Source organism: Dermacentor andersoni, chromosome 4 (genome assembly GCF_023375885.2).
Source record: "Dermacentor andersoni chromosome 4, qqDerAnde1_hic_scaffold, whole genome shotgun sequence".
NCBI lineage: Eukaryota > Metazoa > Arthropoda > Arachnida > Ixodida > Ixodidae > Dermacentor > Dermacentor andersoni.
Genome location: NC_092817.1, coordinates 75250015 through 75322103, shown reverse-complemented (window position 1 = coordinate 75322103; position 72089 = coordinate 75250015). Strand labels below are relative to the sequence as shown.

General features: G+C 43.7%; 1 protein-coding gene across 2 annotated transcripts; it reads left to right on the top strand.

Annotated features, from left to right (window-relative positions):
• The first annotated feature begins 14173 nt into the window (after positions 1-14173).
• LOC126536326 (adenosine deaminase-like) lies at positions 14174-42838 on the top strand. Of its 2 annotated transcripts, XM_050183245.3 has the most exons (9): positions 14174-14390; positions 19064-19125; positions 26534-26656; positions 36229-36458; positions 37619-37743; positions 38532-38779; positions 41861-41987; positions 42456-42556; positions 42627-42838. In XM_050183245.3, the coding sequence occupies exons 1-9, from the start codon at positions 14343-14345 to the stop codon at positions 42760-42762; spliced, it is 1200 nt and encodes a 399-aa protein (XP_050039202.1). In that variant the 5' UTR covers positions 14174-14342; the 3' UTR covers positions 42763-42838. The 2 variants fall into 2 exon arrangements, with proteins under 2 accessions (XP_050039202.1, XP_050039203.1); XM_050183246.2 differs by lacking the exon at positions 19064-19125 and having other exon boundaries at positions 14177-14390.
• Positions 42839-72089: the final 29251 nt, after the last annotated feature.

Genomic DNA, 72089 nt, shown 5'->3' with positions numbered 1-72089 from the left:
GAGCTACAAAAAAAAAAAAAGAAAACTGCATTAGTAGCAAACGAATGGCCTTCTGCGCCAGCGATGAACGTGGTCACGGTCCAAGAATTTTCGTCTCACTTGGGTGTTCTGGAGTCTAGTCGGTTTGGTGCCGTCGCTAAATAGATGCGCTGGACGTATTATTATATTAGCATCTGAAACATAAGAAGCGCCTAAGAAGAGTTACGAGCTCGGGATACGTAAGTTATTTTTGCTATAGAGTAACGCATCATTGCTCTGTCATCTGCCCCTAAAGTCTTAATAGCCATTCAAATGAAAGGGTTATTGTACTTAAACGTATTAACATGTAGCGGGTTATATTGTTTTTAATATACCTTGTATTACTGCACTGACTTGACTGATTTACCTGCGCGTCATCGCGAAATCTATAAAATATGCTATACTGTGAAATATCGGCTATTCAAGCAAGTTCACAAGTATTACCTTATTTCGTGAAGACTATAGCATCACTTGATGTTATCTTTGTGCCATTTAACAATTTGTTGTTTATAGAAAAGGCGATAATTCAATATTTGCTGACATTGCCCACTTTATTCACATAAATCAACCAGGAAGTAGAAGTAAGAATTGCCACATCGGTAAAGCTGCTAAAATGGTGTTTTGCTTAGTGGTGCTAGGTACGCAACTCCCGCACTCAACCCAACATCTAGCCTAGACGGGAGTCCATATGGCGAAAAGAGGAAGGTGGATTCTCGCAGGCGAAGAGGGTGGAAATTCAGCACACGCCAGCACAGCGACCACTGTCAATTGCGCAATATGCAATACAGAACGAACGCCGACAATGCGGCATTTCCTGTGGGAGTGCACATGGCTAGATAACACACAGTAAAAAGCACCCTGACCATGCTCTACACTTTCTAAGAATTCACAGACGGATTCCGGGCAATTTCTTCAATCCCTCGAACCTGGCAGGGCTGCACGCGGAGGCCAGCGAAATCGGGCGACTGTCAAGCACCGAATACCTTTTTCCCATTCTACAACACTCTACCTCTACAATTAGGCCCAAGCACCATCATAATGCAGATAAAATATATTCACAACTATAGGCAAAATAAAATACAAATAAAAGTCTTTTGTCTCATAGATCAGTAATTCGGCTTTGAAAAGTACGTAACCTATCTTCTTAAATGCAGTAAACCTATTGCAAGACAATTGAGCAGCTAACTAATGTGAGATAATTTCTGCATGCCATTTATGCCCATTACTAGTAAAATGGGAGTTCAGACCGAGTAAAAGCTCTCTCATAAGCAACTACAAACAATCAGATCCCTCACTAGGTCGTCCCTCACGTCGAGTGCGACCTTTCCAGCTGACTTAGAAAGCAATGACGAAACATTTTGCGATGACGAAAACTTTTGTTATTATGTTGACGAACATCCGTTAGCTTACGCTTTGCCTATAATGGTTGGGTCTATAAGTTTAAGAGGACTCACAACTTCGATACATATATAGACCTAAAAAGACAATCTCCTATCTTTCTCCTATAGGATGCGTTCTCTTTCCTGTGATTATTTCCTGTTCGAATTCGGTTCAGCTGGTGAGTTGCAGTGTATTTCTATGCGGTGAACTTTAGTTTCGAAACTTAAGTTTGAGGGGCCAAGTAACATTTTCGAAGACTGCAGAGAATATTGAGAGAAGCACAGAAGCAATGAGAGGTCGCTCGTGCGAATAAACCATAGAAATGATTGTGTCGCGGTATACTTATTTTTCATTACGGTTTTAGGTAAGGAAAGCAAAAACGTAAAATATCGCGTCCCATAATGTTAATAAGCGATAATGTCATCTGCCGCCAGTTGTCTGCCGCCGTAGCTCGGATGCCATGACGATGTACGGGTGAGCTTGAGGTCGCAGCTCGGACACGGCGGCTGCGTTATGAAAGGTGTGAAATGCAATAGAATGTCGTCTACTTGTATTTCGGTGCACTTTAAAGAGTCTCAGGAGGTCTAAATTATTCCGGAGTCTACGCGTGCCTCATAGTGACATCATGGCTGTGGCACGTGGAAACTCAGAACTTTATCTTAACCTGCCGTCACTTAGCAGGCAAAACTAGAAATACGTGGAGAAACATCAGTGTGCTCTGCTAGTTCATAACGCCCCACTGGTATGGTGCGAACCCTTTTTCTTTGGTCCGGTTGTGTGAAATAGCTGCCCCTCCTATTTCTTAAATTCCTGGCCAAATAAAACTACTATGTGCTATAAGTTCTACACATTAGGAAAGTAAGTGCAAATGTGGTGCGAAATTTTTACGCCAACTGAACAGTAATAGAGAAAGTTGCGAGACCAGAGAAGCACACGATAGCTTGCATTTCAAGGCAGGGGTGAACATTGTGGCTTCGAATTGAAGAGTAAATTCTGGAGAATCCCGCAAGGTTAAAGAAGTATTATGAAACGAAAAAGAAATATAGCTTCCTGCTATATTCGGATCGACAATTTTTTTCACACCGACTTACAGAAAGCCACACAGAAATTAAGCTGGCAGAAATAAATGCTTCTTCGCACTGAAATAGCCTGATGTCTTCCTCCCTCGACACCAAATTATAAGCTGAAAGAAATGCACCTATTATCACGCAAGGGCGATGAGAAAGGAATTTAATCTTTTTTTTTCTACTATTGGAAGAGAACTTCTGAGATGTTCAGGCTCCCAGTACCAATAACACAACAACATGATTTAAAGGGCCGAAACTGCCGCTGCTAAAGCGTCCCTAATGTGTTAGGCTAAATGGCAAGGCTATTGTCGTTTCGACACTTTACTGGTTGAGTAGAACTTGTTGCTCGGCGAGTTGGTTCAGGTCTAATGGATACACTGTTGCGCTAACAGGCAAATAAAGGCTTAGGAGGGCAAGTAAGGAACGATAGGTCGAGCGCTGAACTTCAACTGATTTTATTCTTACAGCAGAGCAGGGAGAATCGACAAATGCGCATCCGTACATCAATGCTGTATGGAGCGATTACAGTGACGTTTTTAACAGTTGCACCTCGTTGTCAAAGAGAAAAACAGACGTGTCACTAATGCAACTCGTGCCTCTCTCTTACTAACGTTACCTTACTAACGTATCACCACTGTTGCCAATTGTCATGATCTGACGCAGTAGTGGCTGGCATCTGTCAGCCATGCAATGGCTGACAGATGCATGTGACATATGTCAATGACATGTGTCAATGTCAGCCATGCAGGTAAATGCGCATTACCTTTGTTAATAATAGAGAATGAATGCTCCCGGGCCCGGTCATTGACACATCCTCCAGTTTGTCCCATGTATCCATTAGACTTGTTGTAAAGCACTCATAGATTATCAGTGACCTTAAAGAGTCTATACATACAATGTCCTTTGTCTGTGAAGGTGCTTCTTGAAGACCGTCCCCATCGCTCGTCGGCCCACAAAGCTGTGAAGGCACTTTTGTCTTTCTCGAGGGCGACTTGACCTATGTGAGAGCCTTTGACTCGCTCCGACTGTCCAGATGCGTGCGCTAACTCACCGCGGCTTCCTCCCCCTCTCCTCCCTTTCTCTATCTCACCTTTTATTCCCTCTTTCCCATCCCCTAGCGCAGGGCAGCCAACCAGACGCATTTCTGGTTAACATCCCTGCTTTGCCTCTTTATTTCTTCTTCCTCCTCCCACATGCAATGCTTGCATTTAGCCTTCCTAACTTACATTTTCTTAGGTTTCCATCTGGCGGCTGCTCAGAAAGTCCATATTATTTCCTGCAACCTCCGAGATGTAAGGCCGACGCTTTCTCACAAGCTTAGAGGCCTCTATTTGTCATTCTTCATGCGTGGCGTCGGTTCATCGGCAATGCAGTGCCACCTAAGCGTGAGTAGGAGAAAGAGGCAATCGATGTCATTTTGAATCCTCGACAGGGGGCGCTACAATTCCCTTCAAATACAAAGACGAAGAGGCTATGACGTCCTTGCGGGGCACATTTCTCGGTGTTTAGAGAGGATAAGTTAGGATGGCTTACTGGTCGAACAACGTTCCTAAAAACATGATACGGATCCTGAGGCTCCTATGCTAATGTCCCGCCAGCATAGGCAAAACAGAGCCCGTAGACATGACTTCTTAGTGTTGCGTACTTTCTTGAGTTCGAAATACCTCGTAGCAAAGTTCATGTTCAATGTCCACTGATGCCAGCACATTTACGTCCACTGCGTTTAAGGTAGGTTTGGTTTCCAGTGAGGTGATCTTGGTGCACACAAACAAACAAAGCGTCAATGCAAAACTACGTCAATGCAAATGCAAAACGGTGTGTGGTATATCCCTATTTGGCACATACGAGCTGAAGGACAATTTTCACAAATTAGCATTCTTGAAAATTACACAGCAAAAGACGAAGCAAGCGCGTGAAATTTGACAAGGACAGGCGCAGACTCGCAACTGAATATATTGAAACGAAGCACACGAAATATATGTGCTCGCAGACCTTCCTACATGCACCATCTGATCAATCATGAACATACGTAAAAGCAACAAACAACGTGATAGTTAAAATTACTTAATAGTTCTTGCACGTAAAACGCGTTTGATTCAGCCTGTTAGACATATACGTGCCTCATATACACTTACGTCTGCGATTGTAACACCGGAACAATATTATTATGGCTGAATAATATGCAGCCTTAAATTAAATTACACCGGATAGTATGGTCATCCTTTCAAGGAACGCGAACCTTCGATCGCTTCCACTACAATTACATTAAATTAAGAAGCCTAAATGGCTAAGGAATGAAGGGCGAAAGGTGGGGGTCCATCAGATGGCGGCAAACAAATTGAAATGACGCATCTATGGCTCGATAGCAGTGGCCCCTTCAGACATTGATGCCAGGAAATCATAAATGCTAGATATTTCAGTTCTTCAGTGGCTTTTTGGGGATGAATGGATGGATGGATGGATGGATGGATGGAAAACTTTATTTGGTCCTGCAAGTAGTGATAATTAACCACTAATCGGGCCGCTCCCACGTCGGGACCAGAAGGCCAAGCCTAACGGCGACGTCGTGAGCCTGCTGGACAGCCCAGAATTGTTCATCCAGGTCCGCGGGCTGCGAAGTGCCGCCTCCCACCTAGACGCGTCCTCGATCGCCGAGTCTTCGATTCTTTCGCAAGACCTGAGCATGTGTTCGAGCGTGGCTAAAGCACCACAATTCTGGGAATAAGGCTCTGTATACGTCTCAGGATAAAACATGTTCAGCCTCCGTGGGCTTTTTGGGAGCGCCTTCCTCTAACCCCAGCAACAATAAAGTGCAGCGCTTCATGGAAAGCCCAGATACGAACAACGCGGCATTGAGAAACAACGAACAATCTTGTGAGTAAAGTATTTTTGCGTAACAACACCGCCTTTCTCTCTAGTGCGCACATAGAGCGTGCTTTCAGTGTCGCTGCAGATATATTCACAAGAAAATTAGACAAAAGTATGAATAAGATTTTGAAAAAGAATTCTTAGTGAACATTGGGCCATGGGCTGCAGAGGACGCATTGAAATAGCCACGCCAGCTCGTTCTACTTATTGTATTTGTTTAATGTTAATAAAATTAAGAAGGAAACTAACGTTAATGTAATGGATTAATTTTTAGTAATTTTTCAATTACTTTCGTCTGGCAGTAATTGGAGTAACCAATTACAATTTTTAAAGAAGTAACTGTAACTGTAAGTGGCTTCTTTTTTTTTTTCTCTGTAAGCTGTACAAGCGTGATGCTAACTGCGAGAGTAAATGATCCTGTAGGTGTTTCGGAGCCCGTTATTCTCAGCTATGGCACCAATTTGCCAGCCTGGCACTGACAACAGTATACCTCCGAAGTGTGCGCTGCTGTGCTACCCGCACGCGGCACGCAGCCTCGACCAGGGGGTAAAGCTTCGGCTCTCATTCACAGATATTTTCGCAGACTATTCCTCAGAATGCGCCACATGGGAAGCACGGGGTTCGCGTAATGCAAATGTCTAAGAGGATATGCTTTACTGATATAAACCATAAAATCTTATTGCTATATGTATCTCTGACATAATAACGTGAGAAGCGTGAGAATTTTTTCCTGCAGTTGGTAGCTAGAAACCTCGAAATATTGAAATATGTAAAGCTACTGCGCGATATCCAACGAAAAAAACTCGCCACACTTTCGAGTTTGAAGAGTACTGCGGGTCCGTTTTCGATGGGTCCCATACCACCGCGGCGGGACCGTCGACGAACGCGACGACGATCTTGCGGCAAGCGTCCACCAGCTATCAGCTGGCGACGTTCCTCTGGAGAGTTCCCAATCCCCTGGGTAGCGAGGATAGGCTGCTCACCGTCCGGCCCCGCCTTCCAGCAATCACCACGCGTAATATTTCGTGGCAGCATCCAGCGACGGTGCTACGCTTGCGTTTCGTGTACGTGTGGATGACAAGCGCGCATTTAACGCCCCGGCCTCGCCGCTACAGACAATTGTAACCGTGGTGCTGTGGAGAGCCGCGAACAATAAATAGCTCCTGCGATCTGCGATACAGTACATTGGAGGCAGCGACTGAGGAACACTTGGAGCAGCTGTCACTGTAAAATAATTTACACCCTTAAAAATGGAGAAGAGTGTAAATGTGTCTATAATTCACACCCACAGGATGTGAGTTATAGACATTTACACCCTTTCTTTACTTTTAAGGGCGTAAATTATCTTAGAGTGTACGGCGCACCGGCCGCCGCCCCGGTGCTCTCCTATGGAAATAATGCCCATCTTGCCCGTTTGTAGCAGCTAACAAAATACTCAGTTACTTTCAAAAAAGTCAGGTCTCGCTTCCCAGCTGTTGTACATGAACTTAAGAGTGTCGGTGTGCAGGGCCTATTTATCAAGACAGTCACTTTTTATTTATTTATTTATTTATTTATTTATTTATTTATTTATTTATTTATTTATTTATTTATTTACTTATTTATTTATTTATCTATTTATTTATTACCATGGTGTCCATCGTGTAAACAGTTTCCCTCGCCCTAGTCTATCCTATAGTAAGAGAACTTCTTGCTGGGCAAGTTGTTATTGGTTCATTACAGCTATTTTAAGGCACCAAAAAACAACACACAGCACACAAACTCTGTGGACAACGGGCGCTCTGTCCCGTTGTCCTCTCTTGTGTGCTGTGTGTTGCTTTTTGGCGCCTCAAAACTAGGTATAACGAATCTATCCTATATATATCTGTCGATTGCCTCTCGCCCATAACGCTCTCCCCACTGCTGACCGCCGTTCAGCCGTCAACAGCTGTAGCAGTACAGCGCAGGGATACGACCAGGTGCGGACGAGGCGGGTCTCACCACAGGAATCAGGAGACGACGACGAAGGTGGGCATCATGATGACAGAAACGAGTATAAATGTATGTAGATTACATGTACACGGAAGAGTGACTCTATCAGAGTAACGAGCACTGCTGCTCACAATGGGGGCGTGGTGGGCCTTAAATAGGATCTCGCGCATAGCCGGGCGGAGAATTGCGAGAAAGCTTGGTTTCCGTCACGTGGTTTGTCGTTGTCTGTCCAGGTAATCTCAGGGTTTGTTCATGGGTGTGAACTACGGCCGGGGTCAGACAGACCGCAAGGCTGCCCATCTCCAAGGACGACCAGGCAGAAAGGTGATGAATGCTTTCATAGAAAATAGCATTTAGCTCGACAAAGCAAAGTGAGCTGTAGCGTTGCCCGTACTTACGACGCTCCATTCCAGATCGATCATAATGGCGATCATCAGTAATATTTTTCATCTTGCAGAAAATAACCCATTAGTACAATTACTTTCATATGGAGAGCATGCCAGTGGTCATCTTAGCAGTGGATTTAAACCTCGACGGGCTACACATACCTCACCTTTGAGAAAGATCAACACAGAATTAAACTCAGCCGATGTTGGTTGCCGAGCCCCTTGGTATAATAAAATAAATTATGGGGTTTTACATGCCAAAACCACTACCTCATTATGAGGCATGCCGTAGGGAGGGACTCCGGAAATTCAGACCACCTGGGGTTCTTTAACGTGTACCTGAATCTAAATACAGGAATGTTTTCGCATTTCGCCCCCATTGAAATGCGGCCGCCGTGGCCGGGGTTCGATCCCGCGACCTCGTGCTTAGCATCCCAACCCCATAGCCACTAAACAAACCCGGCGGGTTCCCTTGATATCAAGACAAGCGATACCGAGGATGCTGAGCAGCCCTGTGACATGGCAGCGCCCTGTGGATTGTGTTGCGCTGTTGTAAAGATGCAAATTGTTAGGGGCTGATGCCAATATTAAGAACACAAGATACAACAAACTGGTGCCAGATGGTTTATATCCTCCATGTTTATTATTTTCTCTTCACATTACAACACATATGAAGAATGAGATATATCAAGTCCCTTATCAACGCATCGCTTCTTAAATATCTCCGAATTATAGGCCCACTGGGTCTCTCTTATTGCCTTTGTCTTATTGCGATATCAATCATTTGGACACTCGAGGCGCGTTTCCGACGTCGCCGTCGCCGTGATGTTCCGTATAAAGAGCAAGGGCGATAAAACCGTCGCCGCGCGTCGTATGCTGTATGTGCGAGTGAAAGCGTGTGAGGGCGAGCCAGCGATGGCGTTCAATCTCGCACGCGCAAGGGAGGAAAGCAAGAATGTAGAGTGCCATCTTTTATCGCGCGCAAGACAGCGGCGGCCGGGTGGGAAGCACACCCGCCTACCATTTTACTCGGTAGGCGGCTGCGTGTGGCGCGGCCACGCGGACCCTATCTTCCAAGCGATCTGCGATGGGCAGTACGTCAAGTGCTGATAGCTTCATGTGCCCTGTATTCTCGCGGATTAATTCGCGTTGAAGCTAAGGCGGCACAATCCGCTCACTGCTGTTGCCGCGCTTGCTCACTGCATAATTTTGACAGCGAGTGTGCGCGGTCATCGAGTGAGAATGTGTTCATGTTTGCTTATGCGCGTATGACACCATGCATGCTCAATAATTTAGTTGCAAAGTGAGTGTTTACAAATTTATACGACCAATAAAACTGATATCTTTCCTTCGTATAGCTGTGAACCGATTTGCTATCGCAATCCATGCTTCGCATTTCCGACAGAACTGTGACTTTTAAGTGCGGAGCACTTTACGGGCCCGGGATGTCGCCCGTCCAATGTCGTTGGGCGTCACGCGCCCAGGCTGACACCGCAGCTAGTCAAGAGAGGGGGCCACAGCCTCTCTGAATAGGCCCTGCAAACAAAGAACCGGTCTTTCTCGCCATGGACGCCGAACAGTTGGCGTAGATCGAGCGACAGCTGGGGCTTGCTCGCGAAAGACCGCGACGCCGGAGGGCCGATTCGTCTGTGCGACAACGTGAAGCAGAAGTCAAGCGTCAACGAAGAAAGGAAAATCCCGAGCTTCGTCAGGCCGCACGCCGTCAAGGCTCAACAACAGCGAAGGAAAGGGAATCCTGCGGTTAAAGCTCAGGAAGCTCAAGCGAAATGGCAGAAAAGGCAGGCTAAGCCTAATTCAGTTAAAGGTCAAATGCAAGCTGCACGCAAACGTAGGCACGTGAATCCCGAAATTCAAGTTGGAGACACACAAGCGAAACGTCAGCGGAGAGCAGCTAACCCCCAGGTACGCCAACACGAAGCGGAGGTGAGACGGCAGCAGCGGCAGCTAACCGAGACCGGCAGAGCGGAAGCCTGATTCAAGACATCTTTGATCGATCCTTTGGCCATAGTTGTAAGGTGTGCTATAGGCTGTGCTTCAATAGCGCAAATAAACACAAATAAGCAAACATAAACACAAGGTGCTCACAACAATCGCACACGAGAAACACTGGCGAATCACTGCTCCGCACTTCCAATAGCTTTGACGTTGAGCGGAACTGCATCCATTTTTTTATCGGCACCTAGCATGAGGAAACGTGAAAATGACTGTTCATCACACAATTTTTTTTCGAAATAAAGTTTACTACTAGGACTGCTTTGCCCATCTACAAGCTAGCAGATATGGCACAAACACAGCCGACGGGGGAAGACATCTGTAGTTAAACTAGCTGTCTCTTCTAATGAATGAATCAGTCAATCGATTGATCAATTCTGAAAATGATGTCTGCAACAGAATTGAGCCTTCGTAAGTACAAGCATACTTATGTGCTTGACTGAGCTGTTCATAGCAAACTGGGATCATTATGTTAGCCCTACAGAAGTGCCTAAACAAAACCAACATAATGACATCAATTTAAAGGAGCAGTTGGAGCGTTTCGGGGGCACCGGATAGTCTTCGTCGAGTGGAAAAAAGAATTAGGGGGTCAAGTGTGTCCAAAAACATCAAATTCAGTCGAACAGCATGAGCATAAAGTTCTGCTCACGAATTAAAGCCAAGGAAGATGGTACATAAACACCAACGAACTGTACAGACATGCGCATTGGTTCGATAAATAAAAGTTACTTATATAGAAAGAAACTTATTATTATTAATAAACTTCTTTAAAAAATAAACTGAAACTAAGGAGCACTCACAGTTGATAGTTTTTACAGGTGACGGGAGGGGTGAAAGTACATTACATCTACGTAGCACGCCACAGGACTGATGAACAACAAATAACAAACTGAAGCATACGTAACAGCAATAGCCACTGTAGAGTATTGTAAATTTTTGTATTAGAGGGTTAACAAGACTTAACACAAACCTAGAATGTAAACCTTGAGATTTTCTAAGGAAATGGTAAAGGTAAGGGGACAAGCACTTTTTCTTTGAAATAGTTGTGTTGGCAATGGGCCAGGTATTCGTTTCAGGGTAAATGATTCAGGATAAATGAATGGTTTCAATACGTGGTCATAACCAATACATGCCTGGGATCCTATATGTGGTACAGTTCTTTCCTTCACACTAAGTTCTCTCACTTCTGATATAAAAGGTTAAGGTTCCAATTCTGTGATTATAAGCTCATAACACTCCCCTGCGCAATCTTTGGTAAGTGTGTATCTAGATTTCTATTCCTAACGACGGCTGCCACATTGTGCATTTCAGGGCTTCGACAAGGGCGCCATCTCATGGTAGAAAAATTTACCAAAATTGCTTAAAATATAATTGATTGTTGCGTAGATGGCGATTACATCTTCATAAGGAACAATATGCGAATGTGAAATGATATCTGTTATCTGTATTTAAAACTTCATTGCTTAAGACATTTGAAACATTTGAAGAACGTGCGTTCTTGCCGAACAGCACGTTCCTGGCTGAAGTATTAGGCAAAGCTGTGCAATGCAGCGGTGATGACAAGGCTATCGCCGAGCCACCAGAAAAACGTCAAATAATGTGCAGAAAGGGAGCGCAAGCATGACCTGAACGTGTTTTCTTAGTACCAATTCCCACGGTATGCCAATTTATGAAGAAGCAAGCTTGACTGGAATATATATATATATATATATATATATATATATATATATATATATAGAAAAACCTGTTTCGTAGTCGTCACCTTTAATGTAGGTTGGACAACCTACTATGCACAGCGAAATAATCGATGCCTAGATTGTACATGAGATAGGATGAAGAGCTTTCGGACGCTCTCTCTTCGGCGCGTCTCTCCTATATTGATGCAGTATTAGTTCAATTCTGTTGAAGTAACTTACAAATTATGGCTGCAAGCGATGAATTACCGATACGTCTGCGATTCCGAGGTAATCATTTATCGCTACTAACGCTACGGTACAGTTCTAGTCGCATTTAACCCTCACGGTGCGGAGTTCAAGCACCTGTTAATAATGCAATTCAAATGTATTGGCCAAAAATCTGTCTTTCATAATAACGAGATATAAGCTAAAACGGGTGGAACAGAGAGACTTCACCAAACCACTCTGATATATTGCAAGGCTATATCCGCAAGGAACGGCATTCCCCGCAACTTAAATATGTTAATGATGAGTGTATCAACAATGCGTTCGAGCACCACGGTATAGTTATAAAGCTGGCCTGCTCGAATTTCAAAAGCCTATAGCAGCCATATGCCAGAAAGCTTATACTATATTACAAAGCCATTACATGTAGAGAGGCAACGATATTGGTTGAAATTACAACATTTTCTTGGCCCATTCAACCAGCTTGTGATTCTGCAAGACAAACAATTTGTTTGCACTGACATGCAAAAACTACCGTGCTTTTTGGGACGTGACTTCAGAGATCATAAAGAATATGTTAAGTTATATCACGATCGATATGAAATGGATCTGCCTATCTCTGATATGTGGGATGGCTTAAAACTAGCGATCATAAAAAAAAAAACGTTCCACCAACAAATACTTTATACTCCATTCTGAAGCCCTGAAATGCCTTTTATAGAAAAATATTGTAACACCTCTAACTTGACAAAGTTTAGGTAGATATATATGGTTTAATTTTATTAGTGTATTATGTGCAAAATGAGGTGTAATAAGGCAACTTATTATTAATGCAACTAATGCAAGTATAAGCATTATACTTGCAAGCGCCGTGCATAGGGGCAAATTGTTGTCTTCATTTATTTGTACTTTTCATGTAACTTTCAACATTTCGCTTTAGACATGAAATCCTTGCGCTTTCGTGGCGATGTTTAAGCGCAATTGTGTATTGTGTGGTGGGTGTCCAGCTGCCCGCGTTCGGAACAGGGTATTTCGATTTTTCTTCAGGTAGCCAGAAACTGCTTTCTTGATACTGAAAAAAGCATCTTTGTTCTCTTCTTTTTTCGCATTTACGCTATCGAAACTTCTCTTAATTTGCTGAGATATTGTGCGCTTTTTGCTTTCTCAGATTTCAAACGCGTCTTGTAGCATTTCTTAAGGTGAACAATACCATACAAATGAACAACCTTACGTGCGTCAGTATCCAGGGCCTCGCACACTCTTGAAAAAGTCGAGTGAGGAACCAATGACGCAAAGAAAACGAACGAAAGAGCGTTTAAACAACGCGCATAATCTTTAGCGTGATGTATCTTTTAAGGTAACTCGGCGTTGATGATAACGCTTGATGCGTTGATAATGATGCGTTGAGTGCATGTACGCAGGTACGTTTTGTAATTAGCCAATGCTGAGTTTGCAATAATGGCAAAAGGACTAACTTCCTACTAAGTGCTCACGCAAATATCTCGCCTAACTCAATTGTATGGTATCTTCCTAATGATGCGCCGTTTGAAAAAAAAATTATATCACTAGTTTCTCTATCATATATTTTCTCTGCTATCCTCACTGTCTTTTACATGCCTTTTCCCCCGCAGCCCTCTGCTGGCCACCGTCCAGTTGTCAGCTGCATTGCTAGGTAGTTAAAGTGCGAGATCAGCAGGAATGTTTACTTCAGTTCTTCCTTTACATTGCTGCAGTAATAGAGCTACCAAGTACAACTTGTAATGTCGCATCAAAACTTGGCACTCGTTGACAATATTTTATTCTTACTGCTCTGCCGAAGCGTAAATGAGATCTTTGCGACCCGTTATCAAGGTCTTCATGTTTCGGCAGCATGGAAAGCGAGATTTGTTTAAAAACAGTGAAACCCATCTTAAGAAAAACTTCAGGAGCATTAGTGCTAAGGGTAGGGCGAAGGTTGAGTAAAGGAACAAAGCGATGACTTAAAGCAACATTTATTTTTGCGCCTTGTCAGCAGTACGTATAATGCGCAAGCTGTTCGAACAAAACACTATCAGCACCATGAGTGGGTATGTCAAATTCTGTATATGCACATAATGCATACGTTCTCTTTCGGTATACTCCTGTACAACAGAATATTTAGTATGGTCCCGTATTCTGTCAGTAGAGAAACTTGTAACTCTTGAATAACTCGTCAAGAGCCTTAACGAATATGCTTTTATTCCTCGTTCTGCGTTTTAAAAAAACGCCCTCTACATTTATTTTAAACCTATACGCTCGTAACTCGCAATTGGTTCACAGTTGACAGCTTTAAAATACAAAAGCAGTGGATGGCGTCATTCCGCAAAGCCAGACCAGCAGCTGCTCGCTGCATTTTGTCACGATCGAATGCATTGTTCGAGCGCATGCAGCTTTTCAAAAATTGGCAAAGGATATTTCGAAAACAAGCACGCCCAGAAAAAGTTAAAGTTTGAGTGGGAAAACAATGCTTGTTTCTTTTTCCCTTTTTGATTTTTCCTAAGAAGTTACAAGCAGAATAAATAGATGGTAAAGAAGGTAGCAAGATATGTGCAGCTTGAAAGCCTTCGTAGCTTTGTTTCGACAGTCGTGAAACCAGGGTCGCGAGAAACGCGGAGGAATTAACTGCGTTTCAGTTTACTGATATTGCTGTGCATGCAAACGCAGTGCACGTCATAACCGTTTTCTCAGCTGAACCTGGTAGTCACGGTTGCTACACGGCAATGAGCTTTCTCAAGCATTTCGATCGGTCTCTGATTCCTCGGACGAGGGTAAATACTTGAGTTTTGTTGATACTTTGCAATATAATTCTTTTGTGCTAGTAACTAATGCGGAACCTTAATAGAGCCAAAGGTATGCTTTTTTTTCCTGTAAATTGCCATGCTAATAGTATTCAGTGATAGGAAGGCGACTTAAGGAGCCTGTTGGTGCCAATGAGTTTCAGGTCACGGGTTCAATCCCGGCCGTGGGGTCCACGTTTCAGGAGGGGTGAAACTAAAGAAATCTCTCCGGTAATCAGATGAAGTTGCACATTAAAGAACCCCAAGTGGTCAAAATTAACTTAGTCCCCTCACTATACGGCGTGTCTCATAATCAAATTGGAATTTTGGCACGTAAAACCCATTACTCTCACTTTTGTAGCTACAAACATATACAGAATTGTAAAATTTCTGATGTATAATGTTATATTGGCAACGTACTTTCAATACTCGCGCGAGAAAGATTTTAGAACTTCGGTGCATTCATGGCATCTTGAGTAGCTCCAGCTCGTTCCTTGTTGTCATGAGATAATGAACACTGGATGAGTTTCTCTGCTTCTTACGCATAAGCAAATCGCAATATTCACAGTATGCACTTAGTGGCTCCCCTATTCGACAGCAAAGTATCGTTAACCTATACCCTAAACTTATTGTTGGTGAACTGCATTTCTTTGTGTTACCTTATTTTTATCCTATTCCACTTTGCCGGCAATATACTACGATAAATTAAGGTAATTCGCAGCGGTAACTTCGGTTTTCCAACTTCAGAAAAAATGTAATGTGGATTCATCTAAGCGCTATATTCTTGACCATCAGCGAGTACAATTGGTCGCTCCACCCTCCAGTATAGCATTGCTCTATAGTATAATATTGCTGTGCTTCGAAGTGAACTGGACTTGCAAAACACTTTCGTATTCCACCTAAGTATCTACTCCTCCGTAAACTGAATACAACCGGCGGTTTTGATAGCGTATTTATGTCATGAGAATAACACTGGGCGAACACACTGAGGACCATGCGTTCTTATAAAATAGCATTCTTTTGGAACTACAGACACATTCAAGGGACTACCTGTCTGTGTATTTAATGGTTTTCCCGCCAACGTTTTTCACTGTGTGAAACATTGTCTAGTGGGAACAGCATAGGGTTGTTGTGCTGAAGGAACAGGGTTCGAAACCAACCGTTGGACCAGCTTTGGTCACTGGGTATAGGCCACTCTTCGATGGACCTCTTTCGCGCTAGCTTGCACTACTGTGTGAGCGTTAGATTACTGATTAGAGCTGATTGGTTCAACATCAACATTTTGAACAAACAGCGCAGACGAACAGGCGGGAAGCAATTTCTTTTGCTTTTAACTCTTTTTGTTTGTAGACTTGCTTCCCACCTTTTTCCTGTATATATTTCCGTTCCTTCGAATCGAACCACGGGTTGTTACTTAGCACCCGTGTTGTCGTCTTCCTATAGTCCCGTTTGGTCTGCGATGTTTGTTCAATATCGGTGTGTGCCAGTGGGTACGTGCTGCTCTTCAATCAGCCTCTTTGAAGCCAACTTGGGCCACTGGTTATGTGATGTTCTTCAATGTACCCCTTTCAAGACAACTTGGTTGACTCGGCATTGCTAGGTATGTGCCCCTCTTCAAGAACAAAAAATACGTCAGAAGCAATCTCACGATGACTGTCGACGGTAACGCGGTTAACACTGAATCAATATAGTGACACAACGTATTGCCACCACCGATGTACGGCGCACCGATGCGTGCGAACACTGAGAAGTGCGTCGTACGGCAACCGAGCTTTTCTTTCGCGCTTCTTTCTGGACACAACGCGCCATCTAGTGGCACGGCCGAGAAGTTCGCGCGTGGCCTCTGAGGCGAGGAAGGTGGAGGGTTTCCTGCGAACACTGAGAATTGTTCCCTCGATTGCCGTACATTCAATGGCACATAACCAGTGCATTAACGACGCAGCTCGCTAAAACGTTGGCGTGAAAGGCGTTCAGTGAAAAGCGGCACATAGCAAGTGCATTTGAGGCGCAGCCTGCTAATGGTGTCCTTGAGGAACCCTTGCAACGTGTGCTTGTTTCCGCTCAGCATCGGAGACACAACTCTCTCGCTGGTAACCTGGAGGCCAACGCCTCGGCTCGAACGCACACTCACCAAGCGTCACAGCGAGACAACCGCGACGTGGGGAGTTCAGAACCGATCCCAAAACAATTTCACGCTCTACTTCAACACTACAGACAACAGCTAAGGAAATATCCCCCACCGCACGACTCCCTCTCGCGCTCCGAAGCAATTTCATGGAGGCAACAACAGACAAACACATTTCCGCACCCGCATTATATCACACTATATACCTCGCGCCATCCCCTCGACAATGCCCAGACTGCAATGCTCGGGCCACGCTCAGCCACGCCACTTGGGCCTGAGAGCATATGAGCGCCAACGTTACAATCCCCAACCCCACCACGCAACACTGGGAAGCCTTGCTGCCTAGCGTCCACTCCCAGGACCAGCTCGATCCAGTATCCGTTGTCAAAACGTCGTCATGTCGCCGCGGTCGTGCCATCGTCGTCGCACCAGCTTCACCATCCGACCCTCGTCAAGCTGACATCAAGTCGACGTCGTCATACAGGTTTCATGATACAGTCCTCGTTACGTCATTATAGTCATACACTAGTCACCGTCCCATTGTCTTCATGCTGTTTTCAAGGCATCATAGTCATTGCGTAGTGTCATACCATCGTTATCATGCATTTGTTGGCCTACCGTCTCTGCGATGCCGTCGCGGTCATCGTAACATGGTCGTCATTGTAACTTCAACATCCGACTCTCGGCATGCCGTCATTGTGAGCCATCGTCGACACACAGTCGTCGTCTTACCGCTTCTATCATTCCATTGCCGTCTTGTTGTCGTTTGACCATCGTTATCATATGATGACCGACGTCATCATATTTTCGTTATCCCGTAGTCTACATCCCATCTTCGTCGATCCATCGAGTCATTGTTCGTCATTCCATTCTAATCATGATGTCGTCATTCAATCGTGATTATGGGCAGTTGTCATACCATAGTCGTCATTGCGTCGTCGCCAGACAGAATAAATTATGCATCCGTTGTCATACCGTCGTCGTCATACCGCCGTGGTTGCTCAATCCTCGTTATTCCAGCTTCATCCAGTTATCAAACCATCGTTGTCAAGCCATCGTCGTTATAATGACATTGTCGTTACACCACCGTCATCATTTAAGGATTGACGTCTGATTGTCATCATGCTGTCGTCAATATAGGATCTTTGTCGTCCCATCAGTGCCATTCCTCCACCATTCCATCGTAACGTTATATAGTCGTCGTTATTCTGCCATGCTCATTGGTGGCCTTGGCAAGTGAGTGCCATAGCAAAGTGGTACGATATCGGAGACCCGCCATGGTTGCTTAATGGCTATGGTGTGGGGCTGCTAAGCACAAGGTCGCGGGATCGTATCCCGGCCATGGCGGCTGCATTTCAATGGAGGCGAAAAAACCTGCATACTTATATTTTGGTGCACGTTAAAGAACCCCAAGTGGTCCAAATTATTCCGTAGTCTCCCACCACGGTGTTCCTCCTGATGAGATCGTGGTTCTGGCATGTAAAACCCCATAATTTATTTTTTTACGATATGGGAGCATATGACATATAGCCGAAGCTACGGGAGTCTCAGAATTAGCGAAGATGCAGCATTACCAACGTGTCCGTTCAGCCAACCTTCTTAATTAGCACTACACGTGGGAAATAACTGTCACTTCAGGAACAGTTTATCACTCCATTGCTTCTATTCCCATTACCGACGACAGTCAACGTTAGATGAGTTCTACCATAATTTTTATTGTTTCGCCCAGGAATTCTCTTTGGCTTTGTCACGTTCCAATTTCATTTTAAAGCCTTTAACACGTGTGATGTGGGCGGCAATGGCACTCCTTACGTGGGAACCTTTTACACATTTGACCCAAATAATAAACAACAAGAACACAAGAAAAACACGCTGTTTACCTGATATAGAAAAATGTTTTCGATTCTGGGCTTTCATACAGCAGAATAAAAAGCGCTTCGCTCTCGCGGACAACAGCACTCTATTGTAGCAGCCGCTGATTCAAACATGCTACATTGCATTCTGAAACACACACAAAGAAAAAAATACTTTTGCGCTCTCTCGAGATAAACTGCCCAATTTTACCGGTGTTGTCGAGGCGTTGACGTGTTTGGCAAAGACAGCTTTCTATTGACGGCGTTTAGGATGTCGAAGTTTGTAGCAGAACAATTAGCGCTAAATTGGATATTGTGACACTATAAAGTGATACGGCGTGCAGCTCTAACACACACCGGAGAACATCGCCTGCACCGCACGCCGCGTGGAAGGTCTCTGGTACACTCTACTAACCATCCATCCATACAGCGTATGACGCATAAGACTCTCGCAAACGCTTTGACATAGTCACTATTTGCACGGTAACTTGACTGGGTTGCTGTCTCCTAAATGAGGGAGCGTAGTTGGACCATTGTCGTGGCGTTTCATTTATCATTGTGCCTGCTTTCACCATCGTAAAGTATATTGAGGGATGATGATGTACGGTGGGAAACTATCGCCAACCTACATCTGATAAAGGGATATCGTCAGCCGGTTACAACTTTTTATAAAATGTTTTCTGCAGGTAGAACTTCATCTTCACTTAGATGGCTCAATACGACATGAGACGATATGGGAACTCGGACAGTAAGTACACATTACTGAGGAGAGTTATATCTGCTTTAGAAGTGTTACTGTACCGTTGAAAAACAAAGTGATTCACCGTCTATATCGGGCAGTATTACCTTAATGGAAAATTGTATTATTCTCTAAGGAACTCATGCTAAAGGGAAGAAAAGGACGTTGTTGAGAGGCCCCTGAACAATGATAATGCTAGGAAAAACTGGCTTTACTCGCTTAAATCAGAATATTGTCGGTTTTCCAACGGTAGAAAGAAGCGTAAAGTATCGAACGCTGCAGCTTCATGGCATTAAACCTGCAATTAGAAATATTGCTTTTAAAGAAGCACCTAGAAAAGTGATTGTGAAAATACCAGAATCAAGCACACCTGGGAGTTAAAATTCAACATCTCAGCCTAACGATTTGCGGGGCCTCACTCTATACCATGACTATTGTTCGGCTGCTGATCTGTGGTGGCTCCATCGCAAATAAATAGTTCGAGAGTTTTTGCTTGGCTGCGTAAATAGGAGGAAAACTTTCAATGCTACTCTATGGAAAAATGAAGTAGTTAAGAAACTAGCTAGGAGCACTTCAAAAGGGATAAAGGACAATATTACGTTAACCACATTAGCACATGTATTAAACAAAGCGTAATAGGCACGATAGTGATAAGCACTACTTGCAACATGGTGCCCGTGTTCCAAGAGGCGCGAGACTGCGGTACCATCTCCACACAAAATGTTTGTAAAGTAAGTCCTTTTTGAATTGCTCGTATTTGTTTTCTCAATTTTAAGTATGTCAGTGCCACCGTGGAGTGGCGGAGCCCCTTGTATCACGTGCACCATATGTGTATATACAGACTTTCCAAACTAACCTTACCCAGAGTTTAAAAATATGCGAATGCCACGTGTCTGGTCAGATCCAAGGTAATGTTTGCCGTCGCTTGGAGACAGTCAAATTATTTTTTTTCTCATTCCACCTAATTATATAATTCGTTTTTTTTCTGCCCCTAACAAGATGATCAAAATTTGCGGTAAGATTGATAGGAAGTTGAGCCAGGCTGCCTCCATTCATGCTGGGAAAGGCTGCACTGTTAAGCACACGTCCCCACCTGTGCACTGTAGAATGGGAGTTGTTTACAAGCGTCCATTTTCCTGCTGCCAGGTCTATATTGGCTAAACAGGTCGACGCCTGAACATTAGATTGTCTGGGCATAGGCGCTCTCTAACTGGTAATGCCTGCTGTCATGTAGCGCGTCAGTGCTCTGAGTATGGGTGCACTCGAATCTATGAAGACACCACAATAGTTTCCGGCATAGAAATCAGACTTTGAGGGAGATTATTGAGGCCTACTATATCAGGAAAAAAGGATCGCGTTGTGCAAGCATGTCACCAGTAAATTTACGACAGTGAATTTGAATTTTTAAACCGCCTCACAGTGTAGCATTAGATTACAGGATATCTTGTGTTTGCCTGCGCACTGATAATGACACCATCAATTGAAGAACACGTGGCTATGGGTTATAGTACATAACTTTGTGTATGCCTTCGAATAAAGTTAGTTGTGAGTTCAGCGCTGTCCTGTGTTTCCCTGCCTTGTGTCCTCGTCGTCTTGCGCTTCCCCTTCAAGATGTTCAACTAGTACCAACTCACCCAAATGTCAATCCTTCTGCAACATTACCTTGGTTCTGTTCAGGTACGTGGAATTCGCATATTATTAAACTCTGGCTAAAGTTAGCTGGGACACCCTGTATACGCCACATGTTTATATTACGCCACCACGTCACATGTATAAATTAGGAACATGAGGACAATTGTATTTAAAGCCAACTTCATTGTTGAATATTTTAGAGCGCTTAGGTTTAGAGATACTCACAATCGAATTCGACACTCAGTACGCTACCTGGGCGTTCATGGCCCGGTGTCCCGATACGAGGACAAACTCCTCACCTGACGCAGCTTACTGCACGCCAGTATTTAAGCAGTCTAGAACAAATATGTTCCTAAGTGCCCTGAAGAGTAAAACGGCTGATTTCAACATGTAAAAGGAGTACAGTTAGGCGAGTTCAAGTAGTAACATGGTGAAACATAGCCAAAAACAAAACACTAACAGAAGAAACAACAAGACAATGTGTTGTCTTGTTTGTTCCGTTTATCTTTGTCCTTGGCGCTGTTTGATTATATTCGTAATGTACTGCGGGCGCATATTCTTGAGCGATCGTTTAACAGACAAAACACGATGGGTATCAAACTTGACCCGAAGAGCGAATATAGATGGTTGTCTGTCACTTGAAGACGCTCTTAATATCACCAATCCCGCTGTCTTGCTGACGCAACTCTCAAAGCTCAGCCAAATCATCACCGTAAAGGTGCGTTTACACTGGGGGAATGTTCCATCGAGCGAGTACGCGAGGATCCCATCGGCAGTAAAATGGGCGCGTTCAATTGGAGACCCGTCGGGCGCGACGAAATGTTCATTGCCGCACACCAACTCCCACGAGATGCGCTGTGCATACATTGAAGCTCGCCAAGCCACCTCTAGCCACATATTCCCGAATTAATATTCGTGCAAGAGTGTGTGGCCTCTGTGTACATGCAGAAAAACAATAAAGGTAGTCTTTATATTACGTGGGCAAATACGCTGACGAGCTTTCATAAAAAATTATGCAGATTTAACGCTAATTTTGGAACCTATGTGAGGCTAAACTTTCGCGAAACGTTTCATTATATGCTATAATTTCGCCCTGTTCACTCCTGCGTCTTTGGCGCAAACGAAACTGGTGGGCGCACATATACGATCTCAGGCACCCACGCTACGCGTCTTGACAACTTTTACATTGCCTTGTATTTCCTTATTACTTCTTTTGCACTTTATGTGTCGCTCACTTGTTGGCCAATCTGCCGTTGTGGGAATATGCTGCAGCACGAAAATCATCACCACCATCATCACCATGGACACGCGGCGATGATCTGAAAGAGCTAGTTTGCGTTGGCACAATATGTAGCGCTCGCTTCTTGGCTTATGAACTGTTGTGAGCAAGTTCCACAGTATCGAAATCGTCATCAACACGCAGTGATCATCTCAAAAGACTAGGCAGCATTTACCAGACAGAACTATACGTGTGATTGTGATTCAATTGTCAGAACATCGGCTGCTGTACTGGGGGACCGAAACTCGATCTCCGCATCGAGTACGTAATTCATTTTCTTTTTACGCATCCAGTGACTCAAGTGTATCCGATGGTTGGTTCGGAACCCAAGTGCCTCACCGCAACAGCCCTATGTTCTAACCCATTCGACCAATGACTATATATTGACCCGAGTTGCAGACTATTTGGCAAGACAGCAGCAGCCAGTACCAAAGGCCAGGAAAGTCCGGCAGGGTTCGCAAGGAAGGCCTCGCTTTAAAATACCGAGTCACTCTAGCATGTCGTTCTCTCCGTGCGCGTTCGGAATTGCAAACACTTGCACTGTAGCTACAAACACGCTTGGCAACACGACCACCATGTCCTTCGCGCTCACAGCCACAGCGCATGCATGAATCTACTGCCAGTCTCAACTATCGCTATATAGGCCACGGCATAATGTAAATTCTGCAGCGCGAAGCACTAAATTGCAGAAAGACAGATAAAAAAGGACGAAGGAATAGCAAGAGAAGGACAAAAACGAGGGTTGACTACCAACTGGGTCTATTAGTCTCAATACCCATCTATATATGCACTAGATGATACGGTTATCAAACACTGCGTAAGAGACATTAGTCACATCGCCAGGTTAATGAACCAGCAATAAAAACCAGACATGATTAGGGTTGGCATGAACTTAAACCAACTCGTGCACATCGCTATTCTTATGAAGGCCACGGCGTCAGTCACGCTCGACAGATGCATCGCACCATACTTAGATTTACACACCGCATGATAAACCGCATTCTTACTCACAGAGCAATAACATTTGCAACGGACCGGGATGACCACGGTTATTTTCCTCACCGAAACAGTACACATCAAGAAAATGCGATATAAGTACTCACAGTGAAAGTCTGATTTCGCTCAAACTGACACTACAAGTCCACAAGCAGGCGTAATCCAGAGCTGTTCAGAGCAAGCGTGCTGTACACTTGCTGCTCAGATTTCTCTTCACACGAACCATGACATGGATTCCCAAAACACCAGCAGATTTGCCTGCAAACCGACAATGACTGCGTAATTTTGAAAAATGGTTGAAAGGATGTTTCATGTTGTTGTCGCCTTGAACATATGGCATGTGTCCAGGAGGGGAGATTGACTATTCGTAACGGGATATTTACGAGCGAACTTCCATTCTTACGTTCTTCGTCAGCTCGTACACCCGTGTTTTTATTAATCTACTACAAGCGACGCTTTTCATTTGTGTGTGTCGAAAATCAGTCCTGGACCGATTCCCTGGACGTGCATTTCCCAGTCTCAAGGGTGCTTCAGAGCACATGCGGAATAAGCGCGGAAACATTATGCAGAAACTCCGTTTCACCCACCAGCGCGCATAACGACATACTGCGACATAGCGCAAACAGACACTAGCACCTGGTGGTCATCCCAGGTTTCTTCAACGCGTATCACCAGCTATGAAACTCGACTTTAGTGTCACAGCGCTTCGCTGCACACAGTGCAGCGTGCACACAGAATTAAGTGTTCAATATCTTCCCTTTTCCTCTTCCTATTCCCCCTTTTCCTTCCCCTAGTGTAGGTTAGCAAACCAGGCGCTCCTCTAGTTGACCTCCATGTTTTTCCTTTCCTTGCTGTCTCTCTCTGTCTCTCCGGAGTCTCAAGGTTTTATACTGCTCAAGAGATGGACAAAGTCATGACATAAGTGGAAACGAGCCATGACAGTGAATTGGCATCACTGTTTCACACGTCCCTAATTCCGTGTGCAAAGTGCGCGCTTATGCAGCGATTGTGAAAGAATTAAAAAAGTTCCGCGAAACTTGCAGTGCGTGTACGCGATAGCGGGCTAGGTGCATAGTTTTAAACAACATGACGCTGATGCCGGTGGCCAGCATGGAAGACAGCTGAAAAATGTGGACGCAGCATAGTTTCATCTACGAGCGTGCTTAAAAAGCCTGGGTAGCATCCATGCCATATGTACTATCGTGCTCAATATGAGCTGCAATACGCGAAACATGACCGAAGCTACGCTCTCGAGAAAAAAGGTAGAGAGCATTTCGCCGTTCCCAAAATGCGCATACCCCCGTGTTTTAAGCTGTCTGCTTTGTTCGCGGAGCGACAATACTGTGGCCCGCAGAGCTGCCTGGAATTTCTAAGCCCCTAGCGCAGCGTCCTTCGGCATGACGCACGCTGCCCTAGCTTTGGAACTATTCTTTTTCTTTTTTTCATCCGTTATCGATAGCTGCTCGATCAGCCAGTGTATTATTGTTTCACGAAGAAAGAAGACGACGGAAAGCAGGGCGGTAGGCGCGTTGCTCGAACGGCGACACCCTCTCCACTTTTTCACGAGAGGGTCTATGCAGCCGCGTCTGCGCGTTGCAGCTCATACTGAACGCGATAGCATAGAAGAAAAAGGATCGAGTGACTTCAATTTCGAAAAGTGGAAAGAATATTTTTTATTGGACCCTGTTAAAAATATAAGGGAAAGACTCTTCTCAGAATATTGTGCACTGGTGAGACCCATTTTAGCAGGTGTGGAAGAATTAGCACTCTTGAATGTCGATTTCTAGAGAAGCGAAAGCCCTTACTGGCTAAAGCCACACGAACACCAAGTTCGCCGGGTTGTAAACGTCTTGTGCGAAATTCTTGCCAAAAAAAAAGTCATTGGGCCATACTTTTCTCAATCCGAAAATAGAAAATATTTCCGGTGTCAGCGATGACTTCTGCTATTGCCTGCCACTGCAACATTTGCCCTGTTTGCTTTAAAGACAATGAGGCACCGCTGCTTTTTTCCTTCAAGTTCGAAGGACCGACTCAACAGAAGTTTCCCCAACAAACAGTAGATTAGGCGAAGAGAACCTAAGTTTTAGCCTCCAAGACCACCTCAACTGGCCAAACCGTCTTTTTTTTATTTTGGGTTACATTTAAAGACGACGTTTATGCAAGGGAACCGGTTAACATCACCGACACGAAGAACGTCATCACGGCCGCCTGCAGCAGCATTTCTCTAGGCGTGCTAGGCAGAGTTGTAGACTCAATTCGTGAGTGCTTGATTCAGTGTGTTGCAGTGGAGGACAAGTGCTCTGAACATTGCAACAAACGGGTTACTTTCTATAGTAAAGGTTAAGTATTTTGCATGTCTATCAACTCCTAAAAACGAAAAATAATGTAAATCTCTGAGTGGATACGGCATACTCAAGCTAATTAGTAACAGGAATGCCACACCAATTATAACCTTAAGAGAAGCAAATAATTGCAGCATTAGGGACCTTTTATCCTTGCAGATCGTTAGGATTCGGGCGCCGTTTTGCTGCTGAGCTCGAGGACGCGGGTTCGATACCAGGCCTCGACGGTTGCATTATGATGGGGCCGGGAGGCAAAAAAAAATACACACTCATGCAGCATTCTTTGGGTTTAACGAAAAACCCCAGGTGGTCGAAATTATCTCTTATAGCCAGTGATTGTGACTTTGGGAATTCAATGCTGTGCCGGTTTACAGCTCTTGCCTATGTTCAGCTGCTGCAGCTACATAAACCACGTACGGTTACCTTTGTTGACTACAAACATTGTGTGATTCTGTAATAGTTCCTCGTCGTGAAACACTACTTGAAAATGTATAATGGCATTAGACGATGACGTCAGTTGTATTACGCTGTAAAAACGCGTGAGGAAAGAGAAGAAATCAGTTATTTCTCTCTATATCTGCATGGGGGGGGAGGGGGGAGGCAGCCACAAGCATGACAGATCCACTCTGCTTCAAGGCTGACGTGTTACAGGCAATAAGCTACGTTCCAAGTAGGGCATATCTTTATGTCTAAACTCCCGCCTGAGTATAAGTATATTAGCGTGCCGAGCGTTGAAGTCGGTGGCGCATATTCCGGAACCCAAACGCTATAGAAGATTGAAACAAAACGAGGTTTGATTGCTATTGCATCAATGTTTCTGATATTAACACGTACCATAGATGCAAAATTTAAAAGCTATATTAAGATATTTTTTAAATATTGTTAACTCTTCTTTGCGAAACTTGTAGGTGTCTAAGCGTGTAAACCGCCTGTGCTAGTAACATCTGCCTAGCTATCATAGCGTTCTTGTTAAAATTACTGGTACTTAGACTTTCAAGACACTCTATAAGCACATTTTACAGAAAGTAACAGTTCCTTTTTGTTTTGTTTTACTGTTTGTGTCCTTGAAAAAAAAAAACTGTTTCAGTTCGAATGTCCAGACTCATTAATTTGACTGTTTTATTGGATCGCATCTCTCAACTGAATGCTTTTTGTTGTTTTTTCGTAGGAAAAAGAAGATTAACCTCGGGGCAAGGTCTCTGGCGGACCTTCGCATGAAGCTCATTAAAATGGACTCTACGAACTTGAAAGATTTTCTTGACCGCTTTGCGGTATTTATGCCTACAGTTGTGTAAGTACAGAAACATTTTTGATTTTTTATTAAAGTTAGGAGCACTGCGTATAATCTGTCTGACTTTTCTTTTTCCGTGTACTTTCGGTTAACTGCATTTTATATGTTCGATTAGTCTCACAATTTCATGCTCTCTTGCAGAGCCTGTTGCTTCCTTTCTTTTATGTCTTGCAAAGCGACTTGGCTTAGTGCACAGCACTAAGCTAAGTTTGTGTGATATTATCACTGCTATTCAAAGTACACGCCTCTGGTACATCAACAAAGGCAGCGCACTGGACTTACCAGCTCTCAACAATGCTATGTCTGATAGAGAGATCTGTAATAGATGCACTCATGGAAAGAATGCCAAAGTAAACTAAAGTAAAATTCCTGATAGCACAGCTCAAGAAATGCTTTGTATATGAGCCGCAAGTCTGAAATTATTTCCTCCTATGCCACACTATCTAGGTAATCCTTCTTTACCACGCTTCCTTTTTCTTGGGTTGTGTGAGCAGAACAGTGGCGGCGTTATCTTAAAGGGAAGATTTTTTCTGCAAACACATCGATAGTTTTTCGTGACCGTGGCTGCTATCCAGGTACGTAGCCAGGATTTTTTTTCGAGGGGAGGGGGGGGGGGGGGCAACCTAAAGTAACTTTCCTATGTAAATAAGAGTGGTGGTACCTCTACTAGTAAAAATGTGAATAATGTCCACCGTTCGCCATCAACACACGTAAAGCGGCAAAAGGGAACTGCAATAACTTGTATCTCATGGGTACGCCTGTGAGATATACCTGTCCCTTACTTGACAAACAAGGAACCACATCAAATGGACTCGCGCCGCAAAGAAGCACAGGAAGAACACTGCCAAGAACAAGTAAACAAGCGAAAGTGTAGAATAAAAAATTCTAACAGCTTTTTTTTCAATTATCTCTATAAAAATTAAATATATATTTGCGGAACAATCACAGTTTATCTGGATCCCTCGTCTATTGTTCTACCAAGTGCCAAAACAGACTCGTAAAGTTATTTGGGAAGTTGCGGGACGATGTCTGGCAGCCACTCCCGTACAATCGCAGAGAAGTGGCTACGTCAGGTGGCTCGCCCGATAAGTGTAGAAGCGTCATTCAAAACGCACGGAATCCTTCTGCACTCTCGGCGGTGTTTTTTGTATTTTCTTTTAAAACAAAAAGAGGTTGATCCATAACATTTTAGCAAACAACGGCTAAATTTGTTAGTTTTCGCTTTTCCTACCTGTTTGCCTGTTGCCTCGGCTCTCTCCCTTAATAGATCGCTTAATTACTCAACTTGTTGGGACACTTGTTTCCAATTACTAATTTTGCACGAAAAGCGCCGTACAATTAGGGAAAGACAAGAGGAGGTAACAGGTGACATTCAGACTGCTTTTGGTTTTAACATGGTCTTATTTTACACCTAATCTAACCCATATCATGGGTATATTGTTGTGAGGATCTTCCAGCGTCGCGGCGAGCCATCACTCGAGGAAATAATGAAGCAAAAGAAAAAGTTAAACGAAAGTGGCGTTTTCTTCGGCTGCATACAGGCCGGCTCACTACGAACTGAAGCTCTCTCCGGGTCCCTGGATCAGTCAAAGAAGGTTGAACTAACGAAGCAACAGTGATGCGCGTGACCGTTGCAATAGATGGTGACAACTGAACGCACCTGGAGTTAATCGCACTGGCACCGAATTGATGAGAAAACTGGCCTTCACACCGTAGGAGGTGCCGATAACTACCGCCATAAAAAAAATATTGCAAAAGGCATCAAAATGTTAACCACCGAATAGCTGTGAAGTCTCAAGATTGCTTTATCGATGCTGAAGGAATGTGTGTGAGGAGTGGTGGCGTGGGGGTGCAGAGATATGCCGCTTAATTTCGGGGGAGAGGAGATGTCCGCCCCCCTTCCCCCCCCCCCTCCTGGGTACGTGTCTGCTGCTGTCTTGTAGCATATATTTGCGTATATGTATACAAAGGCTATATGAAGGTAACCACGCAGTGGATGATATGAACCTTGTACGCTGACCACTTACGTCCTGTTCTGCGTAAACAAATAATACTTTCCTAAGCGAAACCTGCACACATAAGGTCGCCTTGCAGACTTCTTTAATACACACCGATCTGTTAACGGAATGGCGAATTACATTTAACGAATTCTTCGTGCTTCCTTTTTATTTCTTTGAATTGGCCAATCAATATATGCCACTTGGTTTTTGGCCAATTCTTCAGAGTGGGCATCTCTAACTTTGTGCGATTCTTAAATAACCCCTGAAGATATAATACCGGCTCACAGATATCTCTAGAGCACACCGATGTGTTATAGTATGATTAATTAAATTTCAAGAACTCTTTTTTTTACCTTACTTTCTTTGGTGTAGCCCTTCGGTATATCTCAAAAGTGGTGCCCCGTTCTTTTCCAAATCCTCCAGTAAGGTATGTCTCACTGCGACTAAAAATTACAGAATCCCTAAATGTTGCTTTGTACATGTACTTTTCGGCGCTTGCGCCTGTAACCACCAAATTATGCTGCCGCTCGCTGTTGCTTAAACAAGCGCTTTACTTTAGCTTCGCTTCGCATACACTAAAAACAAAGAAAGTTCCGGGCAGTCCCTTTGAGGGAGTATCTGCTTGGCCCATATTTCACTCTCTTTTCGAGAGTAGATCGACCGTGTTTGACAGAGAGTAGGACAACTCCTCCTGACAGAGTTTTGTTACTCCACCGCAAGGAAGTGCTAGTACTCTTCCGGAGAGTGCTCCTACTCTCCCCACATGGGTAATAGTGCTCCCCCAGACCAAGTGCTTCTACTCCACCAAACCGAGTACTTCTGCTCCTCCAAGCACAGTGCTTCTACTCCCCCAAATAGAGTGCTTGTACTCCTTCAGAACAGAGTGATAGTATTCTTCCCAAAAGCTTAAAAGCACGATGTAGATCCATGGTCACGTTAGAAGGGATTCGCTATACTTACAGGTGGGGACTATTTGTTTCCTTCATAAGCAGCTCCTGCACTTATGCTTGGTGAATGGGATGTAATCTGTAGTCGCCGAGTTGCTGAAATGAAACATTTTCACTTAAAAGGTCAAAATATTTATTGTTCAGTCCCACGACAAACTGTACAATAATTTGAGAAACACACTGACAAATAAAATTAGATTACAATGATGCCCATGAACATTAGAACACATCTAGTAATAAAACATAGGTATATTCTCTAAAGTTTCACCAGTATTACGATGTAAAAATATCCTTAAATTTCAATTGGCTGCTTCTTTTCAAAAATAAAGTCATGTAAAGTGAAACATAGAACAAACGTGTGCAAACTCACTAAGTATTGGCACTATAATTGAAGAGATATATGCGCCACATTACTGGGCAGCAAACGCATTTCTGGCTCAAAGCGCGTGCACTTATATGGCAGAGGTTACCAGATGAGCTGCTAAGCATGGAGCTGGTAATTTAGATAAATTGTGCAAGGAACTTTTTTTGTATGCCATATTCTAAGACAGTAGCTCATTTGATAACGTCCTGTACAGCGTATTAATGTTCCCGAGAGTACAGTTAATTTAGAAATGTGTTATATATTCTCATGTGAGGCTGCAGGTCTAGCTAGCTTAGCTTATATTTCACATAAAATTATTCATGTATGGGCTGCACCCCATTGTTTCTAAGTGTAGCTTGTCATGGTTCTGCAGCAATATCCTGCCCGGTCTCAAAGTGCTACAGAGACATATCATATTTCCTATTCGGTTGGCGTCCTCACGAAAGTAGTTTCTTGGTGCTGTTGGGATTAATTTGTTACACTTTCTCACAAATAAATAAAATTAAATTTACAATATTATCTAATGTGTAGCAAATGAGTAGAAAACTTCAAGGAGCATTAGCATTAAAATCGTGCGCATAAAATTTATTGTCATATACGGTAGCTTTTCATTCCCATTACGGCAAGAATGCTATACTTCTCAAGAGCAGCTTGCATAATTACATGAGTAATTATTGTGACTTCTTGAACATGCAATCTACCTAAAGTATAGCATGGCTTCAAATGTGAACCAAAAATCAGATGTGATGAATATGATGCATCAAAGGCGACATAAGCATAAGTACAGGCAGGGAAGTGCTCGAAAAAGACAAACAAAGAAGCATAACATAAATCCTGTTTCACATATCCCTTCCATGCACGTGGATTTTTCATGCGACTATGCATATACTTGCACAATGAATCAACTACCTGAAACCAAAGTTTTTCCCTACTCAAATGGTTAACATGCGCTAACGTAAGAAAAATTATCGCACTTTACAGAATCTTCGCCTCAAAACAAATAAATATGTGTCTGGGAAGATTAATACATCGCCTCACTGTGCACTCTAACTTAAGTCCGGAAATTTACCATGCGCAAAAATGCTTTTATTTTATTTTGCCATGCAAAAATTATGTCTACAGAAGCCATAAAACTAAGGGGCTTTTGCTTAACACTATATGTTCACATCCGCCAATTGACGAACAAGTGTTCTAGTCAGATGCTCTCAGTTCTTTGCATTGAACACATCTCTACCTCCACTAGCATACCTGGTTGGCAAGTAGATTGAGTCACTTGAATCAGAATATCAAATACCTGCCAGAAGCTTTCATATGACTATTTCACAGAAGGAGAAACCACAATTTTACACTTTTAAAATAATTTTCAATTCCAAGTGACTCTCCAGCTTCTAAGACATAAGATGCGCCCCACGTTGTAAGCAGTTAAAGGCCTTAATCGCTCCTTGCTTTCGCTTTAGGCGGCACGAGCGCTTCTAATGAACTGGTTTCGTGAGCATGCACGTAAACGATAATGACTTCTTAAACATGGGATTATCTTCCTCCAATGATTCCCCTGTCTGGAACCTAAAAAGAAGCCATACTTCTAAAATTAGGTGCAAAACATAGATAAAAGGGAAAACATGAAGATCTGTCTGCTTCATGTCGGCATTTAAAATAGATAATCACTGTGGTTTGTATTTGCACCCTTGCATTGCTGTTAAATGCAAGCCATTAAAGCTGTTAAATGTATGTAAGCACCGAACTAAGCACGAGCTGTTGCCTTGTATAGTGAACACAGACGGCGTGCTCATTGCAAGTATGTATCATGTCACTAAGCGAATATGCAATTTCATTGTACTACAATTTTTGATACCATGGATATATCTGTTGAGACGCAAGACAAAAAACACTTCTCCCAAAACTAATCAGTTTTTTTAAGCACATTTCTAACTTTTCCGTGACACTTGCTCTTATGTGTTTGTCTCCAGAGAGCATACCCGATTTTGACTTTCCCATCAGACATTACATAAGTATACTCTGTTAAGATGACTGCCTAGGGCACGTGAGAGTTTTCACCTTGGTGTGACATATTGTATTTTGATTTTGTTGACATTTAGTCAAATGGTACACCCAATATACCTACATTCTAGTTTTCTCGTCCGAATTACATGGCAATGTATTTTGATTCCTTGGCTTATGCTCCTCTATACTACGTGGAGTCCCGCTGGGCTGGCTCTTTTACATCCTTGTGTCCTTGCAGCTGCCATCTTGCGTTATATAAAGCGGGTGCCTCAAAAATGTCGTGTGCAAAAGTCAACACGAGGACATGGCGTAAAACAACATCAAGACAGTCAAGGTCATGGCACTAAAAGAAAGTCTTAGCTCTTAGTCTTCCTACTGAAATGCATGCGAAACATCTGAATGACTGCAGCAGTCCACTGCTGAATCAACATCAATTATATTCAACATCAACAATATTAGACTTATACAAAAAAGAAATCACCGAAAGTTCATCCTCGTTCAGCACCAATGTTAAAATACTCCTGCTAATAAATAGAATATTGGTCATCGTCAGATGTCATAAGTCTGTCATTAGTCTGGTGTGTCGCAAACAGCCCTTGTGACACATGATAAGCGCGCGCCCAGTGTACCCCCCACACCATCTCTGGTTTTGCCACTGCTCAAGCCATAATTTGAGGCTCATATCTCCGAACATAATGTTCAGTAGGGATGAAAATATGGTTCTTCAGTCCAATGGATATGACTGGATGTGCCTATCGGAAAGGGCAACAAGACTTGTTATGGCAAGCTTACCCACATTTAAATAATAACAAGAAAGTCCACTGCGGCTGGCATTCAAGCTTACAAAAAGGCATGAACTTATTTTCATTTGTGAGGATTTATGAAGTGCGCAATGGAGTCCATTTTTGACAGACTCGACTAGTGCTGCAGTTTGAAATCTAGCATTTTACACTCTTGAAGGCATGTAAATGTCGCAGTTAGACCAAAGTTATTAGTTTATTAGGCCAACCCTTTGTTTTGTGTACGACAGACGACTGGTAACACGGAATTAAAGCAACGCTTTATTTTGATACTTTATTTCTTCACTAAAAATATTAAAGCGATAAACACATTTTAATCTACCATGCAGTAGCAAGATGCACACATTACGCTTGTAACCCTCATAGGAAGGGTGATTTAGCTGTTCATATGACATGACTCTGATATTAGCAAATGCACAGGTATGTCCAAAACAATGGGCGTGTGCAAAGCGCCCCTTCAATTCTAATTCCACACAGCAGCCGTAATATTCGATGCTGATGCATAACTCGCTGATTGACAATTCACCGGACTCGTAGACATAGGCAACCTTTCAGATTGGCACCGTGCTCGGAAACCGCAACAGGAGGAATAAAATCAGACATATAATGACACAATTTCAATACATGAGCAGAAACAGTTCAGTATTAGGGCTAAACACCATGAGAGGGATTTAGTGCGTGACGCGATGAGCGGCGACTTCAAGCGACAAAACGGGCCTTCGTTTGAACAAATCGCACGGTTCTCGAAATCTAGAATTCGTCGATCATAGCCTGGACGTGCTATGAGCGACTAGCCAATAGCGCGAAGCCGCAGCTGTATGTACTACCAATACTACCAATTCTCGCGCGGAACGAGCAAAGGATTGAATTTTCATACGTGCAAGGATAAGAGCCCACTGCAAGACCTTCGGAAACATTTTATGCTACTTTTTACTGTAAAATACATAAACTTAGATTACTAAAGGGTGCGTCACACTAGTGTTGACGCGTATTTACAGCCCTCATACCGGAAACACTGGTGAGACGTCGCTAAAAATTGTCGCTCGCACGGAGTGCGACTTGTAGGTGACGAGCGAACGCGACAGCCATCTCCATCGCATCGCTTGTAGCTGTCGCGCGCAAGATCGCTTATATGGTGTTTATTCAGCACAAAACATGAATTCGTCATGCGTTTTAAGCAAGTTCAAGATAACGTGCCCAATTGACCTCTTGCAGCATGCAGCTGAATGCCTGCGGCCAAGTTTCTAACTAGCACTGACGCTGCACGTAACTTCAGTGGTCGTAGATTACTTATAGACGAGACACCGTCAAGCGCGCTGCTTATATTTAATGAAAGCATGCCGCCAGCAAAATGACGCCTTCTGTTATGTGCCTCCTTATTTCGACAGCGTTCCGTGCACAGTAGACTGCCAAAGTGCAATAAATTCAAACACACAAAACGCTGGCTAAGCACGCTCCGCATTGGCTCGGAATCATGGGTTGGTGAACAAACCATTCTAAGCGTCCTCCCGCCTCACGTCTTATTGGACATACCATGCTTCTGGCAGCGTTTGCAATTTTCAAAGCTTTTACGGAAAGCGGCAACTGAAAAAATCACATGCAGTTATCTCGACGACTGGCTTTTTCGATTGACATCGAGAGACACAGCGCGCTTCCCTAGTCCGTTGTCAATCGCGTCGGCTAAGAGCCGCGACGACTTCCTGGCGATAGCATGTCATATACGCAGAATGTGCACCTAAGTTAGAATTCACTTACCGTGGAGGATTTGCTTTTATATCCAACGAATGACGAACGACTGTCGTGTTTTCGCGGCGACGCGAGATGGCTGACACACGATCTCCCTTGGATGGCCTTTGCTGCTCGCTGGACGGATCACCTTTTCCGGTGCTCTGCTGTACCGCCATCTTGAGCGCGTGCGCGCGGTGGAGCAACTCCGAGTGAAAAAGTAGTGCGCTCGCTACGCGTTCCTTTGAACTGCAGCGGCCAGTTCTCTTAGAAGCAAAACGATGTGTTCTTTGCTCAGCGTGCATGAGTGATACATTGCCATGTTCGGGGCCAGCCACTTACAGTTGAAGCAGAAGATTACGCGACGTTTTGTTCTCTATTGCCGCAAGAGTAGAACGGGCATTCTAACCTCGCTCTGAAGGGGAGAGTGAAAAGCAGATTTCACTCTCTCCTTGGTGACGGAGTGAACAATGCATTTCACTCCACTCGAAATTGTGCGAGACACAACACTTTGAAGAGTAAATCAGCCGCTTCCCTCCTGCGAAACGTTCCCTAGTATTTAGAGTGTAGATTGCAACATATTTGCGTTGGATATGCCTGTTTATATATATATATATATATATATATATATATATATATATATATATATATATATATATCAAATAATTTTCGGGGTAATCTAGACGTTTTTAAAAGGTTTTTTTACGAATCGTTAACGAAACTTCACTTAGAGCTCTTCACTCTTCATCCAGGCACTCCTGAACTTCAGTCAAAGGAGCAAATATTGGAGCATCGTACTTCACAACCCTATACTCGCCCTGCTTCCAGTATCAAAGTTAAACGCCACAAGCAACAAAATTATCTACTTTCGAGGGTGACATTTCGCAAGGAGTCTTTAACATTGAATCTAAACACGTACAGGTATAAAAAAATAGCGATGGATATGTTACTTGGCAATGACAGAGGGAATGAGGCCCTTGGACATTTTGCAAAGAATGAACTCACACCTATCACTGACGGTTGCTGCGTCTCCTCACTTGTTTCTCTTTCAAAGCTACAAGTGACGAGTTGTGACCCTCAAAAGAGCGACACCGTCGCTGAGTTCGCATTCTTCATAACTTGGCTTTTACAATGAAACGGCACCTGGCTTGATAATTTACTTCAATGAAATCATTATTATTTCAAGTTTTGTTTCATTATTTGAATAAATTCACAAAGCAACTTCTACGCTAGATCAGTTTCCTAGTATATAGGTACTGGTGAAATGTTGTCGCGCCCGTATCTTAAAGGAGGGCGATCAGCCAGTGACGATGACCTCTTCTCAAGAATTGCGCCATATACTGAAAACCTTTGCTGAATCTTCTCTGTACACGGTGCTCTCGTATTTACTATTCACTTTAGTTAAATTTTACTAAACTGATCTGTTTATACATTAGCCGTGTCTTGAAGCTTGCTGAAGTATTTTCAAGGTATAGGAAAACGCATCCTTTTAAATGGGGGGGGGGGGGGGGGGGGGTTGCTGACGTTATTAAAATAACCAAATAAGTTGAAGTTAAACCAAGAAATGGCACTAGTGACTCATTCACACGTAAGAAAGAGATATATATCACAAGTCACACAGCGTCGTAAAGGATTTATGGCTGCATTTCTTTCTTTTGTTTGTTTTTGTTATTATTATTAAATTATTATTTAAATTTGCTCAATTTTTCATTTACTTATTATTATTTTTTTGCAGTGGCGATCTGCAAGCCGTAGAAAGAATCTCTTACGAACTGTGCGAAGACCAGGCAAGAGAGGGCGTTGCGTACTTCGAGGCTCGATATTCTCCTCATTTTCTAGCGTCGAAGGAGAAGCACGTGACACCGAAGCAAGTCGTCGAAGCGGTCAACTGCGGCCTGAGCAGAGGAGAATGCGACTTCCAGATAAAGGCTCGATCGATTATTTGCTGTGTCCTCGGCAAAGACGGTACGCAATCTGTTCTAGAAATTCCTTGAATACACATTTTTAACAGTTTGGTGGCCACAAGCTTCTGTCAGAAGTTTTGTTACGCATCTTCGGGCCTGTCAACAATTAACTGTCCACGTTATTCTTTTTACTTCATCTTTTCATTCCGAATATAACAAGACTACCAGTAGACGTAAAATATTCTCCTGCCTTATTTCAGTAAAAAAATTTAAAGCTTAAATTTCGTGACAGCTTTATCATTGCTTTTTTGTCCTGTTATTTTTTATCCAAGAGTACATTTTTTCTTATCTGCCGGTTCCTTTCTACATCAGTTCTATATGTACAGGACGATTTGCAAGAATTTTATTACAAAACCGAAATAAATAATATTAAAGAATGCTGTTCTTAAATAAGGTTTACTTGGTTTTTCTTTTTGTTCTTTATGCTGTATTGTTTTTTTTCTCTGTAATATATATTTCTCATAATCTTTATATACTGACAAGCCATATTTCAATTTTTGACAAGGTTGAGTTAGAAATAAAGCATGCTTGAGAAAGTTTCGCTCGTGATAGGGTTATAATGAAGCCTAAATTTGAGGTCACCTGATTAGCTCAGAAGTTGTAGACTGAATAACAAATGTCTACCATAATCCTATCTCAATGTATCGGATGTGGCAAATTTTCATAAATGAATTATTAGAGACAGAACACATTAAACTGTAATATTCACGCTAGGAGTCTGCAATTTCTTGAGGCATGAAGTGCAGAGGCAGCACGAATGCTTGCATTATGTCAGCAACTTTGCGTTTTCTTTTTTTTTCTCTCTTTCTCAACATCTACATGTTTGCTGAGCTAAACCGTGACAATTGTCATAGCACTCCGCTTAATCGGATTCTTGAACATACGCTGAAATTGTAGGAACGCAATTAACTCCTTATTGCACTCTTCCTATTGCAGTTAATACATTAGGAAGGCATAACTCTAAAGCTAAATCTCGTCATGCCGTTTAGACTTAACTACGCTCGTGTTTGAATTCCAACGTAGTTAAAAGCACCGTACATATCACAGCCTCCACGCGTCAAGCTGAAGTCGCGTTAAAAGAAGCCTACTGTAATGTCTATTGTTTAAAAATTCCCGTCCCCGTCTACTTATTTATACATAATATATTTTATTTATTTGCAGACTGGTCCATGGAATGTTTGAAATTTTGCGAAGAGTACGAGAATAGAGGCGTGGTTGGAATCGACATAGCGAAGGACGAAGCGATGTTACCCGAATTTACCAAGGGCGAAATGCAGGTTTACCGGGTACGGCCCCGTTGCTTTGCATGTTCAGTGTTCCATGAGAGCGTTTAAGCAGAGCTCTCACGCAAGATTGGTAAGATTATTTTGTCCGGAGCTTATCGTAGCTCACTCTTTTCGAAAATTAAAATCGTTTCTTTCTTTTTTTTCTAATAGCGCGGTGTTGAACTTTGAGTTTCAATTATTAATGAGGAGATAAGCTTGCCACACATTTCTGTTTGCTCTGCAATACGGTTCAGTAAGATAATAATAGAGTACAGCAACAAATAGTCGCGAAAAAGTTGTAGCAACAACGCAAGTATATCAGGAGGAATTTGTAAGCGTAATCCAGGTGAGGAATGAAGAATGGTCTACGTTAATACAGAAGAGGAAGTATTTTTTAACGTGAGTTAGGATATCAAAGCATTTCTACATTGATCTAAAGAGGACGGCAGTAGTGTGAAGAAGCAACTTGAAGTAAAACTATATGAAGGCTCTAAATTACGCGCACTGCAGAAAGCATGGAATGATACAAAACTGCGTCACATGGTCATGTACACGCCGTTCTCCATCGACATCAACGTACAGATTTTATCATATTTCTCCAAAGAACTTCGACATACCTTTTTAGGTCGACTTCTGTGTCTTTCCTGTAAATAATTTCTATCTTATCTTGACATAGTTTTGAGGCACCTAGTCAGGCGATTGAACCGTTACGGCAGCCGTTCTTTGTCAAGGAAGCTTTTTTCCTCTAGCAATTTTTTTAGTGTGTCTAGGTTTGAATGCTGTTATTCGTCCTTCTTGTTTCACTGCAGAGAGCAAAGGATCTAGGCATAGGCCGTACGGCACACGCCGGCGAAAGTGGCACTTACAAATCCGTCATGGACGCAATGACGAAGTTGTATTGCGAGAGGGTGGGCCATGGGTACCGAGTCTTCGAAGACACCACCGGTCAAACGTTCAAGATGGCGCAAGAGAAGGACCTCCACTTCGAGGCCTGCCCTTACTCTAGCGTTCTGACTGGTGGCTGCCCTCTGAGCTCCAAAAAGCACTCGATTGTCAGGTGGGCACTTATATTTCAAGAAACGCTCGCTAATATTCTTTCATGAAGCTCCATGTTCGTGATGTTTCTATGTGCACAAAATGTTTTTTTTATATATATTGCGCTCTAGTCTCCTATTTCATGCACCATATACATATGTGGCGAAAGCCACAGTGTGTCACCCGTATCATTTTGAACGGGGAATCGCCCACGTATCACGAGCGGTAATTAACAAACTCTGCGAAGGTAGAGAGATGGAGAAATTCTATTACTGCAAAATAATTTTGTCTGACTGCCCATAACTCCATGCATGCTAACCAGCATAGGGGCTGCAACGGGTAGAGGAAAGTTCTAGGAGAAAGAGGAGGGCAATAAATAGAATATAACTATGGGCGACACAAAAAGCTATGATCACACCATGTACAGGCACGTAAAAGACTGTGTGGATCAAGATATCCTGCAGAGTATTGATTAAACTTATGTCCCGCCCACATGAAAGACAATCGGAAATATGTAGCTTGATTTTGCTATGAAAGAACCGTAAGATCTAGTATTCTCACTAGCTCTATCGGTTCTTAGAACATTTTGTTCATTCGCAAGAACTGCTAGTCTTTTTCTCTCAATAAGGTCGACATCCTTATAATTAAATGCCACCAGTTAGGTGATGATCTTTACCGGTAATTTTTTATAGCCACTACTGAGTGGTGTAACACGAACGCGATGCCCTACAAGCAACGAGGCTGTCTGTGTGGAACGCACAGCAACTGACGCGAAAACAACGTGGCACCCTTTCCTTCCTGCGAATATGCGTAACCTTCGACAACAAAGGGCTCAGCATAACACCTTGTGACATGCTATTACTGCGAAACATAGTGTACATTCGGTCGTTCGGAGTGGTCATGGACAACCGCCTTCCTTGAAAAACTTGAGCGGCGTCGTGTACTTGTTCTACCTGCAAAGTGTGCATGCACAGCATCTGAGAAAAGCCATAAACCCTGTAGTAATCCTACTACCGGGTCGTGGTAAGTTTTTTGTCTCGCCTGTTTTCGCACGTATTCGAAAGAAAGAGGATGTCTCAGGTAGTCGGATTTGGATCACAGTCCCTGAGCGGGAGATCCGGATGCTCTACTCATTTCGCCACGGATGCCAACAATGCATGAGTGCATATCAACCTTACCACGGTCTATCTCTTGTGGTAACAATCGCTTTGGGACAACTGGCTCCTTCGTGACGTCGCATAACTGCAATTTTCTTTTTTAACCAAGAGGAGCTGCGCATACGCCAGTTTAAACCACTGCTTCGAGGTTGGAACTTAGTACTGCTCTGAAATAGGCACAAAAGAAGCAGCGTGCCGAGCTAGTGAGGCGCACGTATGCCGTAAAGCAAGTACCGCTGCTTCTACTTAACCGCCGACTTATGCGAAGCGCATTGGCCTTCTCATAACGCGGTTCCAACACGAGTTGGACCTGGTCAAATCTTTCGCCGCTTGCATGTTTCGAACTTATTTGTGCAGTCGGCTGTGCGTTCCAGCAGCCGTGCAAGTATCAGACTTGTACAAGTTACAGAAATATGTAACCGATTACACTTACAATTACTTTATTCAAAAATGTAATTGATTACAGTTACCAATTACTGCCCAATGAAACTGTATAATTATTCAATAGCAATCATTACTTCTGGGTTAATTTTACTACGTTACTTTCTTGCTCTGGCCCTTTCATTGCTTATCTGCACTGACAAGTGCTTCTAAAAACATTCTTTGGTCATCCTTTCTCGTTTTTGTTTTGAATACATCAGCCGCGACACTGAAAACCTGCTCAATGAGGAATAAGGGTGGCAAATCAAGGAAGGTTAACCAGTTTGCTCGATGTGCGCGCTGGGAGTAGGGCCGTGTTGTAACGTCTACGGATTTTGTGCTCAATATTCAGGTCACTCGGCATCTGGGTCTCCTACGAAGTGCAGCGCTTCATTGTTGCTGTGACTTGGAAAATACGATCCCGGTTGGGCCAATGAAAAGCCGAAAAAAAATTGGCCGTATGTGGTTTTCTGGCATTTACGTCCTAAGTGGGCCTTCGCTATATGAGACATACTGACCTGTTCAGTTCATCAACCAGCGTGAGGTGGAGCGTCAAGATGGGAAAACTACTGAGCCCCGCGTCTGCCCTACCCGAACATGCGCAGCGAGGCTACTGCTTGGCACAATCAGCTGCGTGGCACAATTTCGGGCGTTGTACTGCGACTCTCACCAAACTCAGGTTCTCTAAGCTGCTTAGCTCGTTATAACTTGTCTCATCAATAATGTAACTGGTTACGAGTGACTGGTTACATCGAAATGTAATTGGATGGCAGTGAGCGTTACCGAAAAAAAGTAATCGGTAAACTGCAAAATTTTAGAAAAAAAAATCAAATTAATTGCAGGTGCCCATTTACGGTGCTCAGCTTTTCCCATAGACACCATTGTTTTCGGGATGGCCAGGACAAGTGCGAAGACAGTTGCATAACGATGGCAACACGGTGCCCACGTGATATCTGCGCAGCGAATGACTGCTTCTTGACTTGTCCTATCAGCTTGTTTCTCAAAATTAATTTATTTATGTCAGTAACCCGCAACCTAGAAATGTTCCGAAATTTCATGGTCAGCCCCCTCATTTCAACTGATGCAACTTCATGTCTGCGTGAACCTTCTAGCCTGCTCAAGAGATTGATTTAAATTTTGCACTTTAAATGCAATATGAAAGCGTAAAGGTTCTGTTGCGCAAACTAGGCTGCGTTTACTTCCAATAATACTTCGTGTAGTAAACCAGTATTTTTTTCGAACTAGATATAAATAAGACATACATTTTCTCTCTGCTACGTGAACATTTCTAAATTCTAAATTTATAGTATGATCTGCTAAGCTGCAATGTTTCGGAGCTGTTATATAGTACGGGGTTTTCAGTGTTACAAACAAGTCTATTCCATCAGACACCAGTTGAATGCTCACTTCGAGCATAATATTGCATGAAAGCGGTTTTTTTTTTCTATGGCGTACAGAGTAACCAGCAATTTCTTGGGCATTTGCTTTCTTCTCTGCTTCGACAACACCTCAATTGTGGTTCGCAGGTTTGCTGAGGAAAACGCCAATTTCTCGATAAGCAAGGACGACACCACTATTACCGGCAGTACTTTGGACGATGAAAATGAGTTTCTCAGAGATCTAGGCTTAACTGAGGCTCACATCATTCGGGCGGTGAGTTTTGGCGTTGTTCATCCTTTGACTTCTATCTGTACATTGTCATTACTTGTTGCAGCAGCTTATACACATTCAATAAGATATACAAGTTTTACGTTGCTTTTCATTTAATATGGTCGTGCAAATAGCAAAAGTGAAAGTGGATTCCTCGGTACACGAGGCCAGGAAAAGAATACCAATCATTGTGAAATAAAAAAAGCAATGTCCGTCTTATAAACGCAAATCGTTATACAAATTTTCGCGCAGACTTGATATAACGAACTTATATTTATCAACGAAGAATTTTCGGACAGGTTAGCAGAAATTACGTATGATATTTGCTAGCGAGCGGTTTTGTTTCGGTTTCATGAGCTGTTTTTCAAATAATAATGGCATATATTGTTGAGTAACAGAATGAAAAGATCACTTGTATTGCACTTCTCTTTTTGAACATTACTAATGAGCGCTTTATTCTCTCCTGCTTAGAATTTAAATGCGGCAAGATCGTGTTTTCTGCCGGCAGCCGAGAAGAAAGAACTGCTACAGCTCCTCAAGGAAGAATACGGCATCAGTCCAGTCAGAGAGGCGTGAGTGCAATAAAGATGCCTCCATTTGTTGTTCCACTGGGTTTTCTCTTAGTACCTTATGTACTTACAGGGAAAGACACCGCACACGGCCAGTACAACCTGTACAGCCAGCACGGCCGCTACCGCCGTGGCCACCAAAAAACCATGGACCCACTCGTAAGAAGCGTGGCTTGCTGGCAAGACTACTATGTTGTGAACGTTTTTGAGATGGCACACTAAGGCTTGGGATATCATGTGGGGATGTCTGAATACAATAAACACCACACGACAATATTTTGCACATTTCCGCGTCGTCCTCTTGCGAACAACTTTGGCCACAAAGAAACGTGTAGTAGTAAGCCATCGATTACTTGTTTTCAACGTGAACTAAGCTTAACACCCATGACCCGTTATCAGTAACACAACTCTTTTAAGCATGAAATGCTTTTAGCTCCCGTTGTCGGTGACATTGAAGTGACCTTGAGCGAAAAGCCAGAGCCGTTATCCGGGCACTGGAACGAGAACTGGGGCTTTATTCCGAAACGATCCACTTTGGCAATACTATCGCCTCGGCGATAGTTTCGCCGTCAGGCGCGCGCTAATTGGCTGGTTTAGCGAAATTGGATGACGTAGCTCATCCGATTTTGCTGAAGCAGCCAATCAGTGCGCAGAAATGGCGAAGGCGTGGCCGAGGAGATATTATCGCCTGAAAGGCTCGTTTAAGAATACGGCCCCTATTTTCGGGCAAGTTGCGAAAATAAAACGAGTCCCCCCCCCCCCCCCTTTGTACAGGACCGCATTACATACGCTCTAGTTCCACCCAAACAATGGACAAAAAATATTGCTTCCGAGTTCTTCGTATTGTTTGTTCACAATATCACTGAAGCTGGAACTTCTAGTACGCTGAAGCTTTATTTGTCATTCCCAATAGCAAACGTTCAAAAGGCAGATAAATTCAAAAGGCAACATAAATTTTAATTCTCGGAAATGGAGTTTGCTGCGTATCTATTGCACTCGCCGAGCTGCGGCGTGGCGTGACGCTGGGAGCGACTCACTCGCTGCTTTACCCAAGAAGGTTTAAAAACCTCCTTAGCTTTGTCTTCATGGAGGAAGAAAAAATTACGAGACTACGTCGTGCAGCCAACCTTGGCAAGCGAAGGCTTCATGAAGCCAGCCCTTTGCTCTGTGGCGACCCAACGCGTGACCTCGTGCGTCGAGATCACGGAGCAAGAATCGTGATTTGCTGCGACGTTTAGTCGCGCATCCTTCAGGCGTTTTTCTTCTAGCTGGGCAGTGTGCTCGGTCTTCCTGGCGTCTCTCGCTGCCTGAAGAGCCGCTTTAAGCCAGTTTTCTTCTTCTAGCTGGGCAGCGTCCATATGGACCAGTGCATAAGAGGGCGTGGTGCGTAGGGGCGTGGTGGGGTTTGCCATTGCGAATATGCAGAACACCCATTTTAAAATTGTGGCTAGTATCATCTCCAACCAATCTGCTTTGCGGGTTGTCATTTCATGCTTACATCTGCTCTCGATTACGGCCGGGAGAGCTAGAAATTTTTGTTGTTTTAGCTAAACTATCGCATACCAGAAGCTCAAATTGGAGAGAGAGTAGCAAAGAGAGGGAACGTACGGAGGTCAACCAGACAAGCGTGAGGTTTGCTACACTACACAGGGCGAAGGCAAAGGGGGAAAAGAAAGAGGAAAGTGGGATAGAGGGAACACTGTGTGTGCATGCAGCAAAGCGCCTTGGAATAAGTGAAGTCCAAGATGCCTTGCTTACTGTTGTAAGCAAGGCATCGTAACGATATAACGATATCTGCAGGTACTTTAGACAGATATTCAACTGCACAGGTTGTGTGGGAGTTCTTGGCCAGTAAGGATTTGGTTTCAGTGGCAAAAATTAAAAGCTACATTCTAGGACTTTATGTGCCAAAACCACTATATGATTATCAGGCACGCCGCAGTGAGAAACTTCGGAATAAGTTTGAACGCCTGCGGTTATTTAATGCCTCAGTGGCGTTCAACAAGCTTTACGTCATGAGCAAAAGCAAAATGAAACAGAGAGAGAGCGAGAGAGCGAGAGAGGAATGGCAGGGAGGTTATCCAGAGTCTACTTTTCGGTTCGCTACAAAGAGCGAAAGGATAAAAAAAGAGGAACAAGGGAAAAAAGAAGAAAATAAAAAAATAGCACAAAAGGTTTCTGAGGAACCATAGACCGTGATTGTCGAAGACAGCGTTACCTTCTTTCAAAGCCACTGAAACTTACTTGAGTTGCGACTCCAGCGCACCGTATTTTATGTGGTGTATTCACAACCATATGGTTCATGGGCAATGAACTCCTCCTAAGCACTTACGGCTGATGCAGTATGTGATTTGGGACAAAATTGCATAAAGAAACCAACGGAGACTCTGCGCTGCCCAGAATAAATCAGAACGCGCGTCACATACGATGAGGCAGGACGAAAAAAGTAAACGTATTAATACTAATGGTCGTTTCCTCTGTAACTATAACTACGAAACCTAGCTAACTATGCTATCTGCCCAATTGGTGCAGATCAACAGCTTTTTGCTGCAAAGAAGAGCATGAAATTTCTGTCCAGCGTCGACGCCTACAGCCTGTAGTTCAGATTTCTTGTGAAAGAAACAGTAAAAGTACTGCACCCAAACATTACTATCAAACAATACAGGCCATAATCTTATCGTTTGATGAGAACTTAGAACATGATCGAGCTAGTCGTTTATCAGGAGAAGATATGTATGCTTGAGTTTCTTCTTGCACATCATTCTGTTACAAAAGAACTTACAAAATGTGCGGCATTTCTTAGTCACAATACATGCGGTTGAAGAAGGAACTATGAAGGAACTAGGAGTTAAGTTCTGTCCGCTTGCCTTTTGCCGCAAATGCCTGCATTGTAAACGTAAAGTATTACCGAGTTGGGAATAAAGAACAGCCATCAGCACTCACTCAGGATGTAGAGAAATATTGTAATTGTTCACAAACAGAACGCGTAGTCATTTATGCAAACCTCTACTCAGCAAATGAAATGTGGCAGCTGAGGAGGAGGAGGAATAAACTTTATTTGTGCACAGCAGATTTGAGACCAAGGCCTCTCTATCTAGATGACGGCCTCGAGCCCTTGGGCCCTGGCGGCATCTTCGGCCTGCTGGATTGCCTTGAGTTGGTTTTCCGGTGCACAGCTGAGCAACGCGGTCTCCCACTGCTCTCTGGTCTTGTTTATATTATTCTGTGTGGGTGTCCGAGGACAAGCCCAAACCATATGTTGTAGGTCTGCCCTTTCTTGACAGAATCTACATCTGTCCATGTAAAGGTCCGGGTAGTAGCAGTGGTAGGCCACCGGGTTCGGATATGTATCCGCTTGTAAGAGGCGCCGTGCCGTCGCTTGCCGTCTAGTCAGCGAGGAGTGTGTCGAGGGGAAATGGGTCCTTCCCAATTTATAGTGTTTGGTGATCTCGTTAAAACTGGGCATTCGGTCTCTCTCCGTTCCCAGTATTTGTTGCGTGTCACCTGCTCGGCCTGTCAGTTCTTGAGCCAGGTTGTGCGCCATTTCGTTCCCGGGAAGGGAGGAGTGTGCGGGGGCCTATATAATGTGAATGTCGTGATCTTCACGAAAGCTGTTTAGAATTCGCAGCGCTTCTGGCGAGATTCTTCCTTTGGCATAGTTCTTGACGGCTGTCTTGCAGTCGCTTACTACCATGTTAGCTTCCGTGGAGGCTATTGTCAGTGCTAAGGCAGCCTCCTCCGCCACCTCCGCCTTCCCTGTTTTTACCGTCCGACTAACTCTGCAGTCACCCTCTAGACTCGCAGCAACTATCGACATACTCTGTCTATTTGCGTACTCCTCCGCGTCGACATATACCACGTCTCTGGCACTGCGGAGTCTTTTGTGGAGAGCTCTCGCTCTTGCGTTTCTTCGATCTTGGTGAAACTCCGGGTGCATGTTTCTGGGGATTGCGGGTATTGATAGATGTTCCCTTATTTTCCTTGGGATGTCTCTCCGCACTCCGTGCTGTGCTTCGTAGGTTATTCCGATGTCTTCTAAGATGTGTCTCCCCGTCAAACTTTGTGTAAGGCTTTCATACTGCGCTACTCTCTGGGCCTCGATAAGTTCGTCTAGTCAGAAAAAATATTTTGGTTTGATCTGATAATAACCAACAATCTACAACAAATGTTTGCCAGACGCAATGCTTTCTGGATACAAGTCACGCACCTTAAAGGAAAATGTCGAAGGACAAAATAATATAGAGTTCCCGTAGCTCACACTATAGTGTATTCTCTTTACTACCATTTGGTGTATTCTGTCATGTGCATTAACATATCGTTGCGATCACGCATGGCTAAAAGGCTGCATGCATTTTAATTTGATCCTTGTTCTTAAGGGTTCAGCACTTTGCATGTCATCACAACAGTTGTTTTTTGTTATTATTTATACCATGTACTGAAAGGAGAGGTTGGCAATATTATTGGTGCCGGCTACGACTTTGGACGGTGCAAGCAAAACAAAAGCGCAGAAATTGGCATGAACATCTGGAAAGTTCTTCCCAATGAAGAAAATAAAAAGACACTAAGAGACGAAGACATTTCTATAGAGAAGTAAAATTACAAAAAAGAATCTAAAAACACGTATATTAGGTGAAACACAAGACAAGTAACAAGATAAAACAACACCAGACGTGAGCTACGCACATACAAAGTACAATACGATCTCGGGTATTGAAAAAAATGTAATAGTGCAGTCGACCACGATACATTTAGTACGAACCTAATTTATTTGTTTTTATCAATAAGTCTTTAAAAGCAACAAGTGTTTTTTTCTCGGTCGCTCTATTGTTGATCATGGCCCAAGTATTGCTTTCACAGTGATATTGTTGGTCATGGTCCAAGTATCTTTTTGACAATGAAACCAATAATAAATTGGCCTCTAGTCCTTGCGTATCCTGTTGTGGCCACTCGAGAAGGATATCCTGCACATCTTCGTGAGTGTGACAACAGCGGTACAGCGGACTAGCAAAGCCATAAATCCCGTGTTAAAAGGGACGCGAGAATGTTGTCCCAAGCTGCAGACGGTGGAATAAAGTTGCACAGTTTATATTGTCGCTCAACACCGGCGGAATATAGCAGTAATTTAAGTGCAAATATGGACATATATGGATCGCAAAACTATATCTGAAAATTGTAATTAGCTTTTCAACGTAACTATCTGCGATTACAACCTAAAATTTTCCCACTCGATCTTGTCGCATCACTACGGGGAATGTTTCCTTCAATATGAGGTGGATAATATTGCGTGCTGATAAACATATTCAACAGAAACTGTGACCTTTTTGTCACACTTAATCTACCCAGCAAAACATTCCGTCCGGTTCTTTTTCAGCGATGCGACGAGCAACGTGCTCAGGTGCTATCGGCTCCGGTCATATTGATATGAAAAACCGAATTTCAGGCTTTTTTTCCACAAATTTGACTGAATTGAGTTGTATCTACTTATAAAAATGCTCGTCTATAACCCACTCGAGATGTCGCATCGCCTTACTAGGAATCCCCCCGCCCCCCTCTTCTCTAGTTCAATTCGGTGTCTGTATTGTCGCCCACCCGTTTGTAATCAGACTGCATGCGTGATGTGTATAGTGCTGTGCATTATAGAACTTTCGCAAGCAACAGTGATTACGCCAGGACGTTCCATGAATCAGGTATAAATAGCCGACGCCTCTTCACCCCAGACGATATCAGCTTTCCACGATCGACAAGTGTGCTCGCCGCTATCATTATGCTGAGTGTTGGTGGCTTTCTCCTGGGCACAGGTCCACCCAACAAGCAGTAAGTTTTTCGATTTGCATCGTGCCACTGCAGTAGTCCACCGTCACTACAACGCGACGCTATGGCGATCTTTCAAGACCATGTCCACAACGGCGACGCGGCGCCTCTGCGTGCTGCTCACACTCGAGAAAGTAAGAGACGCGCGAGTAGATTTAGGCATTTCGGCAGTAGTGCAGCGGCTGGTGGTCAGCGCCGTTCGTTTGTGGAGAGACTTCGTAAGCACGTGGAACTCAGTTCACCTCACACCTTCTAGGAAATATATTTAAACAAATATGTTAACGGAAATACATCAACTCGAAACACGAAAACAAGACTGCGCTGCTTTAAAGCGTCTATCTAAATCATGTAACGGAGAAATGGTGTCAGAAAGAATCAAGTTTTCTCGAACAAAACATTCTTGAAATCGCGTTATTTCTGCATCATTAAAGCTAAAATTTAAAGAGTTCTTAAGCCATCTCCACAACACTCAGATGCAAGCACTCTTACCAGCAAAATAATGACCTTGACGCCGGGTTGTCCACGCATGTTTACTAAGTTGGGAAACTGCAAACCCAAGGGCTTTTATTTTCTTGTGTAACCCTCACGCCACATGAAAACGCTAACGAGTACACTACCATTGTAATGTCGAACGAAACTCTAAAGTACATATGGGCGATTAGCTTCCGTCGTGTGCAATATGAACAGCCTTCTTTCTGGTTACCAAACAATCACAGCAGTAGTTTAGCTGCATCTTTCTCGGCATCCTATTAAAATGGTTCGGTTCGTTTAGCAGGTACTGGATATATGACTGCGTGCAACGAAAATTATGACGTTATGCATGCTTCATTAAAAAAAAATCCAGGGCGTTAAAGATGCACCATGTTATCACTAATTTATTCTTTCAGAATTTCTGTCACTGTTGGTCGTCGTAACAGCTACCACAGTCACGATACTAACGAAGTAATAGTAAAAGTCCCACTTTTACGTTATCTAAGGTCACAATACTATATTGTGAGCCATGGTGAATGCAAAAATAAGAACACCGTATTCGTTTGTCTTTAAATAAAATTGTATTTGCGGTTCAACGTACACAGCTACACATCTTGCACCGACACCAGTGATCACGTGTAACTGAAAAGGCTGCTGCGATAGAGAAATACGCTGAGTATAACCACTTGACCATTGAAGTTTCTGTGTTTCTTGGCCGAAAGCCTGAAATATTTTACGAAATCTTGCATTCAGTTTTTTACGCGCAAATACTTATGCGTAACTCAATGGTAGTTTAGTAACGCAATATTCAGGTCCATGGCTTTGAAGAATAAAGTTTTAGCAGGATAAAAATTATCACCAGCATGAAAAAACTCGGACGATACACTGCTTTAACGGTGAAAAAATTTTCTGTCTAATGCGAACTAATTCTGGATTTCTTTGAGGCTTACCAGTTGCAATACCATGCAGCTTTTCTTAGGCACTTAGAACACTTCGTACCTTAAAAACATGTAACAATTTTTGGCATGGACTTGTTGCTCCTGACAAGGCGGTTAAAAAAAATCAATTATGGGGTTTTACGTGCCAAAACCACTTTCTGATTATGAGGCACGCCGTAGTGCGGGACTCCGGAAATTTCGACCACCTGGGGTTCTTTAACGTGCACCTAAATGTAAGTACACGGGTGTTGCGCATTTCGCCCCTATCGAAATGCGGCCGCCGTGGCCGGCATTCGATCCCGCGACCTCGTGCTCAGCAGCCCAACACCATAGCCACTGAGCAACCATGGCGGGTCCTGACAAGACGGTGTACAGCTCCAATTGATATAGACTGATTTATAATTGCTAATGAGCAAGAAGGATATTTATAACACACGCAAACAGGATCGGGAAAAATATAAACGTATTGCAGTTTCGTGTCTGATACGAGGAATCGCATCATACAGGGGTCCGAGCTAAGCTAGCCAAGCTGTTAAATGAACTGTTACGACAGGCTATTACTGGACTAACCGTGTTCGGTCATCAGTTTTCTTCCACCACCAGGGTAATTTCCGTGAACTAATTACTTGACTAATTAGATAATATTATTTAAACATGCTTTATACTTAGATTAGGCGTCTGAATTTCGATGGAAGAGATGTGTCTTAACAGCATCCCATTCAGTCATACCAAGAATATTGTTCTTGAATATTTTTCTTGCGTTTCACCCGCAGCGCGCGATATGCAGAAAGCGCCGCGTAATTGCAAGCGCACATGACGAGAAATTACTTGTCCTAAAAGTGATTCGAAGGAACTAAATCTAAGACTCGGCAACATGGTTGGTGATTGCGTAGGCCGTGATCGCCAAGTGGAACACACGACTAGCGATCAGCGGAAGCCAATACTAACACCAGCGACTTGTCACATTTAGGCGGTTGCCGATTTTGGCAATTTTATGTAACTTTTGAGACCGCTCATGAATACAGCTGTGCTTGGGCGCCTGAGATCACAGCACTTTTCGTATTTTGCACGCTACGGGTAAAACGCTAAAAAATATTTACGCAGAACACAGTGCTCTGAAAACGGCTGAATGGGATATTTTAGGTCACACATAATCTTTCCCGTCGTATTTCATGACCTGAAAGAGACCTCGACCTGAAGGTGCTCCTGCCGCAGGGAACAGCAGCCTCCATTCCGACCAGTTCTACTCGTTGCAATCGGTTGTAGGCCCCACGCGTATACATATGCCGAAGCCACGGTTACTTAAAAAATTAAATAGTTGCTCAATTTTAAAACGTTAGCTCTTCTTAGCTCGTCGCTCAGTTTCGCGCTTTTGGCGCGGTTCGCTGCGAGAGAGAAAGAGCGAGAGAGAGAGATGTGGTGCGCTACCGAGGTGAACGAGAGGGAGCACGCGACGCGACGTTGATCAGTTTCGCGCCCTTGACACCACTCGTCGGCGCACACTTTTGCAGTGCACCAGAAAATGCTTCCAGTGAATGAAGACTGTGCTTCCAACAATGAAAAAATACAGTTCAGTCACCCTGACGCAAAGCTCGGTTCCCTTGGACACCGCCAGATGGTCCTGCCCTCCACATAACACGGGCCGCGAGAACTAGTCCCTTGTAGCGGGTGGGAACAATTCGTAAAGGCGAACGCACTAACAAGCCAACCGATTACGGCCACAGTATCATGGAGTGCAATGGAGGAAGCACAGCCTTCACGCACTCAAGCCATCCAGCGAGCTCGAGATCGGCAGCGGAAGAGCCAAGCCCACCAAAACAGTCCTGCCTTGCGTGTCTGGGAGGCAGCTGCACGGTGACGTATGCGAGATGACTGATCGGCTATAAACGCAAAAGCAGAAGCAAAGCGACATAAACGCGACCCATCGTGCAGTTCAAGCCGCAGAGAAAGAAGCACACCGTCTAAGACACCGCGATCCCGTGAATCGAGCCGCCGAGGCAGAAGCGAGGCGCCGGAGTAGGCGAGCAAATGAACCAATCATAACAGAGGTTGCCAGCAAGGCATTCACCAAACAGTTACTGCACAACTCCTTCGGCTACGCTACAAATATTCAGTGTTCAGTCGATTGTGGCTCAAGAACAATCTTTCTGCCATGAATCTGCTTCTCCAGGCGTTACTCTCGTTGCAGTTTCCTCCCAGTCGCAGCAATCAATGTACGCTCCTTGGCGGCACACCCACCCGACATCCATCAGCTCCATTTTCTCCATATTTGCTTTACACTGTGTTCCTAAGAGGTCTGGATTGTTCTAGAGCCACCACTAAATAAGTGACAGGATGCCTGTTCTGCTGTTGATCTCGACGCCAGCGCGAAAACTGTGCCATCTATTTATAATTGACCTTGAGAGAACGCTCACGCGGAAACCTTGGACCAGTTCGAAGACACCTCTAGGAGCATTGGTGAGCTTTGGGCAGTGCAACTATACAATGAACTGGTCGTCGCAGTGGTCACCGTCACCGTCTCGAAGCTTTTCTGCTGTCGTACAGGTGTTTTTCAATACTTCTCCTGGGAAACTTCAACGTCACAACAAACAACGCTGATTTCCTGAACTATATTCAGCCACCATTTACGCTGCAGTTCGCTACCTTTCTGGGATCGGTCACCATATGTAGGGAAAGGTGAATCGACCTCATCTTCCAAAACAAGGATTTGATGCAAGACAGTTACCATATAATTACTCACTTTAGCGAACACAAGGCAGTCATTGCTACTATAAAGAAATGAACCCCTCCCACCTGAATCTGCTTACAAACTATTATTTTCTCTCCCAAATATTAACACACTCCTGACCGTACTGTGTATTTGTTTTTCTTCTAGGGTTACCGAAGTATTTATTACACAAGAAATGTCCTGATTGCGGGAAAGGACTAATGACGGAACTACGGAAATTTTATCATCGTATACTTTAGCAGTCTTTCAACAGTTTGGCCAGCATTAGCTGGGACATGCTGTATATAAAGCCTTTCAAAATTTTTTTTCCTTTACTGATGCCCTTATTTACATTACACATAATAAATTTTCAGTTACTTGTGTTAATGTGATCATCATTCGTTCCATGGACAATTTCTGGGAAAAGGAGATTAACAAGCTCTACACATTGTATTGAACAAGATCAAAAAGAAATAAATTTCACACATGAAGCGCCTCTGTAACAAAAAATAACAGCTTCATGTGCCGTGTATACTTTAGCTTGGTTGCCTTCTACCACACCGTATCCTGAATGCGTTGTTGCGGCACTAGGTTATGTCAAACCTGACTCCATATGGTGGCGCGGCGCTTCTTCTCTGACGAAGGGAGCTCTTTACGGGAAAATTACCAGCGCCCAGCACCGCGTGGGAACTGCCCCCCAGCTATCTTCCCAGCGTAGTTCTCGCATTCTACTCTTGCGCTTGACAAAGAGCATGTTGTATACTGCAGTCATAACACCGTGTCGTACCAATTCGCCTATATATATATATATACCCTGCTGCGCGGTAAAATAAATTGTGCATAAGAAATATACTTGACTATCGGTTCTCGTCATTCGAAATCGTCACTTGCACCTTGAACCAAAAAAAAATTATGGGGTTTTACGTGCCAAAACCACTTTCTGATTATGAGGCACGCCGTAGTGGGGGACTCCGGAAACTTCGACCACCTGGGGTTCTTTAACGTGCACCTAAATCTAAGTACACGGGTGTTTTCGCATTTCGCCCCCATCGAAATGCGGCCGCCGTGGCCGGGATTCGATCCCGCGGCCTCGGGCTTAGCAGCCCAACACCATAGCCACTAAGCAACCATGGCGGGTCACCTTGAAACAAAACGCTTCAGACTGAGATGTAAATAACAAAACGAAAGGAAAGTCTAAAAAAGTATATGCCGGTCCAGATACCTTCTCTGTTCTTGCTGCGAATGTCTGCTACTATGGCACAGCAGACAGTGAGCCGCTTTTATCACCGACAATGACTTCCGCGCCTGCTTTTGTTGACATAAAATTTTTTGAACTTATACTGTGACAGAAACATTGGCATATATAGTTCATAGGAACCTTCTGGTTACCGACATTTCGATTTGAAGATATTGCGGCGGCCATTCTGTGAGGGCACATGTGGAACCTTCTCATTGCTAGCTGCTCGCAATTTTATTCCTACAAACACTGCAAAAAATTGTCATTTTTGCAGTGTTTGTAGGAATATATATATATATATATATATATATATTGTACTGTAAAACAGGGAGCAGTGGGGCTGCGGCTAGGAGAGAGACAACGACGACGAGAAAGACCCTAGTTTCGGTGCTCGGTCGGCTACACTACCTCTCGCTGCTCCAACGTTCTAGTCGCGAATGCTTACTGCTCAAAGTGCTTTGCGACATTATATATATATATATATATATATATATATATATACAGTCCTGGTACCAACACAGAACATACGTCCGCTTAAAAAAAGCACGAATTAGCTGCATTAGGCGGGAGTGCACAAAAGGGAGTGGTTAATTTTGCTGACTTTTTTTCACGAGAACTTTGCCCGAATTATTGACAGCCGGAAAACTAACTTGCACGTCGATTAATTCATTTAATATGAAGGGTAACCGATAGTGCAGCGTGGAAATAGGTAATGAGCATAGACACGTGGAAATAGGTAATGAGCAGGCGCGTTTCCAATCCATCAAAACGACAGAAGGCTCAGATATACAATCATTGCGAAACCTATCTATATCGAAGCCTTCAGCAAATTCACAAGCCCTTCTAGCTTTGTGCTTGATGATGATGTCACTTCTTTCGAAGAAAGGTTTGCGTTCACAAGATCTGCAATACGCTGAAAAATTAGATGTTGGCGTTCTTTTTAAGCTATGCTTATGCTGGCTCAGACCCTCATTGATGCAGTTGCCCGTCTGCCAATTGTAGTCTTTTCCGCATGGGAGAGGAATTGGATAAGTTACACCTACGGCGCAGGAAAGAAAGGGTTTGCAATGGTTTGAAGAGCAACCAACAAGAGTTAATGCACCTGCATTCCTCTCAATCGCAGCACAACTCGTACCTGCTTAACGGTTGGGCGAAAAAATAACATCCACGTCGGAACCTTTCGCAGTCTTCTTAAAATAAATGCACAGTCTATGAACATATGACATGACAACAAATTTACCGATCCTGTTAATGCCCATATCGTCAATTTCAACAGGACGACATCTACACTCCTTCGCGAGTATCTCGGACGCCAAAACAAACATATGCGCAGGGTACTTTGCGTTTGCCAAGCGAACAACCTGCTGTTGAAAACTACCGTATCATTAACGTAAGCAAGACTGTCTAAGGGCGTAGTGTAGAGAACTTTGAGCAATACAGTTCTTGATATTCTTTGAATGACCGGACGAATGACTGAGAAGTGCTTTCTTGAAACGTGGGGTGAAAAACCAGCAAACGCGGTCTTGTTGAAGAAGCAAGCGTAGGGCGAGAAACTGTAATGATTTATCTTTTGCCAATTCGCAAGCGAACTTTAACCCAAAAGCTCCTTTTTTGAAAATATTCAACAGGTCGACAAGGTGAAACAGTGGACAATCCCTCCTAAAGAAAGTTTAAAAAATCATCGACGTAGCGAAAAATCTTCGCTACTAGATGACGTGCATCACATTGTACCAGCCGATCTACAACGCTCAAACAGATGTCGCTTAAAATTGGTGCCACCCTAGACCGAATGCACACTGCGGACTTCTGAATAAACGGGTCGCCTTCCCATGTTACAAACGTGGACTTTGAATAGAAGCTCAGGAGCTCAAAAAGGTTATGCAGTTACCAAGCTGCTGGTAACAAAGGCGATTTCAACGTTGGGATCGATGATGCAATTTTTGACAGATTTCATCAACAGGTGACGTGGGAAAGAATAAAATAAATATTCTACGCCTAGACTAACTGCGTTACGAAACCTGGGTTACCTTTAAGCAAGAAATCAACAAGATCACATGTATTACACACTCTGAAAGGGCCTTTTACATATTGAGCAGATAGATGCTTGAGCAGGCAACTAAATACTTCATTTTGCCATGTGTGGCGTTTATTTTGTTTATTTTTTTTTTTTTGGCGACAAGGAAAACCTCTTGCCCCTATCAACAGCTCAGGCGATGCGTTCAAGGCCACATTCACGCAAAAAAGTAACAGCTTGCTTTTTCACGCGGCTAGACTTCAAGGAAATCGGCTTGAAGTTCTTCAAAACAGCACTCATAACCTTCGCTGAAAAGGCCTGCTCTTGACGCAAAACAAAATTTCCCTCTTTGTCTGACACCATCAGTCTTAAATGGTTGTCGACAAAAAAAGCTCACAAGAGAACTCAAATACTTAGAATATCTAGGCGCCACTTCTAAACTAAAAGGTGAGTTTGACATCTCAATGCTAGTGACAAACAGGTCCAAGACTGTATCAGAGGTTGGTGCGATAAGGGTAGACATTTTAGTTGGAACACAAAATCCGTAGAAGCGTAAAAGCACATCGAAACACACTTAGAGGATGAGGTGAGCATATTCATATTAGTTTCCACTGATACTTATGCATAACAATAAATTTGCGGTACGACTAGAAAAATTCAAGTAACGCACATTTATCACCACTATAAAACGCTGATAGTATTGTATTATTTTCTTCTTTTATTGACACAACTTCCACATCAATAAAGCAGAAGCAGAATTCTTGTATAGCTTCAGACTCAATTCTTTCATTAATCAGAATACAAACGCCCCCCCCCACCCCTGGACGGCCATCGCGGCTGACAGCAAATGTTTTGTAATGCGGTACCTGAAAGCTATTGTTTCCATCGAGCTATGTTTCCGATATCATTACAGCATCAAATGCAAATCCGAAGCCAACAAGGAGTATCTGCAAATCATTTCGTTTGTTGCTTATCCAGTGAACATTTAGATCAAAGCACTTTATTACGTTATCTTTAAGTCTGTTTTGGGAACGGTGTTCTGTATATCAGAAGGCAGCAAAGACTGGTCAGACGAATCGAAATTTGCTGCAGCCGTCAGTGGAAAGGCTGAAAGAAGGGTATTACCAATACCAAATTACAAAAATTTACAAAACAACTGAAAATTGTACGTGGTAGGCCACGCATTGATGCTTGGCCTACTCGTTTCAGAGTAGGAGAGAAACTGCTGCACGCGCGCTCGGCTGCGACCGAGAGCAACGACCTCACTGCTGGCGCAGCATATCGCGCCTCTCCTTCTCTTCTTTTTTTTTTTTTCGCGTATGCGCATGGGGATGCGCTGGAGGAGTTTTCGGCGTGCAGACACAGACGCACACACAGACGAACTAGCTGTGTGTTTTTTTTAAGAAGAGCCTTTTAAGAATGTGAAGGCAAAAGCCTAACTGGACCTTCTGTGGATCTACTGTGGAACTTTCTGTTGAACTTTCTGTTAATCTGCTGTTGAACTTTCTTGTTGAATTTTATGCTGATGTGCTTTTGAGCTTTCTGATAAATGGTCTGCTGATCTGCTGTTGAACTTTTGACAAACGCTCTGCTGATCTGGCATCGAACTTTTTCCCGATCATTAAGTCAGACTTTATATTGACTTTATATTGACATTTCGCTAAACTTTGTGTTATGCTTGCCAATAACTTCACATTTACGTTTATATACATTCTACCGATATCATGATCTGTTGTATTGACGTTTGCAGCAGTTTTAACTACCGTTTATGCTACCTTCTGTTTGAGTGTCATGGAACCGATGCTGTACTGCGATCACGTACATAAATGTATATATGTAAGCTGTGAAACCACTTTCTCTTTAATAAGTTGCGATGAATTCACACGACGCTAACTGTACTGTTTACTCGCATCTTTTATTCACACTATCCAATCCAAATGCCCCTCGGTACATAGTTCAATAACCACAGCACATATATTTCACACCCACGTAACGACACATCATTGTCCACTTAATACACAGCACAAGTCCATACACCATCAACAGAGACTCTAAGCGTACGCTCGGTATCCACACTCACAAGCATCATCTTCTGATCTTTAAAGTAGCATAAAGCATACTATATCGCTTTTACAGATTGTGGGCTGTGAAATGCCAAATCGATACACGTGCCTCTATTAGTAGTAGCCTTTGTCTTCGGAGTTGCCACTTCCAATCCTAGAGACTGACCAATCCTGTCTAAGAAATGCGAGTTGGTCCGGGCGGTCTGAATGGTCTCCTAAGAGGATTATCGGCTGGTGTTTAATTCAGTAGGTACGTTATTAATGACAAACTCACTCACCCGCGCTTGGACGATGTTAGGAGCTGCGTAGGAGCAGAAATTCTTAAAGCCTGAAGGTAGCTGAAGGCCCACATTTCACCAACATCAAACCTGCCTCTAAGTACAAGCGACGCGGCTTGGATTTCATTTCTTACATAGACTGCAACTCCAGCAGCCACTTAGCTTTCGTCCTAGCCGAACACACGAAGCGATAGCCAGTAGTTTCTCTCGTGTGATCGGCCTCCATCCATATTTTTGTCAGGGTACTTGAGCACGTCTCCGATTGAGATCAATGACAACGTCCGAGTGATGTTTGGCAAGTGAGTGCACATTCGCGCAACCCACTGCAAAGGCACATCCGGCTGCCACTTCAACGCACTTATTTGTGATCGTTTCCAGGCGGTGCTGCTCCAAACATCTGTGCTCATCTGCAAAGGAACCTGTCGGCGTTTTCTTCCCCGTGATGGAACTTAAGCTGCACGGACTTGACCGTAAGGTATAATTCTTGCGTGGACGTAACTCGACTCATCGCCACGTAAACCAACTTCTGCGGATGATTTTTCGCATAGTCAATCACTGCACACTCGTACGTCCCTCGTTGGGATGTGTGGATTGTGATGGCCTATACAAAAGGTAATTTAGTCCGCATCAAGTGCATACAGAAGACATTCCTTCCTTTCAGTTGACAAGACAATTTGGTTGGTTCAATCTGAACACAATTTGGATTTATTGTAGTATCTGCCTCTCCTAATGAGCGTCCCTTTGCGCGCGCAACATCGTCAGCTTCTCGAGGAAACTCTATCGCCAGTTTGATGACCTCTCCGTTGACATTGTATTGGATCTGTCTCTACTGCCATTCACCAGACCATCCGGCAAAACTATATTCTCAACAACCCTATATGGCTTTCCATGACACAGCGTAAGATTCTTTACCAGGAAGCCGGTGTCGACTTTCGTCAGGTCTTTCGCGTTTGCTTCGGCAGCAGCTTTCTCCTCACCGCTCCTATGTCCGAATATGGCGTCACGCGTCCCCGGGAATGACGGATCCGAGGGCGTATCGCTTGGTCACTCTCTTATTATAGCCATTAGCATCTTTGTTCGAGTAGCACAAATGCACTCCATTACAACACACTCGCTCGGCTGTCTGCACATTTACGAATTTACTTTCCAGCAGTTGAATTTCTTCTGGGGCCAAGGCTCTACCATCTCCAATCTTCGTCAGTGCTGTTGAGAATGTCAGGTCACTCTGCCTGACCGCTTCGTTAAGTGGATAGTACGACAGAGCAGGCCACTGTGTAATGCGCATCCCAAGCGCACTAGTCATAAACTTCGGTCTTTTGCACACTTCAGAGTCTCGCACTGGTAGAAGTTGCCTCAAATCTCCACAGAGAATCTTATCATGGCTTCCAAACAGCTCATCAAGTCTCACTGAGATGCTTCGGTGGCGCTGATCAACGAGCAGTAGCATGTCCGCAGACACCACGCTGACCTCATGAATGGTCACACAGTGTATGTTCTGAAACGCGATCCGGAAGCTTTTCAAGTCGCTGTCGCTCAGCTCTCTGTCGCGATCCTTTGTCGAGATCGTCACTTTCACGGCAGAGCGTAGTGTTACCCCTCTGAAAGCAACGGCAGCTTTTCCCGTCGTCGCATAGGCCACATACGCATTGACTGTCCGATCACAATCTCCAGTGTGGCAGCACCGACTACACAGATACATGATCAGAAAAAGCACGAATTTCTTTCCCCACCCAGCCGATGCAGTGAAGATCTGTAGCGGTAGACAATCCGGAATAGTAAATTTGTGACATCAGTTAGAATGTCAAACTGCCTGGCATTTGTCATACGCATCTTTCCCAAGCATTTGTCATTTGGCAGAATGTCGATCCTGGCCTGAACGGCGGGACATTGTTCAAAGGGTCTGTTTGATTGTCCCTGGCCAGCATCTTCTATGATGTCTGCATTATTTGCCACATCCAAAGACGAGCTACCTCCATCTGTTCATCATGCATCCTCTCACTCGAGCGCTTTCATTCAAACTTTGTAATGCCTCGACGCGTGGAGATCGCTCTTCATCCAGCAATCGCTCGCAAGCAGCCTGTAACTCAGTCCCGGTGATGTTTTAGTGTAACTGCTTTTGCGCTGCATGATTTGTGTAATCTTCTCGTCAGTGATGTCCACAAAAGAATTGCAATCCAGGATACCAACTACCCTTCGAAACGGGTAGAAGAGCATCATATGCTATCATTTGAAGTCAGAGTGTCATCTCCGGATATTGGTGATAGCGTAGAATCACCCTTTTTCGACGCCGTGTTTTTTCAAGATGACGTATGGTCATAGCATACTGAGCCAAAGTCAGGTGCTCCAATTCTCCTTTCCGGTCTTCGTATCTGTCAATGAGTCTTCTTACAAACGACAGTACTGGACGCATCTACCCCTTTGATGTTCACCTCCTCTTTTATCTTCGTAACACGAACGCGCTGTTCCAGCCATGCGGTATTGACCGTCACCACACCGTCGACTTGAAAGATATGCCAAGTTGCAGAAGAAACTAAAATTTCTCGTTGACACTTTTCATGTAAATGTAATATTTGAGTTGTTGAATAATTATCGAAGACTAATTATCTAATTAGGCGGAATGAAAAAATAAATATGAGTATATCCAAGCGACGGCAAACATCACTTTGATTCTGTCCAGCTACGTGGCCTTCGCATATTATTAAACTCTGGTTAAAGTTAGCTGGGACACCCTGCATAATGGAAAGGCTTTTAGGAAATAGGCCCTCACTCAGTGCTAGGCGGTATCGAAGATACACGTTCCTTAGACACTACCTTAGGTACTGTTTGAGTATCTGGTATCTGCATCAAGATAACGTCTGAGAAGACGTGTATCAATATCTGTATTTCCGATACATGGAAGAGTGCATCGTGTATATCTTAAGATGTAAGATATTGATCTCGCAACGTCACCGTGATAAAGTACAAACGTTGGCTAACTCCGCTTCTAAAGCTGATACTGGTGCAACTAATCCACATTAATAAAACTAAAGGCAGTGACATTCTTTTATCTTTCCGGCAGAGCCCTCCAGCGAGGGCAGGCGATGATGTCTGCGACTCCCCACAGGTGCAGCAGAGTCAAGTGTGGCGTTCGCGCCGTCTCAGCAAAGACAAGCACGCGAACGTCTGCGCTCTGCTAACATTTTGTTTTCTCGCTTTTGTTTTTGTTCTTAAGTTGCGCCGGTGCCATGACACTTGCTCGTAATCGCCGTACTGAGTTGCCAGGCGTCCCACTAACCTTTGTTTGCCATCGAGCCCTGATTGTACCGCGGACTTGAAGCAAACAAACGAATTTTCATATGTAATTCCTGGCACCATTACCCCTTTCCGCATACCCTGGAGCACCTTGCACCTTTGTGTCCTCACAGCGCTCTGTGTATCATTATTGCCGCGTTTCTCTTTCCCTTTGCTATTATTGTTTTGTCCTGTGTTTCCATACATCTAATGCATCCGTTTACCCATATACAACGGTATTTGTATTCTTTTACACGAGGCATTCCCTGTCCCTGTGTTGACACTGTCTGATCACTGTTTTCATCGAACACCATAAAACCTTATTTTTGGCGCTAAATTTCAATTCTTAATTCTCACCTTCCTGTTCACTGATATTAGCCAGACGTTGCATATCACTTTGCTTGTTAGCAAGCAACACAGAAACGTTATACCAGGTGGGTTGGTATGTCCTCACGGGAGTTTACAGTCGATCAAAGCGATTTTCCTTGCGCCGCAAAGAGGTATAAATACGGAAGTTCACCATAATGTCTGTGAGCTGTTCGCCGAGACTTCGCGGCCGAAATTCGAGGACAGTTCATCAGTTTGTCAGTGTATCTTCTAGAAATCTGCTGCTTGAGGTTTGTTACACAAAACGTAAAGTCGAGGGCTTGAGATAATAGTCAATGTACATAATATATTTGTACATGATGTAGTACCAGCAGATCCAGCGTGTTCTAACCTACATGAGAAACGAGTGAATTACGCAACACTCGAATAAATACACCTACTGCTCTGAAAAGGACAACTAAATAGCACAACAATACAAAACTGATATAATCGTGAAAGTACGGGAGTACACAGAGCTGCGAATAATAAATAAAAACCGAAACAAAATTTTTTTTCTTTTTTACCGCAATGTTCTCTAATCGTAAGCGGCAAGAAATCGTAGGGCAGCATGAATGATAATTGGCGGATAACACACACAAATGTAAATCGGTAATAAGCGAAGTTTTTGTTTACGTTTACAAAAACGCTTTCCCTTTCCTTCTCCGTCTTCCCATTTATGTAGCTCAAAGCTTCTCGATCAATACAGGCTCTGGTCCTTTTCTTCCCTTCACTTCCTCAAATTCGGCTGCTTTTGCTGCCGACTTCCTTGCTTCTCTTTGTTATCGATGTCTTCACCTTTCTGGCTGCCGAATTTTTACTCCTTGCCCATTGTTTGTCTTCCTATTTGGGCACCTACCCTGTGACAGATGCCCCTTCTGGGCCATTGGCCAAGAATATTCATATACCTGGTGCCACATGCCCAGTTGCACATACCCAGGGGTCTAAGTTGTCTATTCGGACACCCACCCAGTGACACATACCCAGACATACCCAGTGGTCCAAGCTGTCTATTCGTACACATACCCAGGGACCCATGTCCAGACATACCCAGTGGTCTAAGCTGCCTACTTCAGCACATACCCAGTGCATGGCACATGCCCAGGGGGATATGTTGCTGCATCCTCGAAAAAAACGCTACAGGCTGCATCCAAGAGAACAGACCGGTGGGTTAGTTAGTACTGCATAACTAATTTGCACCCGCAAATTCGGGACCAGAGACAAGGTAAACTTCACTTTGAATAATTCTCACTGCAGGAGTGTTTTCTCTCAAGCCCCTATATCGTAAACCACGATATCGTTATGAGGCACGCCATAGTGGGGTGCTCCGCATTAATTTCCACCACCTGGGTATCCTTAACATGAACATAAAGTTAACGAAGAGATAAACCACAAATATGGACAGAGCGCCCAACTCGCTAAGCATTTCGTGCATAACTGCTCTTCGCCACTGGCCAAGCGCATTCGCTAATGATATGTCCAGCATCGGTAAAGCTTGAATCGCCGCCTACGACCGATTTTAGCGCAGGAGTTTTTGTGAAAGCGGGAAAAGATTATGCGCGTCAGTGCTAAGGACGACTTCGCATATCTAAAGGAACAAAATACAGCGACAGAATGAAGACGCACAGACTACAGCCCAAAGACAGTGTATAGACAAGTGCATTGTAATGCATTGAGTGAAGTATGTTGAGTGCAATTCTCGCTGTATACGCATTGTGCATGTGCTCTTGTGCATTTTCTGAAGTCAGCAAATTTTTAGATTGCATTTATGGCAAAATAAAGCAATCTGCTCCTAAGTATACGCGCCAATGTATCGTCTTAAGCAAACGCATGGTACCACCTCGGTCATGATACATCGCATAGAAAAATTGTTGGTTATTCTGACATTGCTTAGGAAAATTTCACGCTTTTTAACAACGTTTCATCCGCACTGGTTATTTAGCCACACCAATGCGACCCACAGTAAAGCTTTAATGTTGCGACAGTGAACACTTGTTTTGTACAATAACACTTAAGTCACTTTACAGTAAAACTTCAAAACTAATATAGTGCTATACAGTTGTGCTAAAGCTATAGGTACGAGAACAAGGCGATGATTTAGTTAGTTTTCTCTGTGCGTCTTGCTAGTAATACATGCGCAGAGAGCGATTATAGGAATGAGGGGAGGGGGGGGGGGGGGCGAAGGAGGCTGAAAGAAAACACTATAACTACATAGGCAGGCTTGTCATATGTTGTATACATGCGTAAACACAATCCTTCATGTTAGGCAACCGTCCAGATTTATTACGCTGTGATTTCTTTTCGTAGGAAATATAAGTTGAGCTAAATTCTATGTGTTGCTTTCTTTCGTTGACATTGTTTAGCATTTTCTGAGGTCATTCTCAACGTTTCTTTTACACTTGTGCCTTTCACACTTGCCACTGCTTCGAAGTAGAAATTTTATAAAATAAAATCAACTGAACGCATTGTACCGCGATGCCAGCTCAGCAGGGGGTCGTCGCTGTTCTTGACGATCGGACCCATTGTTCAAGCGTACACAGCTTTAACAAGGTCGCCAAGAGTTATTTTAGCAGCAAGTTCATGAAATGGATAAAAAGGACTAGTTCATTTGGAAAGATACTGCTTTTCTTTGTTCTCTTTCGTTTTCTTGATATGTTCAAGGTAGAATGGTAATAAAGAAGGAGGCCGGACATTTGGGACCCATAAATATTCACAGCAGCGTTTTGACGCCGGTACAAGCGTGGTCGCAAGAAACGCTGGGCAATTAGCAGCTTTCCAAACCCTTTAGTGTTCTGTGCACACAAACACGGTGCGAGCAATGACACTTTTCTTAGGAGAACTTGGTATACACGGCAATGAGTTTTCTCAGACATTTTGATCCTTTCATGATATCCCGGACGAGGATAAGTACTCAGTTTTGTTCATAACACGCATATATACATTGTGCTGTTACCTAACGCCCTAGCTAGCGAGAGCACAAAATCTAGGCCCAGCTTTTGCGCCAAATTTTGCCGTGACATTCGGCTTCATTTAGTGATGGCATCGTACCAGATTTTGAACAGCAGTTGTCACATATCACAACTGTCACACCATGAGCTCATAGCTTCCACGATTCGAAATCGAAGCAGCCTGAACTTAAGCATTTCAATTGGGATTGTTCTACAGCCTTATTATTATCATTACATGGTCTCTGACGAGTATCACATCAGCGAATGCTTCAGGTGTCTGAGGGCATCATTGTCTTGCAGCCCAGATGGCATCACGGCCACCATTACCAATGTTTACGGCAGTATCTTTGTGCCACTGCTTACGTCCATTTTTAATGACTTCCGGAATATTTTCGCTTTTTCACGTGCATGCCAAGCCACTCGCACTTTCCTTATCCCTAAATACGGTGTAAAAACCTTGTCGCATGCTACCATCCGATTTCTCTTCTTTCTGCCAGTTGCAAGCTTTATGAGTTAGCTGTTTGCAGTGTATTGTTGTTCAATGTAAAATCTCTCGTTACAAATCAGCATTCACTAGCTTTATCAGCTTTATGATGCAGCTTTCCGCGCCTGTGGACACCTGAAAGGGGGCAAGTTTGTCATGTGTACTACGCGACCACAGGAAAGCGTTTCACGTAGTCAGTCATCGCCTACAACCAACGCCTTCTGTAAAGCACGACACCGGTGCACTTTTGTCCCTGAAATCATGCTACCCAGCCCGATTGCCATAGAATCTGATCGGAACGCTCCCGAGTAAGCTGTAGCGATTTGGACGCCATCGCTTTCGTCACGCCGGGCTTTACAATGGAAATTTTGGTCCAAGTAGCATGACGTCATAAAGCAGAGTGCACAGACCTGCTATCTAGAAGGCGTTGCTTAAACTCGAGAAGCTGGCACACTCCTGTGCTGAAGCTGCTATTATAGCCCTACTGCACAGCTATCCCATAGATAGATCCTGCTTTGTGGGCGTGAACGATACACCGGCTTGTATCTGCACTTATTCTAGTGGTGTGCTCCAAAGTTTTCTGTTAGGTCTACTTAACTTTCATCAATGGCGTTTCCTCAGCAAGCTAGACACCTTCATTTTTTCACGTTCACGAGATGAAATCTTTTATGCAGCCAAGCATGCAGTGATGAGAACTGCCAAGCTCTGCAGTCCGATCTATCGTGGTTATCTCAATGGTGGCAATTATACAAGGTAACCCTAACTTCATCTAAAGCCAGAATTATGTCATATTCACATAAAACCCTTAATATTGTTTTCCTTTATACTTCTGAATGTTCAATGTTGACTAGGGTGCAATGTTGCAATTGCGCTTTCCTCAATACCTCAATACCATTCTTCAAATTTTTCCCATGCATGCGTCTTACGTTTCTTGAATGTGCCTCAGTGGTGCTCAGCAATAAATCAATTAAAATAGCGTATAAATGTAGTGTGTGCGGAAAAGTTGATGGCTATCACAAACATTGTTTTCTGACCTCGTGTACTAACAATTTTTCAAGTTTAGATTATTTTTCCCCACTTCCGCCACTTAGCTAGCAAATTTAGTCATGCACATCTCCTCTTTCTTTACAAATTCATTCAAAAAATTATCACACACACAGAACTACTAGGTCCCGTTTCGCTACGAGTTCAGCAGAAGATTACCAGGGTGCATCGATATCTCCACAATTAGCACCCTTCTACGTCGTTTCTATTTCTACTTGTCTATTCGTGCTGAATAATACAGTTTCTGAGAATAACCCGGTAAAAGCATGCCGTTTATTTTAGCGACCCTTACTTTTACTGCGGCAACGTGCATCATGAGATAATGACCAGAGGCAACTTTCTAGCTCCGATATGTTCTCCTATATTGGAATATCATCAGAAATTTATAGAGGTGAAATAGATTCTGCCATTTACAAGCACCAACATCTCCATGAACATAGATAACGCAGGTAATAAAATTAGAGTCCCAGCAACATTTTCATAAATTTGTTCCCGCAGTTTGAACTCGATCTTCACATAGATGGCTCAATACGACACGAGACGATTTGGGAACTAGCCCTGTAAGTATACACTGCCTGATACAGTTATGTGGTATTCAAACATCATAGATAAGTTGAAAAATACAGTAGCTCACTGATAATTATACTCGCGGAATATTATATTAGTAATAATTGTGTCTAGGGTGAAGTGAAAAATGTTCAGGTATTACCAAATGTACACAACTCTTGCAATTTGGCTTTCGGCCACATTTCGATGGAGGCGAAATGCGAAAACATCCGTGTACTTAGATTTAAGTGCACATTAAAGAACCCCAGGTGGTCAAAATTTCCGGAGTCCTCCACTGCGGCGTACCTCATAATCAGAAAGTAGTTTTGTCACGTAAAACCACATAATTTCTTTTTTGTTCTCTGCCGACTGTGGTTTGCAGTGTCTTTTACGAATACACTTGCTTGCCGCATCAGAGTGGCTGACAGTGCTGCCTATGATAGTTGCGGCAGCGAGGAAACAATTGAACATATCTTCTGTCACTGTCCCCGCTACAGCTCCCAGAGACTGTCACTCGTGGCGGACTTGGCACTCCTCGACGACCGGCCGCTTTCTGAGAAAATGATCATAGAGTGCCGGTTGATGTGATCTTCACACCAGAAGGCGATGAATGCACTGCTGAAGTTCCTCCAGTCAAGCGACCTGTTTGAACGACTGCGACACTCCCACGTTCCTTCGTGTTTGTGTGTGCTCTTGTTTTCATTTTTTCTGTAATCCCCTCTTTTTTTATGCATGTGCATTTTTTATCTTTCTGTCTCCCCTTACCCCTTCCCCAGTGCAGGGTAGCAAAGTGGATATCCATCTTCAGGTTAACATCCCTGCCTTTCGTATCTCATTTATCGCTCTCTCTCTCTTCTTCGCTGTGTTCTGAGTGCATGTTTCTTGATATGGGTACTACGTATACATCTGCTCTCAGGGTAAGGGTACACATTGTCGACTGTTGTGTTATTCTTCGACAGGGTATCCAAGTCTTCTAAAGGAGAGCTTACCGGCAGTGCTAAGTTTTAGTCTTTCGATTTGGTTCGTCTTATGAGCCTCCACCAATTCTTCCAAGGTATAATGTACCCCCCCGTTTCAGCAGTTTTTCTGTTGACGTGTTGGGTCGTAGTCTTATTGCCAATTTGTATTTCTTATCAGTATGTTCAACTTGTCTCTTTCACTATTCTTCATATCTAAGTACGTTACGCCGTAGGTGATTCCGCGAATGATCAATGCTTGCATGAGTTTTAGCGTGTCTTGTTCCTGTATAGTCTGCAGCCTAAAAAAATATTTTCACTGCTAGCATTACATACATTCTACTAATACAGCAAAGAACATCTGACCAAATAGAGACAGATATGGCGTTCGATACATAGGTTCAGGTAAAAGGTTAAACACAAGTGCTATATTTAGCGGCGTTCGATGAACGCTGGCAAATACTGAAGAGCAAATCGGGCTTTTAAAAATCGATTCATGTCAAGAAGTTCTTTTAGGTAGCCCATAACAGCAATTTTGAGCAATGTTTGTCGTGACAAAAAGAAAAGGGACATATGAAGTAAGACGTGTTCGATTAACCGCAAGAAGAAATGGATCACGTACGTTTTTATTGCGGCAGCGATTATATCGACACTCCAAGCGCATTTCTGCAGTCAGCGTCGGCGTAACCGTGATGCTCCGTATTAGGTCCGAAAGCGATAAAATCATCGCCGCGCGCCGTATGCTGTATGTGCGAGTGAAGGCGTGCAAGGGTGAGCCGGCGATCCCGGCTCAATTTCGCGCATGAAAAAGAGAAAAGCGGGTAGGAAGCGTGCCATCTTCCATCGCACGCAAGGCTCCGAGGGGATGGTAAGGAGGGGGACGCATTCTCCTCCGGGCATGCCGGAGGCCCGGACGGCCGCGCGCGCCCGCACGGACCACTGTATATTGAAAGCCATCTGCGACAGGGACAAGAACCACCGTATAGGTAAGGAGAGGGGGGGGGGGGGGGGGGGCGTTCTATTCTGGGGGGCGCGGGCGGCCGTGCGCACCCGGTCGGGCCGCTGTATCTTGAAAGCCATCTACGACGGGCACACAGTCCGCCACGCGATGTATTTTCGCGCCTTAGTTCGCGTTGAAGCGAGCTAAGGAGCACGAAGGTCAATTAGCCCGCTGGTGCTGCCGCGCTTTCTCACTCCATAGTATTGACAGCGAGTGAGTGCGGTCATCTAGTCAGATGTGTTCACGTTTGCTTGTACGCAAGTGAGATCACGATTATTAATTTAGTTAGTATGCCTATGTTAAGAAGCTTATGCGGCCAATAAAACTACTATCCTTTTTTCGTATAGCTATCTATCAACTAATTTACTATAGCAATTGATGCTTAACCTTTCGGGCTATACTGCGACATTTTTTTACGTAAGATAATGCCATGACCAATCGTCACACAAACAAATGCACGAAACTGAGGCCTCTTTTCTCAAATGAAAGAACAAGGTCGTCCCTTCTCATGGACCCCATGATGAGCGCCAAATAAAACATGCATATGTTCTATGAAGTGCCTGAACATGAATGCGAGAGCAGTGCAATACATGTAACATTAACTTGAACGAGGTAGCACACCGCTCTGCGCGAGAACTGACCCGCCGCGCAGAATCAGAGACCGCCTCTTCGAGTTCGGAACTGCTGGCTCAAAACACGCGAGAACGCCTGGTCAGGTAGAATGACATCACCAAGCACTACCAGCTAGGCAGGCGGTTGCTGCCCCCACCTCACCCCATGCTGAAACGTCGCCAGGCAGTCATCTGGCGACAATTGCAAACACAAACATTCCCCAGTCCGGTGCGATTGCAGCACATTTTCCCCGCGCAATACCCGACTGCTCTTTGCAAATTATGTCAGGACACTAGAGCGACGCTGTCACACATGTTGTGGGAGTGTCGGGTTGCATCAGCTACAATGGCAGTAGCTCCGGAGGCTCTTGCGTCGAAGTGGGCCGCCGCTCTGCGCAGCTCCAACCTCAAGACACAAGAGTGGGCTGTCCAGCAAGCCCGAGAGGCGGCGACGAGGCAAGGCCTCGAAGTCCCCTCATGGGAGACCTGAGCCCGGGTCGTCAAATTTGCCGGATTCAGAATAAAGTTGTTTCCATCCATGCAATACATGTATAACATGGGGAAGCTTAGAAGCAAGAACGTATTCCATACCTTAGCTCTTGCAAAAATGGAGAGATCACGTCCCTACCAGGTCGTCACCTTTCGTCGGATAGTGGTTATCCCGTACATCCAATGAGGCCCACTACTACGGACGTTACCGAAAGGCACACCAAGGTATCATAGCGGAGACCGATTCCAATAAATATTCGAGAACGCAGAGGGAGTTAGAGCCCACATGCCTAGCCAGAACCCTCTACTCTCTTTAAAATTTACAGTAGCTCCTGCAGTTTCACAGAAACTAAGGGTAGTGTTTATTGTCTCAGTTATACAAGGCCTATCAACGCAAAAGAAGGCAATGTCATCCGCTTAAGCTGGAACTTTAATTTCTTCATCTACTTAGCTGTATCCTTTAATGCTCCAGCTGCAAAGCCCGCTTAAGCAAAGCGGTTCCAAGTATATAGCCAAAAGTACAGCAAGAGAAGATGACTCTGACAGTCGCGTGACTGTCCCTGTGTCATATCGGAGAAGGTAGAGTTCACAATTAACTTTGTACTGCAATGTTTATAAGTGCTATGCCATTATATAAAACATCGTCTAACTGAAGATTGCACAGTAGTCCAAACGAAAAATCGTGCTGAATTTTATCAAAGGCTTTGACGAAGTCAATCTGAAGTAGAGCTACTTGATCCATATGCACTGAAGGACAAAACTTGTAATATGAATATTTGTGTCCATAGAGCACCCTCAATTTCCGCATGCTTGGTAGTCGCAAACTAATTTAGGCATAACTGATTGCAACCTATTTGTAAGTGCTATTGCAAATATTTTATAACCGACGTTACATAATGATATCATCAAATATCCGTTTACGCTCTATATTAATTTATTATCAGTGCTCTGTGGGATTAAGGTTGCGTGGCCCAATAGAAAGACGGAGGAAGCTCACCATATTTATGTGCTTCTTGGAAAAGCTGCTCAAGGACACAGACCTTGATTTTTTTTAATGAAATTCAGCAATAAAGCCATCAGGGCAGGGCGTTTTATTTTTCTGCAGAGTTTGAACTGCAAACTTCATTTGTTCTCGAGTTTTTGGTCTGTCCACATATAATCGTTCATATTCTTGCAAAAGTGGCATAACGGAAATAAATTGATAAGTTTTTTCTTTATAACCTTTCTGAAGCATAACCGCAGTGAAAAACTTTTTTGATAATGATCTTGAAATATGGTTATTTGCGACGTTTCTCTGTATGTGAAGCCACCTGATTCAATTTGTAATATTTGCTGGAAAGCGCGTATCGCTTTGCATCACGAAGATCGCTTTTTGTAGGCTCCTCACTTGGAAAACAAGTGTGTGAACGCACCACTGCCTCTCTGGACACACCCGTCTCATATTTCTGTAATTTTGATCGAATTGCATTTATCTCATCACTACGCGACCCTGGCGCCTGGTTTTCTAAAGCGTGCAGCTTGTGAAGTAGGCCATAAAGGTGATGTTTTTCAGCATTTTTCCATTGAGAACGCTCACAATAAATAGCAACCGCCTGATCTCTTTGAACATTTCCTATTGAGCAAACAGTGGAAGCTGCCGACATTGTGTTATCTCTTGTAATAATTATTTTACTTCGTTTAAAAACGTTTGCTCTCGTAATGTTTTGTGATAAATTTCCCCAAATCCCAGTTTGGAAAAAATCTTGCGCAACTTTCGGGCACCCCTCGCAACGGATACAAAACAATGGTTTGTGAAAATACAGGCTTGACGGCGTAGTTCTGAATGTGGGACCAGAGAGTCGTCGAGACATACACACGATCAAGTTGAGCATGAGAGACGCCTTGAAAATACGTAAACCGCACCCAAGAAGGCGTGTATGCTCCCACTTTTATTAGATTGTGGTCATCCGTTAAATACTAAAGCAATGTAGCTCTTGCATCCTGATGATTCGCTAAGCATGTCGGCGACCTATAGGATCACAAACACAGTTGAAGTCTCCCAACACTACCAAATCTCTGCAAGTGTCTAGGAGAGAAGCAAATTTAAGAGGAAGAAATACTTCCTGTCACTCACCTTTAAGAGAGCATAGACGCAAATAAATCGCCAATTACGTGAACGGAAAGAGAGGTAACAACTTATAAAGCGACCTTCCTAATCAATACGCAGCGACAAGGAAGAGTGACTTGACTGCTTTCTAACTAACAAAAAGCATCCCGTGGAAGCACCACATCTTTGGATAATGCACGCCTCGTAATCTGGTTGAAAA

What these genes read in the sequence shown, in the direction of transcription:
- LOC126536326 (XM_050183245.3), top strand. Translation starts at nt 14,343, where the DNA reads ATGAGCTTTCTCAAGCATTTCGATCGGTCTCTGATTCCTCGGACGAGG. An exon ending in GTATTTATGCCTACAGTTGT is followed by an intron (nt 26,657 to 36,228) that starts GTAAGTACAGAA and finishes ATTTTTTTGCAG; the next exon opens with TGGCGATCTGCAAGCCGTAG. An exon ending in AGGCTCACATCATTCGGGCG is followed by an intron (nt 41,988 to 42,455) that starts GTGAGTTTTGGC and finishes TCTCCTGCTTAG; the next exon opens with AATTTAAATGCGGCAAGATC.